The 71427-nt window shown below is 49.3% G+C and overlaps 1 protein-coding gene and 1 non-coding gene across 4 annotated transcripts; one reads left to right on the top strand and one right to left on the bottom strand.

The window, feature by feature from the left end:
• Positions 1–2041: 2041 nt before the first annotated feature.
• On the top strand, positions 2042–2113 carry trnay-gua (transfer RNA tyrosine (anticodon GUA)). Its single transcript has one exon. It is a non-coding gene; the product is annotated as a tRNA-Tyr (tRNA).
• Positions 2114–22563: 20450 nt separating this feature from the next.
• On the bottom strand, positions 22564–68807 carry neil1 (nei-like DNA glycosylase 1). 3 transcript variants are annotated; one of them, XM_078199830.1, is made up of 10 exons: positions 68670–68807; positions 61075–61560; positions 55529–55648; positions 47322–47385; positions 41207–41306; positions 40107–40231; positions 37928–37955; positions 34735–34811; positions 26529–26745; positions 22564–22968 (listed from the first exon to the last, which is right to left on the bottom strand). In XM_078199830.1, the coding sequence occupies exons 2-10, from the start codon at positions 61545–61547 to the stop codon at positions 22895–22897; spliced, it is 1278 nt and encodes a 425-aa protein (XP_078055956.1). In that variant the 5' UTR covers positions 61548–61560; positions 68670–68807; the 3' UTR covers positions 22564–22894. The 3 variants fall into 3 exon arrangements, with proteins under 3 accessions (XP_078055956.1, XP_078055955.1, XP_078055957.1); XM_078199829.1 differs by lacking the exon at positions 68670–68807 and adding an exon at positions 65397–65472; XM_078199831.1 differs by lacking the exon at positions 68670–68807 and adding an exon at positions 65184–65459.
• Positions 68808–71427: the final 2620 nt, after the last annotated feature.

Raw genomic sequence — 71427 nt, 5'->3', positions numbered from 1 at the left:
TAAAATGAATAGGTTTTCATTAATGGCACTGAATGACTCCAACAGCGTCAGGTACCACCATTAAAGGCCCCTCTGAAGATCGCACTGATCTGGAACCAAATTTATTGCTGCTTTGAAACCTTTTGGAGCAGTGGGGTTAGCGTCCCTGCCTCTGAGCCGGAAGCTCCGGGTTCGAGTCTCACCCCAGGACTTGACGGCCAAGGAAGGTGGGTTCATAACGCGGCCAAACAGGTCGAGTGTCAACCTGCAAAATCCTTCCAAACACGCCAATGGCCGGCGGTAAGAGTGGGAGAGACTCCTGGTCAGCCACGCTTGGTGTGAAGTGGCACCCTGCAAGCTATAAGGCTCCTGGCGACATGGTGGCACAGCGCCAGGGACCCAGGTTCAATTCCAGCCTCGGGTCACTGTCTGTGCGGAGTCTGTATGTTCTCCCCGTGTCTGCGTGGGTTTCCTCCGGATGCTCCGGTTTCCTCCCACAGTCCACAGATGTGCAGGTTAGGTGGATTGCCCATGCTAAATTGCACCTTAGCATCCTAAGATTTGTAGGTTAGATGGATCAGCCATGCTAAATTGCCCTTTAGTGTCCAAAGATGTGTAGGTTAGGTGGATTGGCCATACTAAATTGCCTCTTAGTGTCCAAAGATGTGCAGGTTAGGTGCATTGGCCATGCTAAATTGCCCCTTAATGTCCAAAGATGTGCAGATTAGGTGGATTAGTCATGCTAAATTGTCCCTTAGTGTCCAAAGATCTGCAGGTCAGGATTGGTCATGCTAAATTGTCCCTTAATGTCCAAAGATGTGCAGGTTAGGTGGATTGGCCATGGGAAATGTGTGGGGTTATGGGGATAGGGAGGGGGGAGAGGGCCTGGGTGAAATACTCTGTCAGAGAATCAGTTCTCAGACCTGCGGAGCTTTTTCAGTGTTTTCTGTTAGTGTTGTAGTGATCCAGAGACCCAGGGTAATGATCTGGGGATCTGGGTTCAAATTCAAATTTCACTAAAAATCTTTGTTAGACTTTCAAAAATTGCCCTGTGGTGTCTCAAGATGCGGAGCCATGGGGAAAAGTCTAACAAAACCATTGCCAATTGTTGGAAAACCCATCTGGTTCACTAATGTCCTTTACAGAAGAAAATCTGCCATCCTTACCTGGTCTGGCCTCCAGATGAGGTGCAGATGCTGGCGTTGGACTCGGGTGGGCACAGTAAGAAGGCCCACAACACCAGGTTAAAGTCCAACGGGTTTATTTGGAATCATGAGCTTTCGGAGCGCTGCTCCTTCATCCAGGGAGTGCTCACCTGAGGAAGGAGCAGCGCTCCGAAAGCTGGTGATTCCAAATAAACCTGCTGGACTTTAACCTGGTGTTGTGAGACTTCTTACTGGCCTACAGATTAACGGCAATGTGGTTAACTCTTAAAATGCCCTCTAACCGAACAAGCCACTTAGTTCAAGGACAATTAGTGATGGGTAACAAATGCTATTCTCCAGCATACTGCCAGTATCAAATGTCCTCATCCCACAGCTGAATTTTAAGTGAATTTAAAAGCATTAACATTCATGATTTGGATGAAGGAGCGGTTTGTGGATTCCGTTAAGTTTGGAAGTGAGTACAGCCGAGAGCAGAAAGTAAGTCATAAAGTGACAAGGACAGAGTGAGTAAATGTATTGGAGATAATGTTCAGCTCAGGGGAAGTGTGAGATTATCCATCCTGGATCTGGGTAGGTTTTAATGGTGAGAGACAGAGAGCTGTGAAAGGGACTGAGGTGTCCATGTACACAAGCACTAAAGAAAAGCAATTTCAGCAGCTAATGGAACAATATCTCGAGAGGTTTGGAATGCAAAGCTGAGGAAGCGATTCTTCAATGTTACAGAACCTTGGCAAGATCCCATCTGAAGTGCGGTGTCCAGTTTGTGAATCTCGGACAAAGTAGGTTGACCTTGAAGGGGTGAGTCTTGGAACTCTCCTCAATTAGCCTGTGGAAGAATAAACTCCAGAACTCACTCACGCCAGACTGTCTGTATTTTACTGTCAGTCTGTACCTGAGGGGGTATAGCTCAGTGGCAGAGCATTTGACTGTAGATCAAAAGGTCCCTGGTTCAAATCCTGGTGCCCTCTTTGGTCTCTTTATTCCTTTGGGTACACCGGTTTTCTCCCATAGTCCAAAATAGAATCGCTACAGTGCAGAAGGAGGCCATTTGGCCCATCAAGCTGAACAATGGTTTGCGCTGCTGCCTCACAGCACCAGGGACCTGGGTCCGATTCCTGGCTTGGGTCACTCTGTGTGTGGAGTTTGCACATTCTCCCCGTGTCTGCGTGGGTTTCCTCTGGGTGCTCCGGTTTCCTCCCACAGTCCAAAGATGTGGATTTGCCCTGCTAAATGGCCCTTAATGTCAGGGGGATTAGCCGGGTAAACATGTTTGGGTTACGGGAAAAGGGCCTGGGTGGGATTGTGGTCAGTGCAGACTTGATGGGCCGAATGGTCTCCTTTCTGCACTGTAGGGATTCTATGATTTTATGAAGTCTGCACCAACCACAATCCCACCCAGACCCTATCCCCGTAACCCCACATATTTACCCTAGCTAATCCCCCTGTCACTAGGGTCAATTTAGCATGGCCAATCCACCTAACCTGCACACCTTTGGACTGTGGGAGGAAACCGGAGCACCCGGGGGAAACCCACGCAGACACGGGGAGAACGTGCAGACTCTGCATAGACAGTGAGCCGAGGCCGCAATTGAACCCGGGTCCATGGCGCTGTGAGTCATGATGTGGAGATGCCGGCGTTGGACTGGGGTAAACACAGTAAGGAGTCTAACAACACCAGGTTAAAGTCCAACAGGTTTATTTGGTAGCAAGCGCCACTAGCTTTCGGAGCGCTGCTCCTTCGTCAGGTGAGTGGGAGTTCTGTTCACAAACAGGGCATATAAAGCAGCAGTGCTAACCATACTATCCCCAAAAGATGTGCAGATTAGGTGGATTGGCCATGCTAAAATTGCCCCTTAGTGTCCCAGGATGTGTAGGTTAGAGGGGGAATAGCGAAGTAAATACGTGGGGTTATGGGGATAGAATCTGGGTGAGGTGCTCTGTTGGAGAGTTGGTGCAGACTCGATGGGCTGAATGGCCTGCTTCTGCACTGTAGGGATTCTATGATTACAGAATGACTTTCTTTTTTTTTCATTTGGGACATGGGCCACCATTTATTGCCCATCCCTAGTTGCCCGAGGGCAGTTAGAATCAACCACATTATTGTGACTCTGGAGTCACATGTCGGCCAGACCCGGTAAGGATGGCAGACTTCCTTCCCTGAAGGAAGCTTCTGCTTGTATTGTACCCGTCTCAATCTTCGAATGGAAAATATTCAGACATTTTACTGCCTTGCCCGCCACGGGAGTCGGACTGGGCGAGGGGCGGACAATGGTCCCTTGACCTCGGGCAGGGATTTTCCAGTCTCGAGTCGAGCGAAGACGCAAAACCCCGCCCCAGGGTATCAAACATGGTTGTCCGCCCCTCGGCTAAAATGATCCACTCCGACTTAAATGCATGAATCTTCTTGCCTATTGCTTTATCTCAGTTCTGAAGTCGGCAAATTAGCCCGAAAATAGCCGCCTCCCAGGCACCCAGGTGGCATTTCCAACTCCATTTCAGGAATTCTGACAAGCTTCTCTTTTGAACTAAATCGAAAGTCGAACCTCGCTTTAGCAGGAATGAATCCCCTGCTTGCAGAGCTGTTATCTGCCTCCCCCTTTCCTCCCTGCTGCCTCAAACTGCATTTTCTTCCCCCCATTATGAGTGACAGGAAACATTATCGTGAACTTTGACCGCGAGCAGACAGAACCCAGCAGCCTCCCCCCCCCCCCCCCCCCCCCCCCCGCCACCACCCACCCCCTCCCCGCCCACCACCCACCCCCCATCTGACATTTTCAAGCGACATCGGAGGTCCAGGTGAACTTTGACATTTACCATCGACTGTGATCGATGGCTTTCATTGGTGAGTTGACAGGACCTGGTTCAGAGTGCATGTGGCAGTGAAAGGGACTCCGATCGGAATAATAAGCACACACTTTCAACTGGTTTTCATTAAGAGGACACTTTCGTTTGGGATCAGCTTACCGCCGGTTATGATTTCAAACATTTGAGTAGGGCATCGGCAATACACAATGCCCTTTTTATCACCCTCTGATTAACCATGCCAACACGGAACAGAAAATTAGGGGGAAATTTTATATTAAGTTTAAGTTTATTTATTAGTCACAAGTAGGCTCACCTTAACGCTGCAATGAAGTTACTGTGAAGATCCCCTTTTTAAACAATACTGGAACTCCCTTCCTAACAGCACTGTGGGTGTACCTACACCACGTGGACTGACTGATGTCCAATAACAATCCTGGAACTCCCTCCCTAACAGCACTGTGGGTGTACCTACACCACACGGACTGACATATCCAATAACAATCCTGGAACTCCATCCCTAACAGCACTGTGGCTGTACCTACACCACGTGGACTGACTGATGTCCAATAACAATCCTGGAACTCCCTCCCTAACAGCACTGTGGGTGTACCTACACCACACAGACTGACATATCCAATAACAATCCTGGAACTCCATCCCTAACAGCACTGTGAGTGTACCTACACCACACAGACTGACTGATGTCCAATAACAATCCTGGAACTTCCTCCCGAACAGCACTGGGGGTGTACCTACACCACATGGACTGACTGATGTCCAATAACAATCCTGGAACTCCCTCCCTAACAGCACTGTGGCTGTACCTACACCACACGGATTGACTGATGTCCAATAACAATCCTGGACTCCCTCCCTAACAGCACTGTGGGTGTACCTACACCACACGGATTGGCTGATGTCCAATAACAATCCTGGAACTCCCTCCCTAACAGCACTGTGGGTGTACCTACACCACATGGACTGACTGATGTCCAATAACAATCCTGGAACTCCCCTCCCTAACAGCACTGTGGGTGTACCTACACCACGTGGACTGACTGATATCCAATAGCAATCCTGGAACTCCCTCCCTAACAGCACTGTGGGTGTACCTACACCACACGGAGTGACTGATGTCCAATAACAATCCTGGAACTCCCTCCCTAACAGCACTGTGGCTGTACCTACACCACACGGAGTGACTGATGTCCAATAACAATCCTGAAACTCCCTCCCTAACAGCACTGTGGCTGTACCTACACCACATGGACTGACTGATGTCCAATAACAATCCTGGAACTCCCTCCCTAACAGCACTGTGGGTGTACCTACACCACATGGACTGACTGATGTCCAATAACAATCCTGGAACTCCCCTCCCTAACAGCACTGTGGCTGTACCTACACCACACGGAGTGACTGATGTCCAATAACAATCCTGAAACTCCCTCCCTAACAGCACTGTGGGTGTACCTACACCACATGGACTGACTGATGTCCAATAACAATCCTGGAACTCCCCTCCCTAACAGCACTGTGGGTGTACCTACACCACATGGACTGACTGATGTCCAATAACAATCCTGGAACTCCCCTCCCTAACAGCACTGTGGGTGTACCTACACCACATGGACTGACTGATGTCCAATAACAATCCTGGAACTCCCTCTCTGACAGCACTGTGGGTGTATCTACACCACACAGACTGACTGATGTCCAATAACAATTCTGGAACTCCCTCCCTAACAGCACTGTGGGTGTTAAATGTTGCGAGCCAATGTTTTGCTCTGTTGTAATCTTTTCAATGTATACAGACCTTTAAGGTTCATTGCTCAGTTGCTTCCAATCAGTACAAAACATCATCTAACACAGATGGAATGAAATTTTCATAGGCTCATAAAATCCCTACAGTGCAGAAGGAAGCCATTTGGCCCATCGAGTCTGCACCGACCACAATCCTACCCAGGCCCTACCCCACAACCACACATATTTATCCTGATTTGCTTTGATTTTATTATTGTCCCATGTGTTTGGTATTCAGCGAAAAGTATTGTTTCTTGCGCGCTCTACAGACAAAGCATACTCTTCATAGAGAAGGAAAGGAGAGAGTGCAGAATGTTACAGTCATGGCTAGGGTGTAGGGAAAGATCAGCTTAATGTGTAAGGTAGGTCCATTCAAAAGTCTGATGGCAACAGGGAAGAAGCTGTTCTTGAGTCGGTTGGTACGTGACCTCAGACTTTTGTATCTTTTTCCCAACAGAAGAAGGTGGAAGAGAGAATGTCCGGGGTGCGTGGGATCCTGAATTATGCTGGCTGCTTTTCCGAGGCAGTGGGAAGTGTAGACAGAGTCAATGGATGGGAGGCTGGTTTGCGTGATGGATTGGGCTTCATTCACAACCCTTTGTAGTTTCTTGCAGCCTTGGGCAGAGCAGGAGCCCATACCAAGCTGTGATACAACCAGAAAGGACGCTTTCTATGGTGCATCTGTAAAAGCTGGTGTGAGTTGTCGCGGACATGCCAAATTTCCTTAGTCTTCTGAGAAAGTAGAGCCCCCCCTGCTAATTAAAGGGCAATTTAGCATGGTCAATTCATCTAACCGGCACGTCTTTTGGACTGTGGGAGGAAACTGGAGCACCCGGAGGAAACCCATGCATTAACGGGGAGAATGTGCAAACTCCACACAGACAGTGACTCGAGGCCGGAATTGAACCCGGGTCCCTGGCGCTGTGAGGCAGCAGTGCTAACCACTGTGCCACCGTTTGTCCATGTGATGTGGATATCGCTGGCAAGGCTGGCATTTGTTGCCCATCCCTAATTGCCCTTGAACTGATTGGCTTGCTAGGCCATTCCAGAGGGCAGCTAAGAGTCAACCACATTGCTGTGGCTCTGGAGTCACATGTAGGGCAGACCAGGTAAGGATGGCAGATTTCCTTCCCTAAAGGACATTACTATCAATTACAGTTCCATGATTACCATTACTGAACCTACCTTGAGATTCCAGGTTTTATTGATTGAATTCAAACTCTATCAAATGTCGTGGTGGGATTTGAATCCATAATCTGGATTATTAATCCAGTGGCATCACCACGGTGGCACAGTGGTTAGCACTGCTACATCACAGCGCCAGGGACCCAGGTTCAATTCCGGCCTCGGGTCACTGTCTGTGTGGAGTTTGCACGTTCTCCCTGTGTCTGCGTGGGTTTCCTCCCAAATGTGTGCAAGTTAGGTGGATTGGCCATGCTAAATTGGCCCTTGGTGTTCAAAAATGCTGGGGTTAGATTGATTGGCCATGATAAATTGCCCCTTATTGCCAGGGGGATTAACAGGGTAAATACATGGGGTTACGGGGATAGGGCCTGGGTGGGATTGTTGTTGGTGCAGACTCGATGGGCCGAATGGCCTCCTTCGGCACCTTGAGGATTCTATTCTATTCTAAGCTCAGATATTTTGGACCATCTGGGAACAGTCGGGGGGAATATTTGGACAAACAGGTCTTATAAGCTCCAAGATGACTGGATGGACAACATCAGAATGTGGACTGACCTCTCTATGAGACTGGCAGTGGGGGTAGGTGGGGGGGTCAGCGGAGAATAGAAATCGGTGGAGAAAGATAGTGGTCTCAGCACGAGGACTGATGAAGGACAAGGCGAGACTCATGATGGCGAATCTATGTTTGTGTGTGCAAGGAGAATGGCATGCAATGTAAGCACAGATGTTTCTCCTCAACATTCGCTGCCAATGGAGCAGTCACACAAACTTATTTATGGAGGTCACTATAGTCTGGAACAGTCTTATTAGCAATTGGGAGTTCAAAGCCATGTCCTGCGTTAGGCACACCATCTCGGCCGTGCCCTTCCCCCAAGGATAAGTGACAGAAAGCAGGCAGAAATTCGCTTTTCCCATTTACACCCCATGAACATTGTCCATTTGCACCTCTGTGTTTTTACGCCTTGTAAAATCTGGCACTGAAGGTTATTCTGGTGATGAAGCATCCAACCATCTGACCTTGACGTCCTGCTCAGGGGAACCATCTGACAGGATCCACCATCTCCTTCTCCCATAGGGCCCCGAGGACATTACGTACAGACCACTGCCTGTGGACTTCTGTTCAACTGTCATGAATGTAGCCCAGTCCATCACGCAAACCAGCCTCCCATCCACTGACTCCATCTACACTTCCCGCTGCCTCGGGGAAAAACAGCCAGCATAATCAAGGACCCCACGCACCCCGGACATTCTCTCTTCCACCTTCTTCCGTCAGGAAAAAGATACAAAAGTCTGAGGACACGTACCAACCGACTCAAGAACAGCTTCTTCCCTGCTGCCATCAGACTTTTGAATGGATCTACCTCGCATTAAGTTGATCTTTCTCCGCACCCTAGCTATGACTGTAACACTACATTCTGCACTCTCTCCTTTTCTTCTCGATGAACGGTATGCTTTGTCTGTATAACGTGCAAGAAATAATACTTTTCACTGTATACCAATACATGTGACAATAATAAATCAAATCAATCAAAATCAAATTCTCTGCTTAAATTTTTCGATGAGGGACAGGTGGCATGGTACGGAACTTGTTTTTTTTCCACAGTGAGGCATTGGCCCCGATGTGTTGCAGGTTGGCACATTCCAAAGCCCAGCACTACACATCAAGGCTTGGGGCAGTTGCCACAGAGGGAAGAGGCCTTTCAACCATAGAGAACTGAGGAGAGTGGAATTGTATAGAACCCCCTTGGGCTATATGACTCATGATTGTATACAGTGAATATTACCTGTATCCCAATTGTATTGAAGCACCTCAGAGTGCAACTTGCTCTAGGTAGACAACTGAAATACCTTTCCACCACTTGGATGGCATGGTGGCACAGTGGTCAGCACCGCTGCCTCACAGCACCAGGGACCCAGGTTCGATTCCGGCCTCAGGAGACTGTCCGTGTGGAATTTGCACATTCTCCTCGTGTCTGCGTGGGTTTCCTCCGGATGCTCCGGTTTCCTCCCACACTCCAAAGATGTGCGGGTTAGGTTGATTGGTCATGCTAAATTGACCCTTAGTGTCAGGGGGATTACTTGGGTAAATACATGGGGTTATGGGGATAGGGCCTGGGTGGGATTGTTGTCGGTGCAGGCTCGATGGGCCAAATGGCCTCCTTCTGCACTGTAGCGATTCTATGATTCTATGGTTGATTGGGGGCGGCACGGTGGCACTGTGCTCTGCACTGCTCCTTCATTACACCCTCACAGGATGAAGGAGCAGTGCTCTGAAAGCTCGTGATTCCAAATAAACCCGTTGGACTTTAACCTGGTGTTGTGAGACTTCTTACTGTGCTCACCCCAGTCCAATGCCGGCATCTCCACATCAAGATCCACACAGACAATGACCCAAGTCAGGAATTGAACCCGGGTCCCTGGCGCTGTGAGATAGCAGTGTTAACTACCATGCCGGTGGAAGGCGGAAGAGAGTATGTCCGGGGTGCGTGGGGTCCTTGCTTATGCTGGCTGCTTTTCCCGAGGCAGCGGGAAGTCAATGGATGGGAGGTTGGTTTGAGTGATGGACTGGGCTTCATTCAGGACCCTTTGTAGCTTCTTACGGTCTTGGTCAGAGCAGGAGCCATACCAAGCTATATTTCTACTGAATCCTCTTCCTTAGCAACAACTGATATCAAAAGATCTTATTGGGATGGATTGTACAGTCAACCACTAGTGGGGGCAGCACGGTAGCACAGTGGTTAGCACTGCTGCCTCACAGCGCCAGAGACCCGGGTTCGATTCCTGGCTCGGGTTATTGTCTGTGTGGAGTTTGCACATTTTCCCCGTGTCTGCGTGGGTTTCCTCCGGGTGCTCCGGTTTCCTCCCACAGTCCGAAAGAGGTGCAGGTTAGGTGCATTGGCCGTGCTAAATTTTCCCTCAGTGTACCCGAACAGGCGCCGGAGTGTGGCAACTAGGGGATTTTCACAGTAACTTCACTGCAGTGTTAATGTAAGCCTTACTTGTGACACTAATAAATAAACTTTTAATTTGGAGGTGGGGAACTTCTAAAATGGAGCGCAGAACTGCCTTTCCACCCACACATGACAGGGGTCCTATTTCCACAGAGGGTGGCTGGAGGAGACCAGTGCCAAGATAGTCGGATGGCAGCTTCTACTTGGCATGCTGGTTTTGGGAAAGTTGGCTTTGTGGGGCGCGGGCAGAGGGCAGGAGGGGGGAGGGGTCCTCCTGTTCCCATCAGAGGCAACCCCCAAGATCACCCTTTACCCTCCCTTCAGGCCTCTCAACTTCCCCATGCTTACTGAGGCCCAGCGACCGGTACTTACCCTCCCACCACCGCCGCCATCTCGGAACGTCCTCTTCTTCAGGGACTGGGCGTAATCCCAACTGTGACCACCGCTCACACCTGGCGCTGCTGGATCGGCTAATCCGATTGGCTGACAGCCCTTAAAAGGAGAACATCCTTTCCATAAAGGTGGCAAAGCCTCGTTCTAAGATAATTAATGCCACATTGAGCATAGAGTGACTGCAGGACATCCAGCGTTGGCGTGGGCGGGCTCCCAACTGGCTGTTTAGTCAGGGGGCAGGTGAGAACATGGCACCCCCTAAAATCCAACCCATTAACTATTCTCACCTTCTCCTGCACCTCGAATTATTTATCACCCTCTCTGCCTCTCACAGGATTGACTCCACCTCCTTCAACCCACTACTTACACACCGATAGAAGACATTGGGGTCCCCATTCTGTTGACCACCATTGATTCGCATTCTTTCTGTTTTTCTCTACATTCAACCTGGTCCTCACTTGAAGAATTCGCCAGACATGTGTTGAACCATCCACTCTTTTTTGGTTCATCCTCATCTATTCCCCCCCCTACCCTCGCCCCAATTTATTATCCAGGACCATAGAAAGCATTCTTTCTGGTTGTATCACAGCTTGGTATGGCTCCTGCTCTGCCCAAGACCGCAAGGAACTACAAAGGGTCATGAACGTAGCCCAATCCATCACTCAAACCAGCCTCCCATCCATTGACTCTGTCTACACTTCCCGTTGCCTTGGAAAAGCAGCCAGCTTAATCAAGGACCCCACGCACCCCGGACATTCTCTCTTCCACCTTCTTCCGTCAGGAAAAAGATGCAAAAGTCTGAGGTCATGTACCAACCGACTCAAGAACAGCTTCTTCCCTGCTGCTGTCAGACTTTTTGAATGAACCTACCATATATTGAGCTGATTTTTCCAGAACTAGGGGTCACGGTTTGAGGATAAGGGCTAAACCTTTCAGAACTGAGGTGAGGAGAGATTTCTTCACCCAGAGAGTGGTAAATGTGTGGAATTCACTCCCACAGAAAGTAGTTGAGGCCAAAATCTTTTCTGATTTCAAGAAGAAATTAGATGTAGCTCTTGGGGCTAAAGGGATCAAGGGATATGGGGGGAAGGGGGGTGGGGTTCAGGATATTGAATTCGATGATCAGCCATGATCACAATGAATGGCGGAGCAGGCTCAGAGGGCAGAAAGGCCTCCTCCTGTTTCTAGTTTCTGTGTTTCTCTACACCCTAGCTACGACTATAACACTATATTCTGCATTCTCTCCTTTCCTCTATGAACTCTATGAATGGTATGCTTTGTCTCTATGGCGTGCAGGAAACAATACTTTTCATTGTATACTAATACATATGACAATAATAAATCAAATCAAATCAAATCAAATCAGATAATTTACCTTTTAGCCTACCTCCGGGATCTATTGGAATGTACATGGCTTGTACCTGAAGCATTTCTTCCTTAACGATCGCCCACTGTTCTGCCAATTGTTCCTGTTGTGACGTTAGTGTACCTTTAAGAGATTTTTGTTTTAAATCATGATCTCTGCAGCTCTCACAGTCAGTGCTTCTCAGTTCACTGCCTTAGCTGATGTCATTATGTTGCCGGGCTGACCCCATTTAAGCTACTTATTGCAACTTAAGTGGCCTAAATGGGGTTGTCTGTGCTTACTCTGGGGTTAGCTTTATGATCCTGCATTGTTAGGAGGACAGTCATTTGTTTTGGGCAGTTTTTTTTTCAGTGAGTTTAAGGTTTCATTTTCTGTTTGGCTGCAGTTAGAGTTGGAGTTTTTGGAAGGGACAGCAAGCTAAAAAGAAGTGTTTTCCCTCTCTCCCTGTTGGTTAGCTGAAAACAAGCTCTTGTCTTCCTGGAGGGTGAAAACCTGCTGTTGTTGGGGGCTGGACCCGAGTCTGTCTGGGGTTTTGGGAAGCTGTCTTGTCTTCAAACTGTTTGGAGTGAATCCACAGGACTGAGGACTTCAACCAAAGGACTGAATTTCCAGTATCACGTGAGCCTTAGTCTATGCTGTGTTGAATCTGTTTAAAGGGGCTGTTTATGGAGGATGGTTTTGATTGAGACAGCTTATATATATATTCATTAAGGGTTATACATTACAGTGGGTGTTTGTTTTAATTTGTAATTGATAAAAGTTCTTGCCAATTTTCTTACTGTACGTGTTAACTATACTCTTAAATAAACTTTGTTTGATTAAAAACTCCCTTTTGGGTCTTTTGAATCGCACCTGAAGTGGAACATCTCATGCTTATCCTATCCAAATTCAAGATAGAAAACCTATGCTTCAGGCTGGCCCCATAAAACAGTTTCTAACCTGAACCATAATAGGAAGGAAATAGCTTGATCTGGGTTTCAGACAAAGCTCGGCACAACATCGTGGGCCGAAGGGCCTGTTCTGTGCTGTACTGTTCTATGTTCTATGTTCTATAATACTGCTGCCTCACAGCGCCAGGGACCAGGGTTCGATTCCCGGCTTGGGTCACTGTCTGTGCGGAGTCTGCACGTCCTCCCCGTGTCTGCGTGGGTTTCCTCCGGGTGCTCCGGTTTTCCTCCCGCACTCCAAAGATGTGCGGGTTAGGTGGATTGGCCATGCTAAATTGCCTCTGAGTGTCAGGGGGATGAGCAGAGTTAATATGTGGGCTTACAGGAATAGGGGCCGGGTGGGATTGTAGTCGGTGCAGACTCGATGGGCCGAATGGCCTCCTTCTGCACTGTAGGGATGCTATGATTCTATGACTGTCAGTAACCTGTTTCGATTCTACCCCTGGCGAGGTCCCCTCTCGTCACATTGTAATCAGCCTCCTCCCAGATTAGAATTTCTGTACCCTCTCCTGAATGTTGTAGGGGGTCTACCCTCCTCCCCGCACACTGTCCGGCGCACCGAGGCAGGAGCTACAAATTACACTCACTCCACTCTCTCCACGTTGACTCGAATCAAGTTGTCTCACAGCTGGGTAAGGCTGACATTGGAAGATGGGGGTCTTGTTGCTTTTTTGTTTTCCTGACTCCAAACTTAATATGTTGCCATAGCATCACTTAATTATAAACAGACATGAAGGCAGAACTTTTCATATGATCGGATCAGACATATTGGCCACAGGATTTACTCTCACATATAGGGCTGATTTTCCTATTGGGTTACCTGGCATGTGCACCTGTCACCTGTCTGATGTCAAATGGGGTCCCGTGGGATACTCATTACCGCACACCTCGCCCTCACCCTCCCCCCGGGGTGGCACAGTGGTTAGCACTGCTGTCTCACAGCGCCAGGGAGCCAGGTTCAATTCCGGCCTTGGGTTACTGTCTGTGTGGAGTTTACACATTCTCCCCGTGTCTGCGTGGGTTTCCCCCGGGTGCTCCGGTTTTCTCCCACGGTTTAAAGATGTGCAGGTCAGGTGGATTGGCCATGGTAAATTGACCCTTAGTGTCAGGGGGGTTAGCAGGGCAAATGTGTGGGGTTATGGGAATAGGGCCTGGGTGGGATTGTGGTCGGTGCAGACTCGATGGGCCGAATGGCCTCCTCTGCACTGTAGGGATTCTATGATTCTATGGGTAACAAAGGTGCTCCCTAGAGAGGTCTCCTGAATATCATACCCTGAATATAAAGCAAAGTCGGGCTCCTCCAAACTTGGCAACATCGCATAGCAACCTACCGCTCACTTGGCTCAGGTCATTGTCTGTGTGGAGTTTGCACGTTCTCCCTGTGTTTGTGTGGGTTTCCTCCAGTTTCTCCCCACATTCCAAAGATGCCCGGGTTAGGTGGATTGGCCGTGCCAAATTGCCCCTTTGTGTCAGGGAGTCTAGCTAGGGTAAATAGGTGAGATTATGGGGATAGGGCCTGGGTGGGATTGTGGTCGGTGGAGACTCAATGGGCTGAATGGCCTCCTTCTGCACTGCCGGGATTCTGTGATTCTATGACTGATTCACAAGGACACCAAGGCCTCGTTGAATATCCACCTCTCAATTTACACCCATTCAAATAATAATCTGCCTTCCTATTTTTGCTACTGAACTGGATAACCTCACATTTATCCACATCTGCCATCCATATGTCCAAATCACGCTGAAGCATCTCTGCACCCTCCTCACAGTTTACCCTCCCACCCAACTTTGTCTCATCTGCAAATTTGGAGATAACGTGTTCAGTTCCCTCTTCATTATTATATAATGTTTCTTCAACAACACTTCCCGAACCCGGGATCTCCGCCTCCTGGAAGACAAGGGCCATCGATCCATGATAACAGCCCCTCCAAATTTTCACCCTAGGCGCCCTCTGAGTTCCTTCATCAGGATGTGGAGATGCCGGCGTTGGACTGGGGTAAACACAGTAAGAAGTTTGTGTGTGGCTTTTGCTACCAAATAAACCTGTTGGACTTTAACCTGGTGTTGTTAAACTTCTTCCTTCATCAGCGCAGAGACCAAATTCTTCACCAAACACTTCACCCAACATCTCTGAGGGAAATACCTTCAGCACACAGACTGCAATGGGTCAAGATGGCGGTTCATCGCCAAGGGGATTTAGTGAGGCCTAGTAAATATTGGCCTTACCAGTGGGGACAGTATCCTAGCAATGGGAATAAAACTGTAAGGAAATAAGGATAAGGTTACTGGGCATCATTTAATGTTTTTAGGAGAGGCTTTGTGGGTCTTTATTGGTCCTTCTTCTCAACTTTGTTAGAAACCTACATTCAGCCCATCATGGTGCCAACAAGGTGCCATCCAGCTAAACTCACTTTCCAGCTATTGGTCTGTCACAATACAGCTTACAACACCTCGTGCGTATCTAAGTATCTTTAACATAAGAGTTTCTGCCTTTTAATTTGATTTGATTTATTATTGTCACATGTATTAACATACAGTGAAAAGTATTGTTTCTTGCGCGCTACACAGACAAAGCATACCGTTCATAGAGAAGGAAAGGAGAGGGTGCAGAATGTAGTGTTACAGTCATAGCTAAGGTGTAGGGAAAGATCAACTTGATGCAAGGTAGGTCCATTCAAAAGTCTGATGGCAGCAGGGAAGAAGCTGTTCTTGAGTCGGTTGGTACGTGGTCGCAGACTTTTATATCTTTTTCCTGACGGAAGACGGTGGAAGAGAGAATGTCCGGGGTGCGTGGGGTCCTTAATTATGCTGGCTGCTTTTCCGAGGCAGCGGGAAGTGTAGACAGAGCCAATGGATGGGAGGCTGGTTTGCGTGATGGATTGGGCTACATTCACGACCCTTTGTAGTTTCTTGTGGTCTTGGGCAGAGCAGGAGCTAAACCAAGCTGTGATACAACCAGAAAGAACGCTTTCTATGGTCCAGCTGTAGAGGTTGGTGAGAGTCGTAGCGGACATGCCAAATTTTTTCAAGGGGTGAACTTCAGATACCCGCCACCCTCTGGGTGAATACATTTCCCCTTGAATCGCCTCTAAACCCCCGACTCTCAGTATAGGCCCACTTATTATGGATTATTCAAGCAATGTATTGATGTCTGCATGTTCAGGTGACTGTGAGTGATCACTCATTAAGATCACCCATTTCATACCTGTGCCACCAGACTGGGGCATCTAACTTTTAGCTGCAGGTGTCTTTTGTTTTGGGAGCAGATTTGAAAAGAAGGAAGAGGAGGGAAGGAGGGAGGGAGAGAGGAAAAGAGGGGAGAGAGGGATGGAGGAAGGGAAGGGAGAGAAGGGAGGGAGGGAGGAAGGGAAGAAAGGGAAGGTGGGAGGGAGGGAAGGAAGGAAAAGAGGGGAGAGTGGAAGAGGAGAGAGAGGGATGGAGGAAGGGAAGGGAGAGAAGGGAGGCAGGGAGGGATAAAGGGAAGGAAGGGAGGGTGGAAGAGAGGGAAGGAAGGAAGGAAGGAAGGGAAGGGAGAGAAGAAAAGAGAGGAGAGAGGGAGGGAGGAAGGGAAGGGAGGAAGGGAAGGGAGGGAGAAAAGGAGGGGAAAGAAGGAGGGAGGGGGAAGGAAGGAAGTGAAAGGAGAGAGGAAAAGAGCAGAGAGTGGGATGAGGGGAAGGGGGGAGGGAAAGAGAGAGCGAAGTAAGGGATGGGAAGGAGAGAGGGAAGGGAAGAGAGAGAGGAGAAGGAGGGAGTGAGATAGAGTGAGGGGGAAAGAAGGTAGGAAGGGAGAGAGAAGGAAGGAAAGAAAGAGAGAGAGAAAGAGTTGGGATTTTCCAGCCATTCCACCCCCCCCGTGGTGGTGTTCCAGACAGTGGGGGTGGGACGCCATTGGCCCATGGTGCGATCCCCCTGTCCCACCAAAGGCAATGATGTTTTCCATGGCTCACCGGCTGGCACCCCATTGTCACCAGCCAATGGGGTGCCAGAAAAATCCCACCAGAGAAAGGAAGACAAAGAGAGGAAGACTTGCATTTATATAGCACCTTTCCCAACCACTGGACATCTCATAGTCCTTCGCAGCCAATGAAATGCTTCTGAAGTGCACTGCATTCCAGCGATTCTTGTTGGGTTCAGGCATAGTTTGCAGAAACTACAAGCAGTGCGGCACCCAACACGTCACCCGGGTTCCAGTCCCAGCCACAGATTAACAGCAGTTTCTCTGAAGCAGCTTTACTTTGGCTTCAAGGGATCTGTAATGTCACTTGTGGGCAAAGTGTAAAATCTTTGATTTCCTTTATTATTGTCACATGTATTAACATTCAGTGAAAAGTATTGTTTCTTGCGCGCTATACAGGCAAAGCATACCGTTCATAGAGTACATAGGGGAGAAGGTTCAGCAAATAGCCCTGATTTATTATTCTGTATATTTTATGGCTGTGATTTGTTAGTTAAGAATAAGGGAAGAGCTGAGAAGTGAATGCAGAGGTCTTGTGGCGCAGTGAGTTAGTATCCTTGCCTCTCAGCCAGAAGCTCTGGGTTCGAGTCCCACTCCAGGGCTTTTGATTTGATTTACTGCATGGGGTTATGGGGATAGGGCCTGGGTGGGATTGTGGTTGGTGCAGACTCAATGGGCCGAATGGCCTCCTTCTGCACTGTAGGATTCTATGACTCATCGGCATGCACAGAACTACCTTCATAGAATCATCGAGTTTCAGTTTCCTCCCACACTCCAAAGATCATAGAATCCCTATAGTGCAGGAGGAGGCCATTCGTCCCATCGAGTCTGCACCGACCACAATTCCACCCAGGTCCTAAATGCTAACCACTGTGCTGCCCCAAGAACAAATATTTTAAAAATCAAAGAAGAGTGAATGTTTGTGTGTGTATGTATAAATGAGTGAGTGTGTGAGTGTGTGTGAGTGTGCGTGTACGAGTGTAAGTATGAGTGTGAGTGTGTGAGTGCGTGTGTGTATGTGTGTGTGATTGTGTGTGTGTGTTTTTGTGTGAGTGGGTGTGAGTGCGTGTGTGTGTGATTGTGTGTAAATGTGTGTGTGTGTGAGAGAGTGTGTATATGTGAGTGTGTGTGTGAGAGTGTGTGTTTTTGTGTGTGTGAGAGTGTGTGAGTATGAGTATGTGTGTGTGAGAAAGTGTGTGTGTGTGAATTTGTGTGTGTCTGTCTGTATGCGTGTGTGAGTGCGTGTGTGATGTGAGAGTGTGTGTATGTGTGTGTTTGTGTGTGTGTGTGTGTCTGTATGAGAGTGTGTGTGTGTGAATGTGAGTGTGAGTGTGTGTGTGTGAGAGTGTATGTGTGTGTGTGTGCATGTGTGTGAGTGAGAGTGTGTGTGAGCGTGAGTGAGTGTGAGTGGGTGAGAGAGTGTGTGTGTGAGTGTGCGTGTATGAGTATGTGTGTGTGTGAGAGAGTGTGTGTGTGTGAGAGTGTGTGTGTATGTGAGTGTGTGTGTGTGAGTTTGTGTGTCTGTGTGAGTGTGTGTGTGTGAGAGGGTGTGTGAGTATGTGTGTGTGTTCGTATTTGTGAGTGTATGTGTGTGTGTGAGAGAGTGTGAGAGTGTGTGAATGTGTGTGTGTGAGTGTTTGTGTGTGTGTGTTTGTGTATGTGTCTGTGTGAGAGTGTGTGCGAGAGTGTATGTGTGTGTGTTTGTGTGTGTGTGTGTAAATGTGTGTGTGTGTGAGTATGAACGTGTGTGTGTCTGTATGCGTGAGTGAGTGTGTGTGTGAGTGTGACTATGTGAGTGTGTATTGTGAGTGTTGCATGTGTGAGTGAGTGTGTGTGAGTGAATGTGTGCGTTTTGTGAGTGTGTGTTGTGATTGTGTGTGTGTGTGTGAATGTGTGTTTTGTGTGTGTGTGCGAGTGAGTGTGTGTGTGTGTTGTGTGAGTGTGTTGTGTACGAGTGTGTGTGTATGTGTGAGTATGAGTGTGTGTGTGTGTGAGTATGAGTGTGTGTGTGAGTGAGTGTGAGTGTGTGGTGTGAGTGTGTAATTGTGCTGGGGGTGACTGGGGTTACCGTTCTCCCCAATGTTCAGGCCAACATTTATCTCTGAACCAATATCACACCAGGGCCGGTGTCATCATTAGCTCAGTGCTGTGGTGTTCTGGGCCCTTGCTGTGCGCTGCTGTGGTGACTATACCTCATTAGCTGCAGAGAGCTTTGACACATCCTGATGTGTGGAAAGCCGGAGTGTAATTCTGTCAAACCGCACCAGCAGCGCCCAGCCAGGTGACCTTTGATTGTCTGAGGTGGGTTTTTTGTCTATCGAGGCAGAGCTAGGTAATAGAGTTTCCTACAGCTTCACACAGCAACGAGTGTTGTTTAACTCTGGAGGTGCGGAGTCATTAGCAGAAAGTCCTTATCCTGTTATCCACCTTCTGCAGGCAGTGATGTTTGAGTGGCACTGTATATTAAACTGGCGCGCCATTAGCATTTGAAAGGCTCCACAGCAATCTGCAGCCTTGCTGAGATCTTTGAAGTGTCCAATTGCTAACTGAGTCAAGCCACATTCATCTCGAGAGGATAAGAAAGAAGCTGCTTCATCTCCGGAAGTTGTGAACAAGTACTTTGAATTTATTGCTGAGACAAAAATATAATGTGTCGTTCCCTCCCTCTTTCCCACGCGGAGAGGATGGGGGGGGCGACACAAGGTGCGTCTGCTCCTAAGAGTTTTTAAACGTTTATTTATTTGTCACAAGGCTTACATTAACAACTGCAATGACGTTACTGTGAAAATCCCCAAGTTGCCACACTCCGGTGCCTGTTCGGGTACACTGAGGGAGAATTTGGCACGGCCAATGCATCCAACCAGCATGTCTTTCAGACTGTGGGAGGAAACCGGAGCACCCGAGGGAAACCCACGCAGACATGGGGAGAACGTGCAGACTCCACACACACACACACAGTGATCCAAGCCGGGAATCGAACCCCGGTCCCTGGTGCAGTGAGGCAGCAGTGCTAACTACTATGCCACCCACGAGTCTATGTACCATTTCCCAGGCCTTCTAGCTGAGGTCAGGCGTGGGATCGAACCTGAGACCAAGGTGCATTGCCTGCTTTTATCAGTTTGGATTAGCCAGCTTGGCTCCGGCTCTCCCCTTGGGAACTTTTTATTTATTCATTTATGGGACATGGGCGTCACTGGCTGGCCAGCATTTATTGATGTGGAGATGCTGGCGTTGGACTGGGGTGAACACAGTAAGAAGTCTCACAACACCAGGTTAAAGTCCAACAGTTTTATTTGGTAGCAAATACCATTTGGTACCAAATACCATGGTATTTGCTACCAAATAAAACTGTTGGACTTTAACCTGGTGTTGTGAGACTTCTTACAGCATTTATTGCCCATCCCTAGTTGCCCAAGGGCAATTAAGCGTCAACCACATTGCTGTGGCTCTGGAGTCACATGTAGGCCAGACCGGGTAAGGACGGCAGATTTCCTTCCCTAAAGGGCATTGGTGAATTAGATGGGTTTTTCCCACAATCGACAATCGTTTCATGGTCATCAGTTGATTCTTAATTACAGATTGTTTTTTATTGAGTTCAAATTCCACCATCTGCCGTGGCAGGATTCGAACCCGGGTCCCCAGAACATTAGCTGAGTTTCTGGATTAACAGTCTAGCAATGTGACCCCAGAGCCATAGCAATGTGGTTGACTCTCAACTGCCCTCGGGCAACTAGGCTTGGGTAACTGTCTGTGCAGACTCTGCACAGACAGTTACCCAAGCCTAGTTGGTAGGGTTACTGTGGGTTTCCTCCTGCAGCCTTGCTGAGATCTTTGAAGTGTCCAATTGCTAACCAATTGCTAACCCTCCTGCGTGGGTTTCCTCCGGGTGCTCCGGTTTCCTCCCACAGTCCAAAAGACATGCTGGTTAGGCGCATTGGCCGTGATAAATTCTCCCTCAGTGTACCGAACAGGGAGTGTCTGTGCAGACTCTCCCCTATGTACTCTATGAACGGTATGTTTTGTCTGTATAGCGCGCAAGAAGCAATACTTTTCTCTATATCCCAATACAATAGGGGCAGCATGGTGGCACAGTGATTAGCACTGCTGCCTCACAGTGCCAGGGACACAGGTTTAATTCCAGCCTTGGGTAACTACTTGTGTGGAGTCTGCACATTCTCCCCGTGTCTGCGTGGGTTTCCTCCGGGTGCTCCGGTTTCCTCCCACAGTCCAAAAGACGTGCTGGTTAGATGCATTGGCCGTGTTAAATTCTCCCTCAGTGTACCCGAACAGGCACCGGAGTGTAGCGACTGAGGGATTTTCACAGTAACTTCATTGCAGTGTTAATGTAAGCCTACTTGTGACACTAAGAAAATAAACTTAAACTTTACTATAGATTTGTAAATAGTTCTGAGTTAAGTGTCCAAGCCAGGAATTGACTCCGAGCTGGCTGGTGCACACATCTCCGTCCAACGAGAGACAGGCCCTGGATGTGAGTCATGTACTCTCTTGTGGGTGGTACTATACTGAGTTGCACATTAATCCTATATGTGCCAGACCCTTATATTAGAAACATAAAAACATAGAAAAACTACAGCACAAACAGGCCCTTCGGCCCACAAGTTGTGCCGAACACATCCCTACCTTCTAGACCTACCTATAACCCTCCATCCTATTACGCTCCATGTACTCATCCAGGAGTCTCTTAAAAGACCCTATTGAGTTCGCCTCCACCACCACTGATGGCAGCCGAATCCACTCGCCCACCACCCTCTGTGTGAAAAACTTCCCCCTAACATCTCCCCTGTACCTACCCCCCAGCACCTTAAACCTATGTCCTCTCATAGCAGCCATTTCCACCCTGGGAAAAAGCCTCTGAGAGTCCACCCGATCTATGCCTCTCAACATCTTATACACCTCTATTAGGTCTCCTCTCATCCTTCGATTCTCCAAGGAGAAAAGACCGAGCTCCCTCAGCCTATCCTCATAAGGCATGCCACTCAATCCAGGCAACATCCTTGTAAATCTCCTCTGCACCCTTTCAATCTTTTCCACATCCTTCCTGTGATGAGGCGACCAGAACTGAGCACAGTACACCAAGTGGGGTCTGACGAGGGTGATAGTGATAGTTCTTCTCCCACAGTCCTCATGTGAAGAGATATTCTTGAACCTTCTTGGATTGCCTGCCTCAGAGATGGAAGGAGCAAAGCAAAGAGGTCATTGCCAAGAAAATATATTTTTATTACACTCTGCAGGCTTCGATGTGTGATAACCCCAAGATCGGACAGACCCACTAAAAGTTCACGACGAAAACCGTTGCTTATCCTCCCCAGAGGAGGACTTTAAGCAGACAGAACATTTACATACGGACTGTATCCTTCATTAAACTCTCCAATTAATGGGCGGCACAGCGGTTAGCACTGCTGCCTCACAGCGCCAGGGACCCGGGTTTAATTCCCAGCTTGGGTCACCGTCTGTGCGGAGTCTGCACATTCTCCCTGTGTCTGCTTGGGTTTCCTCCGGGTGCTCCGGTTTCCTCCCGCAGTCCGAAAGATGTAGCTTTGACAAAGCGTCATCTGGACTCGAAACATCAGCTCTTTTCTCTCCTTACAGATGCTGCCAGACCCGCTGAGATTTTCCAGCATTTTCTCTTTTGGGGTCCAAAAGATATGCTGATTAGGTGCTAAATTCTCCCTCAGTGTACCCAAACAGGCGTCGGAGTGTGGCGACTAGGGGATTTTCACAGTGACTTCATTGCAGTGTTAATGTAAGCCTACTTGTGACACTAATAAAATAAACTTAAACTTAACTCTCAGAACTATTTACAAATAAAGAACAAAGAACAGTACAGCACAGGAAACAGGCCCTTCGGCCCTCCAAGCCTGTGCCGCTCCTTGGTCCAACTAGACCAATCTATAGTAAAGGGTCCAAGCTAGGAACTGTCTCCGTGCTGGCTGGTGCACACGTCTCTGTCCGGTGCAGTGTTAATGTGAGCCTACTTGTGACACCAATAAATAAGCTTTTGATTTGATTTTATTTCAATGAAAAAACTAGGCCGACACTAAAAAAATAGAATATACTTTTTTAAAAAAGACATTTCTGTTCCTTTTTGAGATTAATCTTAATCTGTGCATTCCGAGACAGGAAGGATAGGATGCTACAGATTCGGAAAGTTCCAGGCTTTGTAATCATCTAGACATTGAACCTCTACGGCCATATTGGGTCAAAGAGGTCCCTGCACGGTCTATTGGTAGAATCCGTCCTCTCTACTCATCTTCATCCAATCTCTTTACGCCCATATCCTGATAAAACCAATTCAATCCAAGGATTCCCCCAGGATTTGTTCTTTAGAGTGGGGTTTGATGGCCCTTTCCCGATTTGGTCCTGGATTTCCTGGGTCGCTTGTTTGGGATTTCGGATTCTGCGGAACAAGAGAGAGAGAGAGAGAGAGAGACAAATAACATCAGGAGCAACACATCTGGGTGGTGCAGTGGCTGCCTCACAGCGCCGGGGAGCCGGGGTTCGATTCCCAGCTTGGGTCACTGTGTGGAGTCTACACATTCTCTCCGTGTCTGTGTGGGTTTCCCTCCGGGTGTTCCGGTTTCCTCCCACAGTCCAAAAGACGTGCTGGTTAGGGTGCATTGGCCGTGCTAAATTCTCCCTCAGTGATACCCGAACAGGCGCTGGAATGTGGCGGCTAGGGGATTTTTACAGTAACTTCATTGCAGTGTTAATGTAAGTCTTCTTGTGACTAATAAAATAAAATAAAAATAATCATCATCTGTAACGTAACAGAAATTTGACCAGGGCAGGGAGTTTGGCCGGAGGTAGGCATCTTCTACGATCATTGTATCGGGTTGTAGATGGTGTAGTTCTGTCGCAGACGGCAATCAGGATAACAAAAAGTGCTTCCATCTTGCCCGCTTCATCAGAGATCTTAAGCAGTCAAGCCAGTTTCAGTCACAGGCTCTACTTTCTTCCTTTGAGTCTATTCCATCCAATAATCTGGGCACACAGAAACCTTTAACATGCGTGGGCGCGGCTAACAGAACAGGTTTTGATTTGATTTGATTTGGGATACAGTTAAAAGTACAAAACATAACGTTCATAGAGTACATAGAGGGAGAAGGAAGGAGTGGGTGATGGCACAGTGGTTGGCACTGCTGCCTCACAGCGCCAGGGACCCGGGTTCAATTCCCGGCCTTGGGTCACTGTCTGTGCAGAGTTTGCACATTCTCCTCGTGTCTGCGTGGGTTTTCTCCGGGTGCTCCGGTTTCCTCCCACAGTCCAAAGATGTGCGGGTTAGGTTGATTGGCCGTGCTAAAATTGCCCCTTAGTGTCCTGAGATGCGTAGGTTAGAGGGGTTAGCGGGTAAATATGTAGGGATATGGAGGTAGGGCCTGGGTGGGATTGTGGTCGGTGCAGACCTGATGGGCCGAATGGCCTCTTTCTGCACTGTAGGGTTTCTATGATTCTATGATGTATTAACATACAGTGAAAAGTATTGTTCTTGTGCACTATATAGACAAAGCATACCTGTACAAAACTCTGGTCCGGCCGCATTTGGAGTATTGCGTACAGTTCTGGTCGCCGTATTATAGGAAAGATGTGGAAGTGTTGGAAAGGGTGCAGAGGAGATTTACCAGGATGTTGCCTGGTATGGTGGGAAAATCGTATGAGGAAAGGCTGAGGGGCTTGAGGTTGTTTTCGTTAGAGAGAAGAAGGTTAAGAGGTGACTTAATAGAGGCATACAAGATGATCAGAGGATTAGATAGGGTGGATAGTGAGAGCCTTTTTCCTCGGATGGTGTTGGCTAGCACGAGGGGACATAGCTTTAAATTGAGGGGTGAGAGATATAGGACAGATGTTAGAGGTGGGTTCTTTACTCAGAGAGTAGTAAGGGCGTGGAATGCCCTGCCTGCAGCAGTGGTGGACTCGTCAACGTTGAGAGCGTTCAAGTGGTTATTGGATAAACATATGGATGATATTGGAATAGTGTAGATTAGAGGGGCTTTAGATTGGTACCACTGGTCGGCGCAACATCGAGGGCCGAAGGGCCTGTACTGCGCTGTAATGTTCTATGTTCTATGTTCATAGAGAAGGAAAGGAGAGGGTGCAGAATGTAGTGTTACAGTCATAGCTGGTGTGTAGAGAAAGATCAACTTAATGCGAGGTAGGTCCATTCAAAAGTCTGACAGCAGCAGGGAAGAAGCTGTTCTTGAGTCGGTTGGTGCGTGACCTCAGACTTTTGTATCTTTTTCCCGAAGGAAGAAGGTGGAAGAGAGGATGTCCGGTGTGCGTGGGGTTCTTGAACAGGTGCCGGAGTGTGGCGACTGGGGAATTTCACAGTAATTTCATTGCAGTGTTAATGTAAGCCGACTTGTGACACTAATAAATAAACTATAAAACCCATCACTGATCAGAAAATCTGAACGATATTCTGAGGGGAGGGTTGAGATAAAAAGGGTGTCTGATGTCCAGGTATTTTGGTCCAACAGATCCTCAGCAACCTGCCAAAAGGAACCAACCAATCTGATCTCACTCCCGTCTCGAGTGTGTCGGAGCTGCGTCTCTCTTGCTGAGGAAGGATCCAAGTCCCTGTCAGTGTCCCAGATGAAAGCGCAGATCCCTAACCCGCTGTGCTTCCCAGTAATCTAGGTCAACAAAGACTCTTGTCAAGAGTCACTTTAAATAAAACAAAATGTTCAAATGAAAGCTCGCTTCAAACGTGCCTTGAAGCTGGAAGGAGAGATTTGCTCAAAATGCAAGCAGGTTCAAACCCACCGCATTATCAGAGATTAACGGCTATTTTAGGGGTGATCTGATTGTTCATTTGATGTATAAGCGAATGTTAAGATTTGGCCCCCTGGTGTTGGTTTACTAAATTTTCCACAGGGAATGCAGTTCGAATCATAGAATCCCGACAGCGCAGAAGAGGCCATTCAGCCCAAACTCCACACAGACAGTGACCCGAGGCTGGAATCGAACCCAGGTCCCTGTCGCTGTGAGGACAGCAGTGCTAACCCACTGTGCCACCCTGATGCTTCTGGCTATTACTCCAGGATTTTCTGCCTTGCCGCCTGACTGTTCACACCCAATTCTATTACCTTTTGCAGCTTCTGCTGGAGGCAATGGTTCTGCCGCCATTTTCTTTCTGCCGCGGCTAGTCGTCCTTTTCCTTGTTCCCTTGTCCGTCTGCAGCCCCTCGGCATGTCCCCCTCCCCCCGCTACGATCCCAGGGGTGAGCTGGATGGAAATATTTCCCCTCTGTCTAATCCAGGCCTACTCTCCGCCCTATCCCCGTAACCCCACACATTTGGGCAATCCCCCAAACCTTCACGTCCTGGAACACAAAGGGGCAATTTAGCATGGCCAATCCCCCTAACCTGCACATCTTTTGACACTAAGGGGCAATTTAGCATGGCCTATCCCCCTAACCTACACATCTTTGGACACTAAGGGGCAATTTAGCATGGCCAATCCACCTAACCTGCACATCTTTGGACACTAAGGGGCAATTTAGCATGGCCAATCCACCTAACCTGCACATCTTTGGACACTAAGGGGCAATTTAGCATGGCCAATCCACCTAACCTGCACATCTTTGGACACTAAGGGGCAATTTAGCATGGCCAATCCACCTAACCTGCACATCTTTGGACACTAAGGGGCAATTTAGCATGGCCAATCCACCTAACCTGCACATCTTTGGACACTAAGGGGCAATTTAGCATGGCCAATCCATCTAACCTGCACATCTTTCGGACTGTGGGAGGAAACCGGAGCACCCGGAGGAAACTCACGCAGACACGGGGAGAACGTGCAGACTCCGCACAGACAGTGACCCGAGGCTGGAATCGAATCCGGGTCCCTGTCGCTGTGAGGGCAGCAGTGCTAACCACTGTGCCACCCTGATGCTTCTGGCTATAACTCCAGGGTTTTCTGCCTTGTCGCCTGACTGTTCACACCCAATTCTATTACCTTTTGCAGCTTCTGCTGGAGGCGATGGTTCTGCCGCCATTTTCTTTCTGTCGCGGCTAGTCGTCCTTTTCCTTGTTCCCTCGTCTGTCTGCAGCCCCTCGGCGGTTTGCTCCTTAGCCGCTTTGGCACTCCGAGGCCGCTTCTGGGAAAGATCCGTCGGGACCTTTGGAGTCTTCCGCCGCTCCGACTTCACCTTCCCTTCCCTGGATTCAGAGTCCTGGCAACAACAGAAAAATCGCACGGTCAACAGTTGGGGAACCAAGGCCTAGCACATCAACAGGAAATAACTGGCATTTTGGGCGGCACGGTGGCACAGTGGTTAGCACCGCTGCCTCACAGCTCCAGGGACCTGGGTTCGATCCCGGCTTGGGTCACTGTCTGTGCAGAGTCTGCACGTTCTCCCCATGTCTGCGTGGGTTTCCTCCGGGTGCTCCAGTTTCCTCCCACAGTCCAAAGATGTGCGGATTAGGTGGATTGGCCATGCTAAATTACCCCTTAGTGTTAGGGGGACTAGCAGGGTAAATACGTGCGGTTACGGGGATAGGGACTGGGTGGGATTGTGGTCGGTGCAGACTCGATGGACCGAATGGCCTCCTTCTGCACTGTAGGGATTCTATGATTTATGTAGCGCCCTTCACGTCCCGAGGATGCCCCCAAAGTGTTACACGGCATTGCTGTGATGCCGTCACTGTTGTAATGGGGGCGGCACAGCAGCCAACAGCGCACAGCAAGATCCCACATATAACATACCTCACTGTTCCACTTTGTCGCTGCTTTTTTAAAAAAAAAAAATTCTTTTATGGGCCGGGCCAGGATTTATTGCCCATCCCTAGTTGCCCTTGAGGGGGCAGTGAAGAGTCAACCACATTGCTATGACTCTGGAGTCACATGTAGGCCAGACCGGGTAAGGATGGCAGATTTCCTTCCCTAAAGGGAACCAGATGGGTTTTTAACGACAATCATTTCACGGTCATCATTGGACTATTAATTCCAGATTTTTATTTCATCATCTGCCACGGTGGGATTCAAACCTCGATCCCCAGAGCATTACCCTGGGTCTCTGAATTACTAGTCCAGTGACAATATGATTGGGCCGCTTTCCACCGAGCAGCACTGTGGGTTTACCCACACAAGAGGGAAAGTCATCGCCCTCTTCCCAAAGGCAATAGAAATGACTCTGCACAAAAGGAGCCTACATGGCCCATCATATCTCCACTGGCTTGTAGGTACTGGAATCCAATAAGTCTCATTCTTTCCCCCAACCCGAAAGTGGGGCAGCATGGTGGCACAGTGTGTTAGCACTGCTGCCTCACAGCGCCTGGGACCCGGGTTCGATTCCCGGCTTGGGTCACTGTCTGTGTGGAGTCTGCACGCTCTCCCCGTGTCTGCGTGGGTTTCCTCCGGGTGCTCCGGTTTCCTCTCACAGTCTGAAAGACGTGCTGGTTAGGGTGCATTGGCCGTGCTAAATTCTCCCTCAGTGATACCCGAACAGGCGCCGGAGTGTGACGACGAGGGGATTCTCACAGTAACTGCATCGCAGTGTTAATGTCAGCCTACTTGTGGCACTAATGAATAAATTTTACAATACTTTTTCTTTCCGAGTATTTATCCAAGCTTCTTATAAAAATTATTATTGAATCTGCTTCCCCCACCCTGTCAGGCTGGAACACTCCACATCACAGCAACTCACTGTGTTAAATAATGTTTCTTCATGTTGCCTTCTTTTGCAAGTGTCCAAAGATGTGCGGGTTAGGTGGATTGGCCATGCTACATTGCCCCTTAGTGTCCCGAGATAAGAACATAAGAAATAGGAGCAGGAGTAGGCCATCTAGCCCCTCGAGCCTGCCCCGCCATTCAATAAGATCATGGCTGATCGGAAGTGGATCAGTTCCACTTACCCGCCTGATCCCTATAACCCCTAATTCCCTTACCGATCAGGAATCCATCTATCCGTGATTTAAACATATTCAACGAGGTAGCCTCCACCACTTCAGTGGGCAGAGAATTCCAGAGATTCACCACCCTCTGAGAGAAGAAGTTCCTCCTCAACTCTGTCCTAAAGCGACCCCCCTTTATTTTGAGGCAGTGCCCTCTAGTTCTAGTTTCCTTTCTAAGTGGAAAGAATCTCTCCATCTCTATCCTATCCAGCCCCTTCATTATCTTATAGGTCTCTATAAGATCCCCCCTCAGCCTTCTAAACTCCAACGAATACAAGATGTGCGGGTTAGGTGGATTGGCCATGCTAACTTCCCCCTTCGTATCAGGGGGATTGGCAGGGTAAATATATGGGGTTATGGGGATAGGGTCTGGGTGGGATTGTTGTTGGTGTAGACCCGGTGGGCCGAATGGCCTCCTTCTGCACTGTATCAATCTTCAGAATCTATGATCCTACGATACTCCAGCCAAAGGCAGAGCGGTGCCTTCTAATGAATGCTTTATCAGATAGCGCTTCCTCGCTGTTATACTCGATTCCACTATTAATAAAGGCACGGATGCCTGAAGCTCTTTATTTAAAACAGATTTATCTACTTAGCCTGCCAAAGATATTGGCAGCCAAGTGGTCAGCACTGCTGCTTCACAGCGCCAGGGACCTGGGTTCGATTCCCGGCTTGGGTCTCTGTCTGTGCGGAGTTTGCACATTCGCCCTGTGTCTGCGTGGGTTTCCTCCGGGTGCTCCGGTTTCCTCCCACAGTCCGAGAGATGTGCTGGTTAAGTGCATTGACCGTGCTAAATTCTCCCTCAGTGTACCCGAACAGGCACCAGAGTGTGGCGATTAGGGGATTTTCACAGTAACTTCATTGTAGTGTTAATGTAAGCCTACTTGTGACACTAATAAATAAACTTAAAATTGCATCTGCCCATTTTACCAGTCTGTGCGTTTTCCTAAAGTTTGTTCCAATCTCCCTCATTGGTCGCTATATTCTTGAGATTTGCATCATCTGAAATCTTTGAAGTTAGCGGCACAGTGGCACAATGGTTAGGGGTGGCACAGTCGTTAGCACTGCTGCCTCACAGTGCCAGGGACCTGGGTTCAATTCCGGTCTTGGATCACTGTCTGTGTGGAGTTTGCACGTTCTCCCCGTGTGTGCGTGGGTTTCCTCCGGGTGCTCCGGTTTCTTCCAACAGTCCAAAGATGTGCGGGTTAGGTGGATTGGCCGTGCTAAATTGCCCCTAGTACCAGGCGGGCTAGCAGGGTTAATACATGGGGTAATGGGGATAGGGCCTGGGTGGGATTGTGCTCCGTGCAGACCTGATGGGCCGAATGGCCTCCTTCTGCACTGTCGGGATTCTATGATTCTAAGTAATGCCCTGTGTGGCCAAGTTCAGGTCTGAGTCAATGATAGGGTTTATTTGATGTTCTGCCTAATCACATCGTTAGGGTTAAGAGAACGAGGTGATGGGTATGAATTGGCTTTGTAAATCCTGTGCGGGGGAGGAGCGAGGGTAACCTCCTGGTCAGCCTGCTCCTGAGCTTGGCCAAGTTCGCCGTGAGCAGGTGCGGGCAGCGGGCATTTGGAGATTCCAACCTGAGTGTCTGCCCCGTCTACGTTGGTGGCCGCGTGGCCTTGGAGAGGGAGCACGCTGTCCGCTGGCACGCTTCAGGCCTTCCATGCCCAATGGGCACCGCAGTGAGGGGGGGCGCTGGGGCACATCACCACCGCCAGGGATGACATTTAGATTTAATTAATTGCGGTTCGTTTTTGATGTTTGGTTTTCGTTCCAGTGTCTCACCGGGGGGATGTCACTTTTGTGTAATATATCGATTGTTGTTCCATGGAAAGAGTATAATTTCTTCATTTCATCCTTTGTCCCCAATCATTTGTTAATTTGATGTACTCAAAGGGCTATAAATAGGGGACAGCTGGGACACTGGGCTGAGCGGAGAGACGGGATAAGTCAATAAGATAAGCTCTCTCTCCCCATCTCAGCTTCTTCAACTAGCTTGGATTCCATTCACACACACACACTGCACACAATTCTGGTCTCCCTGCTATAGGAGGGATGTTATTAAACTGCAAAGAGTGCAAAAAAATGGTCTACAAGGACGTGACCGGGACTGGAAGGTTTGAATTATAAGGGGAGGCTGGATAGGCTGGGACTTTTTCCCCTGGAGCGTAGATGGATGAGGGGTGACCTTATAGAGGTTTATAAAATCATGAGGGGCAAAGATAAGGTGAATAGACAAGGTCTTTTCCCCAGGGTAGGGGAGTCCAAAACTAGAGGGCATAGGTTTAAGGTGAGAGGGGAAAGATTTAGAAGGGACCCGAGGAGGTAACCTTTTCACGCAGAGGGTGGTGAGTGTATGGAATGAGCTGCCAGAGGAGGTGGTAGAGGCGGGTACAATTACAACATTTAAAAGACATTTGGACAGGGACACGGATGGGAAAGGTTTAGGGGGATATGGGCCAAACGCAGGCAAATGGGACCAGCGCAGTTTTGGAAGTGGACAGCACGGTGGCACAGTGGTTAGCACTGCTGCCTCACAACACCAGGGTTTGATTGGGTCACTGTCTGTGAGAAGTCTGCACCTTCTCCCCATGTCTGCGTGGGTTTCCCTCCGGGTGCTCTGGTTTCCTCCCACAGTCCGAAAGACACGCTGGTTAGGTGGATTGGCCGTGCCAAATTGCTCCTTAGTGTCAGAGGGACTAACTAGGGAAAATGCAAGGGGTTATGGGGGGGGTCGAGCCTGGGTGGGATTGTGGTCGGTGCAGACTCAATGGGCTGAATGGCCTCCTTCGGCACTGTAGGATGCTATGAAACCTGGTTGGCATGGACGAATTGGGCCCAAGGGCCTGTTTCCGTGTTGTAAATCACTCTAACTCACTGACATCCTCTCGCAAACACCACGTGCTGAAAGGTAACCATTAAACTACTCTCTGCCTTCCACCCCACATCCAATTTCAAATCCATAATGCCCTGTCCCCAGTACACCCATGGCTTTCCGTGTTGCCAAGACGCCAGTCAATCAATGCCAACCTTGCCAATGATGCCCAAGATTGACTTTTTTGTTTAATTGTCTTAAGAAACCAGCACAAGACAAACTAAGGGGTTAAATAAGCTTTCACATGGTAACGGGATATTTTCTGTGCGTTTTTAATTTACAGACATGTGGGACCTCTTGGTTTCAATAATGAACTGGCTGGGAACAGCGTCTGGGAGCTATTTTCAGCGATTGGGATAGATCGGTGTGAAATATTTGGACCAAAGAGAAAACCATAAACCTCAAGCCTAAGATGAAGTCATTCATTCACCACATATATCCCGACACGCAGGATTCCTTAGTTAGGACGTGTCAAAGCTGAGGAATAGGGATACCCCGTAAACTTGTGGAAAAGTTGAACTTGTGGAAAGGTCCGCCCCAGGATTTTTGGCCTGGAAATAAAATGTAACTCTTCATCTCACATCTTGGGGGCGATTCTCCCACTCCGCTGAAAAATTAGCATAGCGGGCCAGGAGAAACACCGGGGGGGGGGGGGGGGGACGATGCGTGGGATCTGCGCCCCGCTAGCACCCGCACCCTGTTACCGTCTCCCAGCGCCGGATTTCCAGTGCTCTCTGCTCGACAACTATTTCATGGTCATCAGTAGATTCTTAATTCCAGATATTTTTTTATTGAATTCAAATTCTGCCGTGGCGGGATTCGAACGCTGGTCCCCAGAACATTAGCTGAGTTTCTGGATTAATAGTCTAACGATAATACCACTAGGCCGTCGCCTCCCCAAATGGACCAGGATACAAAGGTAGGAAAAATAGTGAGTGGGAAAAGCTGAATTGGAGCATTTTGCCAATCCAATACCATCACAATGTTTCAGTGCTTCACAATATACAGACCTCCCACACCCCCAAACCCACGATATAAACAACAAAGGGGCAGCACGGTAGCACAGTGGTTAGCACTGCTGCTTCACAGCTCCAGAGACTTGGGTTCGATTCCTGGCTTGGGTCGCTGTCTGTGTGGAGTTTGCACATTCTCCTCGTGTCTGCGTGGGTTTCCCCCGGGTGCTCCGGTTTCCTCCCACAGTCCAAAGATGTGTGGGTTAGGTTGATTGGCCATGCTAAAAAAAAAAATTGCCCTTCGTGTCCTGAGATGTGTAGGTTAGAGGGATTAGTGGATAAATCTGTCGGGATATGGGGGTAGGGCCTGGATGGGATTGTGGTCGGTGCAGACTCGATGGGCCGAATGGCCTCTTTCTGTACTGTAGGGTTTCTATGATTTCTATGAATATTACAACACAGGAACAGGCCCTTCGGCCCTCCAAGCCTGCACCGACTATGCTGCCCGACTGAACTAAAACCCCCTACCCTTCCAGGGACCATATCCCTCTATTCCCTCTGTACTTGTCCAGGCGCCCCTTAAAACTCACTATAATATCTCTACAGAGAGGTGAGAATCCAGATAAAAATCCAGGCTTATTAAGGGGAAGAAAGTCCGGAAAATCTGAGGAAACGATAGACTCTTCAACAGAACCTTCCAGATTAAAAATCCTTTTGGTAAAGAAAAACGGGAAGAAGAAGCTCATTCTTGAAGCAACATGGAGGATAAAGATGAAAGCTAAAATTCAACGCGCCTCATAGAGTCATAGAGGTATACAGAAACAGGCCATTCGGCCCAACTCGTCCATGACGACCAGGTTTCCTAAACTGAACTAGCTCCATTTGCCTGCGTTTCCCTCTCAACCTTTCCCATCCGTGTACCTGCCCAAATATCTTTTAAATGTTGTAATTGTACCCACCTCCACCATCTCCTCTGGCAGCTCATTCCATACACTCACCACCCTCTGTGTGAAAAAGTTGCCCCTCGGGTCCCTTTTAAATCTTTCCCCTCTCACCTTAAACCTACGCCCTCTAGTTTTGGACTCCTCTACCCTGAGGAAAAGGCTATTCACCTTATCTACGCCCCTCATGATTTTATAAACCTCTATAAGGTCACCCCCCGTCATCTTCCGACGCTCCAGGGAAAAAAGTCCCAGTGTATCCCCCCTCTCCTTATAATTCAAATCTTCCAGTCCCGGGAACATACTTGTAAATCTTTTTTGCACCCTTTCCAGTTTAATAATTCCTTTAGTCTTCCCTCATGGATAGACTCATATAGTCTTCGATCCATTACTGGATGACTCTTGAATAAGGTTTCCTCCCACAGTCCGAAAGACGTGCTGGTTAGGTGGATTGGCCGTGCTAAATTCTCCCTCAGTGTTACCCGAACAGGCACCGGAGTGTGGCGACTAGGGGATTTTCACAGTGACTTCATTGCAGTGTTAATGTAAGCCTACTTGTGACACTAATAAATAAACTTTAAATTTTTAAGTGGATTCATGACAACTCTTGTTAACAAAATATAGAAACAAGACCCTTCGAACCTGCTTTTTATAATATATTTATTAGTGTCACGAGTAGGCCTACATTAACACTGCAATGAAGTTACTGTGAAAATCCCCTAGTTGCCACACTCCGGCGCCTGTTCGGGTACACTGAGGGAGAATTTAGCATGGCCAATGCATCTAACCAGCACGTCTTTCGGACTGTGGGAGGAAACCGGAGCACCCGGAGGAAACCCACGCAGACACGGGGAAATCCACACAGACCCAAGCTGGGAATCGAACCCAGATCCCTGGCGATGTGAGGCAGCAGTGCTAACCACTGTGCCACCGGATGTATAGGTTAGGTGAATTGGCCATGCTAAATTGCCCCTTAGTGTCCCAAGATGTGCGAACCGTTGTGCCACTGTGTATGATCAGAGCTGATGCTCTGTCTCAATGCCGCTTTCTGCCCCGACCCCTTGATGCTATTCAAATCTGAAAAAAAATCTATCTCTTTCTTGAATACATGAAGTCACTTGGCCTCCACAGCCTTCTGTGGTAGAGAATTCGAGCCAGACATGTGGTTATATATAAACACTCATCACATTAATATGGCTGGGGCCAATTATGCTACGTACTCTCTCTCACAGCGCCAGGGACCCGTGTTCGATTCCAGCCTCGGGTCACTGTCTGTGCAGAGTCTGCACATTCTCCCCGTGTCTGCGTGGGTTTCCTCCGGGTGCTCCGGTTTCCTCCCACAGTCTGAAAGACGTGCTGGTTAGGGTGCATTGGCCGTGCTAAATTCTCCCTCAGTGTACCCGAACAGGCGCCGGAGTGTGGCGACGGAGGGAACATTGCAGCGTTAATGTAAGCCTACTTAATAAACTTTAACTTATAGTGAACCTCACCTCAGGTGATAACGCCTTTTTTCCGTTTTCATCCACTGCCTTCGTTCTCCGCGACTTGGCTTTGGGAGTTTTGGATCCTTTGAGCCGGTGGGGACAGGGAGGAAGAGGGAGGGAGGAGGACGGAGGGGGGGAGGGGGGGGGGTGAGTGAGGGGGGGGTGAGGGGGAGTGAGGGGGGAAGTGAGGGGGGTGAGGGGAGGGGAGGGAGTGAGGGGGAGTGAGGGGGGGTGAGGGGAGGGGGAGGGGGAGGGAGGGGAGGGAGAGGGAGGGAGGGGGAGGGAGGGGGAGGGAGGGGGAGGGAGGGGGAGGGAGGGGGAGGGAGGGGGAGGGAGGGGGAGGGAGGGGGAGGGAGGGGGAGGGAGGGGGAGGGAGGGGGAGGGGAGGGGGAGGGAGGGGGGAGGGGGGGGGGGAGGGGGGAGGGGGGGGAGGGGGGGGGGGGGAGGGGGGGGAGGGGGGGGGAGGGGGGGGAGGGGGGGAGGGGGGGGAGGGGGGGGAGGGGGGGGAGGGGGGGAGGGGGGAGGGGAGGGGGGAGGGGGGAGGGAGGGAGGGAGGGGGAGGGAGGGGCAGGAGAGAGGAGGAGGGAGGGGGAGGGGGGAGGGAGGGGGGAGGGGGTGGGAGGGGAGGGAGGGGGTGGGAGGGGGTGGGAGGGGGAGGGAGGGGGAGGGAGAGAGGGGGGAGGGAGGGGAGGGAGGGAGGGGGAGGGAGGGAGGGAGGGGGAGGGGGAGGGAGGGGGAGGGAGGGGGAGGGAGGGGGAGGGAGGGGGAGGGAGGGGGAGGGAGGGGGAGGGAGGGGGAGGAGGGAGGGGGAGGGAGGGGGAGGGAGGGGGAGGGAGGGGGAGGGGAGGGGGAGGGAGGGGGAGGGAGGGGGAGGGAGGGGGAGGGAGGGGGAGGGAGGGGGAGGGAGGGGGAGGGGGAGGGGGGAGGGAGGGGGAGGGAGGGGGAGGGAGGGGGAGGGAGGGGGAGGGAGGGGGAGGGAGGGGGAGGGAGGGGGAGGGAGGGGGAGGGAGGGGGAGGGAGGGGGAGGGAGGGGGAGGGGGAGGGAGGGGGAGGGAGGGGGAGGGGAGGGGGAGGGAGGGGGAGGGAGGGGGAGGGAGGGGGAGGGAGGGGGGGAGGGGGAGGAGGAGGGAGGGGGAGGGAGGGGGGAGGGAGGGAGGGGGAGGGGAGGGGGAGAGAAAGAGAGATGATTTGGTGTTAAAGAATATAGTCACAATTGTAACCCCGTGGAGCCTCACTGCTAAGGAAGGGGACCAACCCCCACACTCGCTGAACTGACTAAATGGGAATTCACGGACTATCAAGGCATTTGACGCCGATGGTTTTACAAAGCACAACACAAACAAAAAGGCGAAAATCATAGAATCCCGACAGTGCAGAAGGAGGCCATTCGGCCCATCGAGTCTGCACTGACCACAATCCCACCCAGGCCCTATTCCCATAACCCCACATATTTACCCTGCTAATCCCTCTAACCAACGCATCCCGGGACACTAAGGGGCAATTTAGCACGGCCAATCAATCTAACCCGCACGTCTTTGGACTGTGGGAGGAAACCAGAGCACCCGGAGGAAACCCACGCAGACACGGGGAGAACGTGCAGACTCCACACAGACAGTGACCCAAGCCGGGAATCGAACCCGGGTCCCTGGCGCTGTGAGGCAGCAGTGCTAACCACTGTGCCAGCGACAATGCTGGAAATAGTGATGTCTGGCTGTTTCTTTGGTGAGAGAAACGGGGATAACAGCTGGCTATCTCCGACCTCCCCCGCAGCTAGGATTCTCCAGTCCCGCTGCTGTGAATGGAGACTTGGCCGGGGCGACAAATTCTCCATTCGCGCTGGCAGCAGTAGCGGGGCGTGCGAGACCGGAGAATTTGAAGAAGTTAGATATGTTCTTGGGGGTGGGTGGCACAGTGGTTAAGCATTGCTGCCTCACAGCACCAGAGACCCGGTTCGATCCCGGCCTCGGGTCGCAGTCCGTGCGGAGTCTGCACTTTAAAGTTAAAAGTTAAAGTTCATTTATCAGTCACAAGTAAGGCTTACATTAACACTGCAATGAAGTTGCTGTGAAATTCCCCTAGTCGCCACACTCCGGCGCCTGTTCGGGTCAATGCGCCTTAACCAACACGTCTTTCGGACTGTGGGAGGAAACCGGAGCACCCGGAGGAAACCCACGCAGACACGGGGAGAACGTGCAGACTCCACACAGACTCAAGCCGGGAATTGAACCCGGGTCCCTGGCGCTGTGAAGCAGCAGTGCTAACCGCTGTGCTACCGTGCCACCCCAAAAGGGAGAACATTCTCCCCGTGTCTGCGTGGGTTTCCTGCGGGTGCTCCCATTTCCTCCCACAGTCCAAAAGATATGCAGGTTAGGTGGATTGGCCATGATAAATTGCCCCAAAATGAGTAAATTAGGGGGATTGGTGATGTAAATACGTGGGGTCGTGGGAATTAGGCAGACTTGACGGGCCGAATGGACTGCTTCAGCACTGTAGAGATTCTATGATTGAAGGTGTGGGTTGAGGGTGAGGATGGAGAGAAGGGGAAGAAGGTAGTCATAAAGTGCCCAGACAAAAGATGTTCCTCGAGTTTGCATTGAGCTTTGGACAATAAGGAATCTCATCCAAACTGGCATCAAGAAATTCAGAAAAAGAGTTCAATGGATTTATAACTAAACACCATGAGGAAGATAACTACAGCCCTAAAAGTAGAGGCTTAATATTATATACTGCGTACGGTGGCACAGTGGTTAGCACCGCTGCCTCACAGCACCAGGGTCCCGGGTTCGATTCCCGGCTCGGGTCACTGTCTGTGCGGAGTCTGCACGTTCTCCCCGTGTCTGCGTGGGTTTCCTCCGGGTACTCCGGTTTCCTCCCACAGTCCAAAAGACGTGCTGGTTAGGTGCTAAATTCTCCCTCTGTGTAACCCGAACAGGCGCCGGAGTGTGGAACGAGGGGATTTTCACAGTAACTTCATTGCAGTGTTAATGTAAGTTGACTTGTGACACTAATAAACTAAACTAGAACCAATTTCTAGGGGAGGGAGGGGGTGCCTGGATGGGGGAGATACCACAAAAGGTGAGAACAGCAACGGGACCTCAGCAGCAGAGGCCGGTTCAGGGGAACTTCAAGCATGAGCCTTTCTCTCTTTCTTAAATAATGGGTGTGGAACTGAAAAGGAAAAGAATCAAGTCATTCTCACCTCTTGGTGCCATTGGTCCTGGGTTACCCTGGAATAAAATCAAGATACAAAAGCTTAAAGTTTGTTAAATTAAACTGCAGCCCAGGATGTGACAGGGCTGCAACAGGCCACTCAGCCCATCAATTGTTTGCTGCTCCACATTAGCCATAGAATCATAGAATTCTACAGTGCAGAAGGAGACCATTCAGCCCATTGAGCCTGCACTGGCAACAATCCCACCCAGGCCCTATCCCCGTATCCACATGTATTTACCCTAGCCAATCCTCCTGAGGGGCAATTTAGCATGGCCAATCCGCCTAACCCGCACATCTTTTGGACTGTGGGAGGAAACCGGAGCACCCGGACGAAACCCACGTAGACACGGGGGAGAATGTGCAGACTCCACACAGACAGTGACCCAAGCCGGGATTGAACCCGGGTCCCTGTGAGGCAGCAGTGCTAACCACTGTGCCATTTAGTTCAGTCTCCATTTCCTGCTCACTGCCCGAACTCTTCTTTATTCCTCTTTCCAGCGAGTCAGCTTATTCCTTTAGAAACATAACATTGAGATGGTCCCCCCAGCACCATAAGATATAGGGACAGAAGTAGGCCATTTGGTCCATCAGGTCTGCTCCATGCTTCAATGAGATGACGACTGATCTGAAAAGATGATCCTCAACTCCACTTTCCCGCCTTATCCCCATTCCCTCGATTCCCTTACTGATTAAATATCTGTCTATCTCAACTTTGAACATATTTAACGACCCAGCCTCCACAGCCTCTGTGGTAAAGAATTCCACAGATTCACTCCCCGCTGAGAGAAGGAATTCCTCCTCGTCTCTGTCTTAAATGGGCGATTCCCTTACTCTGAGATTGTGCCCTCTGGTCCCAGACTCTCCCACAAGGGGAAACAACCTCTCAGCAGCTACTCTGTCAATCCCCCTGAGAATCCCAGAGGTCTCAATAAGGTCGCCTCTCGTTCTTCTAACCTCCAATGTGTACAGGCCCAACCCACTCAACCTCTCCTCATAAGAAAATCAATCTAGCGAACCTTCTCTGGACTGCCTTATCATCATCATATGTTCAAAATCATGAGGAGTTTTGGACCATCGATTCCCTGCAGTGCAGAGAGAGGCTATCTAGCCCATTGAATCTGCACTGATTCCCTGAAAGGTGTCTTACCCAGGGTGGCACAGTGGTTAGCACTGCTGCCTCACAGCGCCAGGGACCCGGGTTCAATTTCGGCCTTGGGTCACTGTGGAGTTTGCACGTTCTCCCCGTGTCTGCGTGGGTTTCCTCTGGGTGCTCTCCCACAGTCCGAAAGATGTGCAGGATTGGCCATGCTAAATTGTCCTTTAGTTCCAAAGATGTGCAGGTTAGGGTGGATTGGCCATGCTAAATTGTCCCTTGGTGTTCAAAGATGTGCGGGTTAGCTGGATTGGCCATGCTAAATTGCCCCTTAGCGTCCAAAGATGTGTTGTTTAGGTGGATTGGCCATGCTAAATTGTCCCTTGGTGTTCAAAGATGTGCAGGTTAGCTGGATTGGCCATGCTAAATTGTCCCTTGGTGTTCAAAGATGTGCGGGTGAGCTGGATTGGCCATGCTAAATTGTCCCTTGGTGTTCAAAGATGTGCGGGTGAGCTGGATTGGCCATGCTAAATTGCCCCTTAGCGTCCAAAGATGTGTTGTTTAGGTGGATTGGCCATGCTAAATTGTCCCTTGGTGTTCAAAGATGTGCAGGTTAGCTGGATTGGCCATGCTAAATTGCCCCTTAGCGTCCAAAGATGTGTTGTTTAGGTGGATTGGCCATGCTAAATGCGTGGGGTAACCAGGATGGGGCAGGGGGTGGGGGATGTGCCTGGGTAAGATGTTCTTTCAGAGAGTCGGTGCAGATTCGATGGGCTGAATGGCCTCCTTCTGCACTGTAGGGAGTCTATGGTTCTAAGAGCAGACATGGGTGTGGGATTGATTGGAGCGCTCTAAGAGCTAGCACAAATCTGATAGGCTGAATGGCCTCCTCCCATGATGTAAGGCTCGATTTTTCATCTCACATGGTACTACGCATAGAAACATGCCAGTAGACAATCTGGACCTTCATCAGAATGGTATGGAACACATCCTGTGAGGTTGTCGCTGGGCAGGGAGATGTGGCTGATGTGGGACAGAGCTTTCAAACTGGCAGTAAAACCACTCCACTGACCTGGAACCAAATGGTTCTCCCGTTACTGTCACGTAGCAGCTGCATCCCATCAACGTAATAGCAGCGGAGCCAATCTTTAAAAGCAGAGGAGTCGTCCGAATGCTCTGGGTCGTAGCCCTTGCCATCTGTGGGCGGGCGAGAGGCAGAGAGGGCGTTAAACTGTTCCATTCATGTCAGGTAAACCACAGCTTCCTTTAAAATAGGCGTTCTCAATGAGGGACAGAAAAGGCCATCAAATCAACAATCACAACCTCGCTTACAATCTATAACTGAGGCCCCAGTACACAGCGATTAGCACTGCTGCCTCACAGCGCCAGGGACCCGGGTTCGATTATGGCCTCAGGTCACTGTCTGTGTGGAGTCTGCACGTTCTCCCCGTGTCTGCGTGGGTTTCCTCCGGGTGCTCCGGTTTCCTCCCACAGTCCAAAGACGTGCGGGTTAGGTGGATTGCCCGTGCTAAATTGTCCCTTGGTGTCCAAAGACCTGTAGGTTAGGCTTTTTGGCCATGTTAAATTGCCCCTTAGTGTCCAAAGATGTGCATGTTAGCTGGATTAGCCATGGCAAATTGCCCTTTAGTGTCCAAAGATGTGCAGGTTAGGTGGATTGGCCATGCTAAATTGCGCCTTAGTGTCCAAAGATGTGCAGGTTAGGTGGATTGGCCATGCTAAATTGCCCCTTAGTGTCCAAAGATGTGCAGGTTAGGTGGATTGGCCATGCTAAATTGCCCCTCAGTGTCCAAAGATGTGCAGGTTAGGTGGATTGGCCATGCTAAATTGCGCCTTAGTGTCCAAAGATGTGCAGGTTAGGTGGATTGGTCATGCTAAATTGCCCCTTAGTGTCCAAAGATGTGCAGGTTAGGTGGATTGGCCATGCTAAATTGTCCCTTAGTGTCCAAAGATGTGCAGGTTAGGTGGATTGGCCATGGTAAATGCACAGGCGTATGGGGATAGGGCAAGGGGGTGTGGTGGTGGGCTCTTTCAGAGGGTCGGTGCAGACTCGATGGGCTGAATGGCCTCTTCCATCACTGTAGGGATGCTATGGACGTGGTGTCATTTGTGTTCGGGATACGGGACGGAGTGCATAAAGACAGAGCGACTCACCCAAATTAATGACCTCCATCGGAAGCATGTGACAAAGCTCGAGAAGGTCAGGATTCTCCAGCTTCAACTTTAGTTTCTTGCTCAGAGTCAGCTCAGCAGTCTGGAATCGAGAGGCGGGGAGGATGTTAACAGACGCACAGTGACACGGCTCCAAAGCAACAACGAGTTGGAAGGAATTGGTTAATTTACAATAAAATTGTTTGACTTCAAAAACTACGTTAGGTCTGCTTCCCACTCGTGTCACCTTGTCATCTCACTTTGTCAAACAAATTTCTGCCCCAATCTATCCTGCTTTGGTGTCAACACCCCAGAGCTTCCTGAACCCCCACTCCGCCCCACCCAGCACCCCCCATTTCCCACTCTTCTCCCCCTCACTTGTTTATTTCTGACCCTTTAGGGTGGCACGGTGGCACAGTGGTTAGCATGGCAGCCTCACAGCACCAGGGACCCGGGTTCGATTCCCGGCTTGGGTCACTGTCTGTGCGGAGTCTGTACGTTCTCCCCATGTCTGCATGGGTTTCCTCCGGGTGCTCCGGTTTCCTCCCACACTCCAAAGATGTGCGGGTTAGGTAGAATGGCCACGCTAAATTGCCCCTTAGTGTCAAGGAGATTAGTTAGGGTAAATACATGGGGTTACGGTGATAGGGCTTGGGTGGGGATGTTGTCAGTGCAGATTCGATGGGCTGAATGGCCTCCTAAATGGTCCATAGGGATTCTAAAAGAAAAGACGCAGTACTCCATCACAAGGAACGCAGATTGGCACATTTGGTGGCACTCTGTTTTCTGAGGTGGTGCGTTCCAGCCTCACACATTCAAGTCCAACCCTCTGTTGCAGGGCCGAGGGAGTGCTGCCTTGTCAGAGGTGCCATGTTGGACAGTGCGGGAGGATGTGACAAAGACTCCTTGGCACTTTTCAAGTATCAGGTGGTTCTGAAGCCTTCACCCAGCATCTCCAGAGTAACTCAAGTAGTCACTCAATGGCCTACAAGACAACAATGCTATTGCGTCAAAGACAATTCCACGGCCGTGAACCAGTTTGAGGTGTTCTGAAGAGGTAAACAAAGGAAGTAAATCCAATTTCTTCCCTTAAACCTGAGAATAATCCACTCTTTAACTAACTACAAAATTCTAACAGGACTAGACAAGGTAGATGCAGAAAGGATGTTCTCGATGGTAGGGATGTCCAGAACCAGGGGTCACAGTCTGAGGATTCGAGGTAGACCATTTAGGACAGAGAGGAGGAGACATTCCGTCACCCAGAGAGTGGTCAGCCTGTGGAATTCGCTACCACAGAATGTAGTTGAGGCCAAAACATTGTACGTTTTCAAGGAGCAGTTAGATCATAGAATCCCTACAGTGCAGAAGGAGGCCATTTGGCCCATCGAGCCTGCACCGACCACAATTCCATCCAGCCCCTATCCCCATATATTTACCCGAGCTAGTTCCCCTGACACTAGGGTCAAGTTAGCATGGCCAATCCACCTAACCTGCACATCTTTGGACTGTGGGATGAAACCGGAGCACCCGGAGAAAACCCACACAGACACGGGGAGAAAGTGCAAATTCCACACAGACAGTGACCCAAGCCGGGAATCCAACCCAGGTCCCTGGCGCTGTGAGGCAGCAGTGCTAACCACTGTGCCACCGTGCCGATGTATCAGACTTGAAAGCGAAGGGGAATCAAAGGATATGGGGGGAGGCAGGATCAGGCTTTTGAGTTGGATGATCAGCCATGATTTTAATGAATGGCAGAGCAGGCCCGAAGGGCTGAATGGCCTCCTTCTGCTTCTATGTTTCTAATGAAAGTAAGGGCTGGTAACTGGGGCAAATGGACCCTCTGCACTGGGTAAATAAATCAATATTCTTGTAGTGCAAAGCTTTCTCTGTTAGGGTACCAGAGCAGAAACACCAAAGTTTGCTATGAAGTCCAACTAGCTCCCAACAGTTTGGTATTAGTGTGAGGATAAGGTGATTCACTCCAGGTGTGATTCTATTGGCACACCAGGAAGCTTCTTTCAAAACAAACGTTATTCAACAATACAGTTTAGCTATAACAAATGAATTAGCTTAACTTTTACCAACTGAAACACCTAAACATAACAAAATACATTTCTTAACTGCTAACCTATCTCGATGAGTTCCAATTTAAACAATATTCCTCTTATAGACTTAAACACCACTTCAAGATCAGTTAGCAATACATAGACTTTCATGCTGCTACTTGTTAACAGTCCTAGAGCCGTTGGGGGTGGGGGGAGAGAGGGACAGAGACAGAGAGACACTGGTCTTCTGAGAGCCCTAAACAGCAGCCTCCAGAGAGAGAGACAGACAGAAAGACACCTCATGATTCTTTAAGAACCAGGAAGAAACTGCTCTTGATTTTAAAAACACTGGGTGGAATGTTCCAGCCGTTCACGTCGACGGGATTTTCCGGTCCCGCTGCAGTGAACAGAGATTTGGCTGAGTCCCAAATTTTCCAACCTCGCTTGCAGCGGCAGTGGGGCATAAACGGCCAGTAATATCGCATCCACTATCTCTCCTGCAAGTCCAGCTCCGCCTACTAACATATGGCTGTCTCTCTCAATCAACCTAATCAAAATCCTACTCTGAAACCCCACGGGAAAATATAAACAAAAATGCATTAACTCAGATTCAAACGAACACATCCCCAGCTAAAATCAATGAGTAGCCTGCATTCCCAGCATGTGAACTGTCTGGTGCAGACAAATCGACACCGTGTGAAACAGCGCTGAATTTTAAACATACCCCTAACAAGAAACATGACAAAAATACATTTCTTAAAGGCACAGTATCATCACATCACTGTGACCTTTTCACAGTAACTTCATTGCGGTGTTAATGTGAACCAGCTTGTGACACTAATAAATAAACTTTAACTTTATGGGCAATAAACGCTGGCCCAGTCAACCCTGCTCAAATTAAATGAATGAATTTTTAAAGAAGAGTTTAAAATGTTTATTTATTAGTGTCACAAGTAGGCTTACATTAACACTGCACTGAAGTTACTGTGAAAATCCCCTAGTCGCCACACTCCGGCACCTGTTCGGGTACACTGAGGGAGAATTTAGCACGGCCAATGCATCCTAACCAGCACATCTTTCGGACTAGCCAAACAACATAAGTATTATCGCTATTGTACCCTTGAGGATAATTAAAAGACTTTAAAAATTAGAAGTTTTGCCACTGCGCAAAACACATCGCTTCCCGCCCCTCCCCCCACCCTCCCCCAGAGCAATGGGACATTAAATTTCTCGCATTCCGACAATAATTGATGGGGATATGAAATATTCAAAAGGCAACTGTGTGGAGTCCAACGCCACAGCGAGATGAGACAGAATGAAACATCAAAACAACACATTCTGTGGAACAAACACGGGCGCAAAATGGGTTAAAACTTGCCAGAAAGCACGAGCGGCAGATGGCGTTCACCTTTGAAGTCCGATTCTGGATTTTGGTTGCTGCTGGATACGGGACGGGGGGCGGGGGGGGGGGGGGGGGGGGCTTTAATTTGAAGCAGAGCTGCTGAGGCTAAACAGCATAATTCAAGGATCGACACATCAACTCAGCAACTTAAAAACCCGCCCCTCGCCAACACAAAACGTATCGTTTGTGGAATAGAAACAGAGGCCGGAATTTTACCGGCACGCCCGCCCCCGGAATCGGGGCTCGGAGAACGGCATTCTCCCTTGGCCATGGGCGGGATCGTACGAACCTCGGGCGGACGTGCTGGTAAAATTCCCCTCATAGAAACTGTAATCAGGAGGAGGCCATTCGGCCCTTCGAGCCTGCTCCGCCATTCATTTTGATCATGACTGATCATCAAATTCAATATCCTGATCCCCGCCGCTTCCCCCCATATCCCTTCATCTCTTTAGCCCCAAGAGCTATATCTAATTCCTTCTTGAAATCACACATTTTGGCCTCAGCTACAGAAACATAAAAACAAAATGGAAGATTCGTGCTCACTGGTCCAATTGAAACAACCTCAATTAAGGTTAAAACTACAGAAATCCATAACAAAGCCCAGGGTGGCACAGTGGTTAGCACTGCTGCCTCACAGCGCCAGGGACCCGGGTTCAATTCCATCCTTGAGTGACTGTCTGTGTGGAGTTTGCATGTTCTCCCCGTGTCTGCGTGGGTTTCCTCCGGGTGCTCCGGTTTCCTCCCACACTCCACACTCCACAGTCACTCACCTGATGAAGGAGCGACACTCCGAAAGCTCGTGCTACTAAATAAACCTGTTGGACTTTAACCTGGTGTTGTGAAACTTCTTACTGTGCCCACCCCAGTCCAACGCCGGCAACTCCACATCATAAAGATGTGCAGGTTAGCTAGCCATGCTAAATTGCCCCTTATTGTCCAAAGATGTGCAGGTTAGGTGGATTGGCCATGCTAAATTGCCCTTTAGTGTCCAAAGATGTGCAGGTTAGGGGGATTGGCCATGCTAAATTGCCCCTTAGTGTCCAAAGATGTGCAGGTTAGGTGGATTGGCCATGCTAAATTGCCCTTTAGTGTCCAAAGATGTGCAGGTTAGGTGGATTGGCCATGCTAAATTGCCCTTTAGTGTCCAAAGGTGTGCAGGTTAGGGGGATTGGCCATGCTAAATTACTCCTTAGTGTCGGGGGATTAGCAGGGTGAACACGTGGGGTTATGGGGATAGGGCTTGGGTGGGATTGTTGTCGGTGCAGTCTTGATAGGCTGAATGGCCTCCTTCTGCACTGTAGAGATTCTATGATTCTAATCGGATCTGGCTGCTATATCCACCAATCTCTCCCAATATCCGACTTACAATTCATCCATAGAATCAGGCCAATCGACTGAGATATTCCATATTCCACCCAAACTGCTCTTCCCACTTTCAGCCGGTAACTCAAGAGTACTTTGTGGCTGACAGAAGCAAGAGGGCCTAAACGTTCACTTTCCACAGGCTGGGAGCATGAAGGGCAAGACTTCCTGACTCCACAAACCTGAGCCGGGAGAACGTGCTCTGGAATGTGGATGTTCGATTGGGGTGGGGTTGGAGGGGGGGAGGGGGGGTTGGTGAAATGACAGCAGTGGGGTTTGGATGGGGGGAGGAGGGGTGGGGAGGGGGTTGCACTGTGGAAATGGTCCAGAGGCTGCCAGCTAGGCTGGGCGGTGGGTGTGGCTCAGCGCACTTGGCACACTGTCCAAGAGTGCCATGAGTCCAAAGTGCAAAAAAACACAACCCTCACCCACCTCACCACCCCTACCCCCGCACACTCCTTATCTCCCAATCATGCTAACCCATGCCACCTCATGTCTCCTCGATGGACCCTTATGCCACCTGTGATCCTCTAGTTACCTCCATTGGTCACTCATACCCTGCATGCCAAGCTATGCCCCCTCACCACTCCTGTCAGACTTTCTTACCCTCCATGCCAACCTCTGCCCTCTCCCCATTTCCGATGGTCTTTCATACCCTTCTAGTCAACCTATGCCCTCTCCCCACTTCCAATGACCTTTCATATCCTTCTTGCCAACCTATGCCCCTCTCCCCACTCCTGAAGGCCTTTCGCATCCTCCAGGCCAACCTATGTCCCTACACCCACTCCCCAAAGCTCTTTATAGCGCCATAGAACATAGAACATAGAACAGTACAGCACAGAACAGGCCCTTCGGCCCACGATGTTGTGCCGAGCTTTGTCTGAAACCCAGATCAAGCTATTTCCTCCCTATCATCCCGAAGTACTCCATGTGCCTATCCAATAGCTTCTTAATAGAAGCCATGCCAGCTTAGAACAGATTTATGCTAACCCATGCCTCCCTACCACTACCACCCCTGGCCCTAACTCTCGCCATGCTAAACCACCCAGTATCCAGCATGGGCAGACCTCAGGATCCATGCTGAGATGAAATAATGTAAAGTTTGGAGTTTCTATTGCGGACTTTATTTTCTTAAGCAGATGCAGATTCCTATAAAAGCCCACTCACTATATTTATGCTGCTTCGACTATCAAGATCACAATGGAGCCTTTGCACTATCTGAATTGTGACTGTATAATGAAAGTGCACAGCAAAACCACAAAGACTCCAGCCCAAGATTGCACCAGTGCAGGTAGATTTGACAGCTTACCATTTCTTTGTGCAATAAAGGTTCCAGCACAGTCCTCGCCTTTTCAAAAGGGGGAACTTTCAACCTAAAGCAAAATTGGAGAGAGAGAGAGAGTTTAATTACTCTGAGCATTTGCCCATCTCACAGAACCCTTCTCCCTTGACTACCTTATCCAGGTGGATAAGATAGTCTAGGAGGCATACGGCATGCTTGCCTTCATCGGTCGGGGCATTGAGTATAAAATTTGGTAGGTCATGTTACAGCTGTACAGAACCTTAGTTAGGCCTCATTTGGAATATTGTGTACAATACTGGTCGCCACACTACCAGAAGGATGTGGAGGCTTTGGAGAGGGGGCAGAAGAGGTTTACCAGGATGCTGCCTGGTCTGGAGGGTATTAGCTATGAGGAGAGTTTGGATAAACTCGGTTTGTTCTCACTGGGAACGATAGAGATTGAGGGGTGACCTAGAATCATAGAATCATAGAAACCCTACAGTGCAGAAGGAGGCCATTCGGCCCATCGAGTCTGCACCGACCACAATCCCACCCAGGCCCTATCCCCACATATTTACCTGCTAATCCCTCTAACCTACGCATCTCAGGACTCTAAGGGGCAATTTTTTAACCTGGCCAATCAACCTAACCCGCACATCTTTGGACTGTGGGAGGAAACCGGAGCACCCGGAGGAAACCCACGCAGACACGAGGAGAATGTGCAAACTCCACACAGACAGTGACCCGAGCCGGGAATCGAACCCGGGACCCTGGAGCTGTGAAGCAGCAGTGCTAACCACTGTGCTACCGTGCCGCCCTGATAGAGGTTTACAAGATTATGAGTGGCATGGACAGAGTGGATAGTCAGATGCTCTTTCCCAGGGTAGAAAAGTCAAGTACTAGGGGACATAGGTTGCAGGTGCGTGGGGAAAAGTTTAGTGTCCAAAGATGTGCAGGTTAGTTGGATTGGAGATGTGCGAGGTAAGTTTTTTTTACACAGAGGGTGGTGAATGTCTGGAACGCGCTGCCCGGGGAGGGGGTGGGAGCAGGTACGATTGCGGCATTTAAGGGGCAACTCGGCGAATACATGAATAGGATGGGAATGGAAGGATATGGACTCTGTGCACTGCTGCTTCACAGCTCCAGGGACCTGGGTTCGATTCCCGGCTCGGGTCACTGTCTGTGTGGAGTTTGCACATTCTCCTCGTGTCTGCGTGGGTTTCCTCCGGGTGCTCCGGTTTCCTCCCACAGTCCAAAGATGTGCGGGTTAGGTTGATTGGCCAGGTTAAAAATTGCCCCTTAGAGTCCTGAGATGTGTAGGTTAGAGGGATTAGCGGGTAAAATATGTGGGGGTAGGGCCTGGGTGGGATTGTGGTCGGTGCAGACTCGATGGGCCGAATGGCCTCCTTCTGCACTGTAGGGTTTCTATGATTTCTATGAAGTGCATACGGTTTTAGTTTAGACAGGCAATATGATGGGCGCAGACTTGGAGGGCCGAAGGGTCTGTTTCCTGTGCTGTGCTGTTCTTTGCTGATATGCCCCGAATGGGGTGCCCCATTCCCCTGACTGCAATCCACACACCACCACACTGAGAGGTATCTGCAACGTCCTGCACTTACTGGCATTAACCAAATCGAGACCTGCCATTGTTATCAGGACACCAAATCCTTAAGTTGCTGGTGCCAGTATCAAACTTGTACAGATGAGTGAAAAAGTTGGAACAAGATCAGTGAGAACTGGGAGAAAATTCTTAAAAATCTCTGCTCCATATAGATTTGTACATATTGACAAGGCTGTTTATTTTGTTTATTCATTCATGGGACATGGGCATCCCTGGCTGACCAGCATTTATTGCCCATCCCTAGTTGCCCGAGGGCAGTTATAGAGTCATAGAGGTTTACAGCATGGAAACAGGCCCTTCGGCCCAACTTGTCCATGCCGCCCTTTTTTTTTAAAACCCCTAAACTGATCCCAATTGCCCGCGTTTGGTTCATATCCCTCTATACCCATCTTACCCATGTTAACTATCTAAATGCTTTTTAAAAGACAAAATTGTACCCGCCTCTACTACTACCTCTGGCAGCTTGTTCCAGACACTCACCACCCTCTGTGTGAAAAAATTGCACCTCTGGACACTTTTGTATCTCTCCCCTCTCCCCTTAAACCTATGCCCTCTAGTTTTAGACTCCCCTACCTTGTTGAGAGTCAACCACATTGCTGTGGCTCTGGAGTCACATGTAGGCCAGACCCAGGTAAGGACGGCAGATTTCCTTCCCTAAAGGACATTAGTGAACCAGATGGGTTTTTACGACAATCAATAATAGTTTCATGGTTGTTGAAGGGAGATTTAAAGAATAGGTTCAGAGGGAACAATATCCTTGGTTTAGGTGCCTGTATAACAATTTATCTTCAAAGGTATCTGTATAGCAATTTATATTAGTAGGGATAAATAGTATATAATAAATATGTATGAATTTACGGTTATATGATCACAAAGGGCAAGCATGAAAACTCTACCATGTTAACAGGAGCTCAGGATAGTAAAACGACACAAGATGGATGCGAGCTTTTAGCCACATTCCTGAACACCACTCGCTGGCTTGAGCACAAGCCTATGTACAATCGACCACAGATACTGGTGACTGGTTCCAGTCAATGATCTGAGGTCTCGGATGAAAACCAGACACGGAGGATTAGGGAGGACAGTCATGGGAGATGATAAGGAGGCCCACTGGACAAGGAGTATTGTCCACTCAAGGACTCCAGATGGGAGAAAGAAAGGTAACATTGATGATGTATCCATGAGTCGTGTCCATGAGACCACGAGCTGATCATGCACAAGCCCACCTTACGTAATGCCTTTTTCATTGGATATGTGACTAATGTATGTAATCTGTAATCAATATTATTGGATAAGGGCCAGCTGTGATGGGCTGTGTAGATGTTTGAAAAATGTATAAGAATGGATGTTTTTTCTTTGTTGGTCGGAGAGAGGCACTGGGTTTAACAGAAGCCATCTCCCCGCCAGTGAAAATAGACCATTTGATGCGAGGACCAACCCTGAGCGTTGAGTGATTTCTTTGAGATTCTCTCCTGTCACAATGGTCCTCAGTAGATTCTTAATTCCAGATATAATGCTCGTGTTAATACTATGAATGCCATAACAATTGAGTGCATGCTTTAGTTGACATTAAAAGCAGCTCAGACTAATTGGGGAACAGTTAGGGCACATTAGATTAGATTTATTATTGTCACATGTATTAGTATACAGTGAAAAGTATTGTTTCTTGCGCGCTATACAGACAAAGCATACCGTTCATAGAGAAAGAAAGGAGAGGGTGCAGAATGTAGTGTCACAGTCATAGCTAGGGTGTAGAGAAAGATCAGCTTAGTATATGATGTGTGCATTCTAAAGCTTGATGGCAGCAGGGAAGAAGCTGCTGTTGAGAGGGTTGGTACATGATCTCAGACTTTTGTATCTTTTTCTCGACGGAAAAGAGTATGTCCGGGGTGCGTAGGGTCCTAAAATATGCTGGCTGCTTTTCCGAGGCAGCGGGAAGTGTAGACAGAGTCAATGGATGGGAGGCTGGTTTGCGCGATGGATTGGGCTACATTCATGACCCTTTTGTAGTTTCTTGCAGTCTTGGGCAGAGCAGGAGCCATACCAAAGCTGTGATACATCCGGCTTGGCTCACTGTCTGTGTGGATTATGCACGTTCTCCCCGTGTCTGCGTGGGTTTCCTCTGGGTGCTCCGGTTTCCTCCCAGACTTCAAAGATGTGCGGGTTCGGTGGATTGGCCATGTTAAATTGCCCCTTAGTGTGAGGGGTACTAGCTAGGGTAAATGCATGGGATTATGGGGATAGGGCCTGGGTGGGATTGTGGTCGCTGCAGACTCGATGGGCCGAATGGTTTCCTTCTGTACTGTAGGGATTCTATGAACGGCTGTGTGAAAGGGAATTGTAGTCTGCACTTATAATCATTTAAGGTTTTCTGAGTGAACTTATGCTGACGACAAAACGGCTATAAGTTTCCTCCTCTGTCAGAAAGATATCCCGCCAATTAAGAATCCATACTCAGAACAGGAACCATACAAGTTGTTTGATAGTGTAGAGGTGTGCTGTCACATATAAAAGGTTGGTAATCAGTGTTCTAGAAGAACAATTCACCCAAGTCTCCCTCCGGACCGTCTCCCTGAAGCCTGTACATTCTACCTTTTCACTTAACAATCGGGCGGGCACAGTGGTTAGCACTAGTTAGTAACACTTAATCTGTTAACGTCATAAACAGAATTCATTTTATCAATGAAGCAAATCTGGAACTCGATCAGTGCAATTGATGGAATTTTAACAACAGAAGTTCACTTCTAACAGAAATTACAAACCTGGAAACTGCTGTTGCAAAGTAAGAAGTCTCACAACACCAGGTTAAAGTCCAACAGGTTTATTTGGTAGCAAATACCATAAGCTTTCGGAGCACTGCTGAGAGATTGAATAGGTTGGGACTTTATTCCCTGGAGCGTAGAAGATTGAGGGGTGATTTGATAGAGGTGTATAAGATTTTGATGGGTATAGATAGAGTGAATGCAAGCAGGCTTTTTCCGCTGAGGCTAGGGGAGAAAAAAACCCGAGGGCATGGGTTAAGGGTGAAAGGAGAAAAGTTTAAAGGGAATATTAGGGGGGGCTTCTTCACGCAGAGAGTGGTGGGAGTGTGGAATGAGCTGCCGGATAAAGTGGTAAATGCGGGGTCACTTTTAACATTTAAGAAAAACTTGGACGGGTTCATGGATGAGAGGGGTGTGGAGGGATATGGTCCAAGTGCAGGTCAGTGGGACTAGGCATAAAATGGTTCGGCACAGACAAGAAGGGCCAAAAGGCCTGTTTCTGAGCTGTAATTTTCTATGGTTCTATGATATCGCAAAGTGTTCATCAGAGAGACGGTTGTCAAAAGCCAGTAATGTTGGCAGTACAGTTTAGAGTCACTTATTGTTCAAACTTTGGCATGAAATAGATTGTAAAGGCAGATGGAGTTCAATCCTGATAAATGCGAAGTGATGCATTTTGGTAGAAATAATGTAGGGAGGAGCTATACGATAAATGGCAGAACCATAAAGGGTGTAGATATGCAGAGGGACCTAGGTGTGCAAGTCCACAGATCCTTGAAGGTGACGTCACAGGTGGAGAAGGTGGTGAAGAAGGCATATGGCATGCTTGCCTTTATAGGACGGGGCATAGAGTATAAAAGTTGGGGTCTGATGTTGCAGATGTATAGAACGTTGGTTCGGCCGCATTTGGAATACTGCGTCCAGTTCTGGTCGCCACACTACCAGAAGGACGTGGAGGCTTTGGAGAGAGTACAGAGGAGGTTTACCAGGATGTTGCCTGGTATGGAGGGGCTTAGTTATGAGGAGAGATTGGGTAAACTGGGGTTGTTCTCCCTGGAAAGACGGAGGATGAGGGGAGACTTAATAGAGGTGTATAAAATTATGAAAGGCATAGATAGGGTGAACGGTGGGAAGCTTTTCCCCAGGTCGGTGGTGACGCTCATGAGGGGTCATAGGTTCAAGGTGAAGGGGGGGAGGTTTAACACAGATATCAGAAGGACATATTTTACAGAGGGTGGTGGGGGCCTGGAATGCGCTGCCAGGCAAGGTGGTGGAGGCGGACACACTGGGAACGTTTAAGACTTATCTAGATAGCCATATGAATGGAGTGGGAATGGAGGGATACAAAAGAATGGTCTAGTTTGGACCAGGGAGCGGCGCGGGCTTGGAGGGCCTGTTCCTGTGCTGTATTGTTCTTCGTTCTTTGTGAGTGCTGATGCACTCATTTCATGTTATAGGGAAAGGAAGCTAACCAGATAGACCTTTAAAAGGAATGCTCCCTATAAAACAGGAGTAAAACTCTGCTGCTATTTATCCCACACAATCAGAATAACACTACCTGAAAGGTTGCAATGAGAGACCTCAGTGGCTCTTGGTAGGTTCATTCCCAGTGTATAAGGTGCTGGTGAGGCCACACCTGGAGTACTGTGTACAGTTTTGGTCTCCTTACTTGAGAAAGGATATACTGGCACTGGAGGGGGTGCAGAGGAGATTCACTAGGTTGATTCCAGAGTTGAGAGGGTTGGCTGATGAGGAGAGACTGAGTAGACTGATAAGTGCGAGGTGATTCATTTTGGAAGGACAAATTTGAATGCGGATTACAGGGTCAACAGCAGGGTTCTGAGGAATGTGGAGGAACAGAGAGATCTTGGGGTTCATATCCACAAATCTCTGAAGGTTGCCACTCAAGTGGATAGAGCCGTGAAGAAGGCCTATAGTGTGTTAGCATTTATTAACAGGGGGTTTGAGTTTAAGAGCCGTGGGGTTATGCTGCAACTGTACAGGACCTTGGTGAGACCACATCTGGAATATTGCGTGCAGTTCTGGTCACCTCACTATAAGAAGGATGTGGAAGCATTGGAGAGAGTGCAGAGGAGATTTACCAGGATGCTGCCTGGTTTGGAGGGTAGGTCTTATGAGGAAAGGTTGAGGGAGCTAGGGCTTTTCTCTTTAGAGCGGAGGAGGATGAGAGGCGACTTAATAGAGGTTTATAAGATGATGAGGGGGATAGATAGAGTGGACGTTCAGAGACTATTTCCTCAGGTGGATGGAGCTGTTACTAAGGGGCATAACTATAGGGTTCATAGTGGGAGATATAGGAAGGATATCAGAGGTAGGTTCTTTACGCAGAGAGTGGTTGGGGTGTGGAATGGACTGCCTGGAGTGATAGTGGAGTCGGACACTTTAGGAACATTTAAGCGGTTATTGGATAGGCACATGGAGCACACCAGGATGATAGGGAGTGGGATAGCTTGATCTTGGTTTCGGGCAAAGCTCGGCACAACATCGAGGGCCGAACGGCCTGTTCTGTGCTGTACTGTTCTATGTTCTATGTTCACTACTGCCTCACAATGCTACGGACAATAAGAACATAAGAACTAGGAGCAGGAGTAGGCCATCTGACCCCTCGAGCCTGCTCCGCCATTCAATAAGATCACGGCTGATCTTTTCGTGGACTCAGCTCCACTTACCCGCCCGCTCACCATAACCCTTAATCCCTTTACTGTTCAAAAATTTATCTCTCCTTGACTTAAAAACATTCAATGAGGTAGCCTCAACTGCTTCACTGGGCAGGTGAAGCCTTTGTGTGAAGAAGTTCCTCCTCAACTCAGTCCTAAACCTGCTTCCCCTTATTTTGAGGCTATGCCCCCTAGTTCTAGTTTCAACCCAGGTTCAATTCCAGCCTCGGGTCACTGTCTGTGCGGAGTCTGCACATTCTCCCCGTGTCTGTGTGGGTTTCCTCCGGGTGCTCCGGTTTCCTCCCACACTCCAAAGATGTGCGGGTTAGGTTGATTGGCCATGCTAAACTGCCCCTTAGTGTCAGAGGGATTAGCTAGGGTAAAACGTGTGAGGTTACAGGAATAGGGCCTGGTTGGGATTGTTGTTGGTGCAAACTTGATGGGCTGAATGGCCTCCTTCTGCACTGTAGGAATTACCGTAACCTTCATTCTGGAAAAAGCTGAAATTGGGGTTCCTCAGAACCTCCAAAACAAAACGGGCCCAGTTTCCTCGACTTTTCCTCTGGAGTGAACCCCTCAAACCAAAACATCCCCCTGGACGTTCCACTCTTCCCAAGATGATGGGTGGGATTCTCTGGCCCTTCCCGCTGGTGCATTTGGATGCCCATTAACCACTTGCTCCGTAAGAAAGGTTCTTCCACGTGGGAAGGGTGGGACACTGGTCGGGTTTGCCCCACTTGAGAGGCTGACAAGCCTCGACCATGCCCATGAATCGCTCCGGCTGAAGACTGAAGTCGACATTGGGTGGGAGTCAGAATAAAATGTATATTTTATATCATCGTGGTGTAGTCGCTGGACCAGTAATCCAGAGACCCAGGGTTCGAATCCCACCACGGCAAATGGTGGAATTTGAATTCAATAAAAATCTGGAGTTAGGAATCTACTGATGGCCTTGAAACCATTGTTGATTGTCAGAAAAACCCATTTGGTTCATTAATGTCCTTTAGGGAAGGAAATCTGCCGTCCTTACCCGGTCTGGCCTACATGTGACTCCAGAGCCACAGCAATGTGGTTGACTCTTAAATGCCCTCAGGGATGGGCAAGAAATGCTAATCCAGCCAGCGGCGCCCACATCCCATGAACGAATAGAATCATACATCTCCGCTTCCTCACCTGAACAGAATCTCGGCTCGGAGGTAATTCCCGATTCCATTGAAGTATTTTTGATTCAGCAGCACTTCACAGATTGGCTTGTCAAAGGCTCTGTCCGATAGATTTGACAGCACGTTCGATCTGAAAGAGATGACAAGAAAGGATAAAAATTAAACTTATAGCTGCAGAAACTAAATTGGACTCAGGTGGAAAGCTTTGGCCAGGATTTTCCAGTGTTTTCCGGCAGTGGAGGCAACTCACTATTGGCTGGATCTCCCGGTCCATCCGAAGTCTATTGTGTGACTCGCCAAGGAGTCCACCGCGGTGGGGGTCGCCTTCGGCGGGACTGGAAGATCTCGCTGGCAGGAAGGACTGGAAAATCCCGACCAAAGGAAAAAGTAGAATCATAGAAGGAGGCCATTCGGTCCATCGAATCTGCACCAACCACAATCCCACCCAGCCTCTAGTCCCATAGCCCCATTTACCCCAATAGTCAATTTAGCCTGGCCAATCCACCTAATCCACACATCTTTGGGCTGCGGGAGGAAACCGGAGCACCCGAAGAAAACCCACGCAGACACGAGGAGAATGTGCTAACTCCACACAGACAGTCACCCAAGCTGGGAATAGAACCTGGGTTCCTGGTGCTGTGAGGCAGCAGTGCTAACCACTGTGTCGCCGTGCCACCCTGAATAAGGAAAAATAAATTGCTAACTATCACAGCACTAGTTCTGTCAGGGAGGGAGTTCCAGGATTTTGATCCAACGAGTGAAGGAACAGCGATATATTTATAAATCAGGACGGTGAGCGGCTTGGAGGGGAACTTGCAGGTGGTGGTGTTCCCATGTATCTGCTGCCCTTGCCCTTCTAGGTGGTAGTCCTCATGGGTTCGGAAGGTGCCATCAAGACAGCCTTGAGAGTTCCTGGATCTTGTGGGTGGCACACACGATGCTGCCACTGTGCGTCAATGGTGTAGGGAGTGGAGGATGGTGAACGGATGCCAATCAAATGGGCTGCTTCGTCCTGAATGGAGTCAAGTTCTCAAAGTGTCACTGGAGACCAACCCTAACTCATCCAGGCAAAGCGGAGATCTCACCTAAAGTGAGGCGAGGTAAATATGGGGGGGGAACAAAAAAAATTCTGATGGAGTCGGATGAAGGGGAGAGGCAGGAAAACCATGGTGTGGACAAGCAACAGCACTGATTTGATGGGCTGAATGGCCGTGTTGTAAATACAAAGCAAGATAAATGGATGCGCGACAAGAGAGAGATGAGATGAGAAAGCTACGCACCAGCTGGGTCAAAGTGAATTTTCGGAGATGGGGTGGGGAGAGCAGAGGGAATTAGGGAGGGAATTCCAGAGTCTGGGATCCAGGCACAGCAATCAAGAGGAGCATGTCAATGGTCCAATTGCTTTTAAAGATTGTCACTTGGCCATGCAGTGGCGCAGAGTTCATGTACGCTGTTGTGGATGGACATTTCAGAATAAATGGTCCACAAGAGATTTGAACCGGCAGATCACAACAGGCAGGATGGAAGGGACCACATTTGGGTCTTACTTAACACCGGGGGCAGGGGGTGGGAATTGAATGGACAGGAAAAAAACAAGAGCCAAGTGTAGAGAGTCGGAGATGAAGGTCAGATAAATGCCAATCGTTAGGCTTAGCCGCTGTAAGAAAGAGGTCAAAGAACAACGAAGAACAAAGAACAGTTCAGCACAGGAAACAGGCCCTTCGGCCCTCCAAGCCTGTGCCGCTCCATGGTCCAACTAGACCAATCGTTTGTATCCCTCCATTCCCAGGCTGCTCATGTGACTATCCAGTTAAGTCTTAAACGATGTCAGCGTGCCTGCCTCCACCACCCTACTTGGCAGCGCATTCCAGGCCCCCACCACCCTCTGTGTAAAAAACGTCCCTCTGATATCTGAGTTATATTTCGCCCCTCTCACCTTGAGCCCGTGACCCCTCGTGATCGTCACCTCCGACCTGGGAAAAAGCTTCCCACTGTTCACCCTATCTATACCCTTCATAATCTTGTACACCTCTATTAGATCTCCCCTCATTCTCCGTCTTTCCAGGGAGAACAACCCCAGTTTACCCAATCTCTCCTCATCGCTAAGACCCTCCATACCAGGCAACATCCTGGTAAACCTTCTCTGCACTCTCTCTAACGCCTCCACGTCCTTCTGGTAGTGCGGCGACCAGAACTGGACGCAGTACTCCAAATGTGGCCTAACCAGCGTTCTATACAGCTGCATCATCAGACTCCAGCTTTTATACTCTATACCCCATCCTATAAAGGCAAGCATACCATATGCCTTCTTCACCACCTTCTCCACCTGTGTTGCCACCTTCAAGGATTTGTGGACTTGCACACCTAGGTCCCTCTGTGTTTCTATACTCCTGATGACTCTGCCATTTATTGTATATATCCCCCCTACATTATTTCTTCAGTCCATCAATATTACATAGAGTGTACAACACAGCAGAGGACTTCTTGTGGCGCAGTGGGGTTAGCGTCCCTGCCTCTGAGCCGGAAGCTCCGGGTTCGAGTCCCACCCCAGGACGTGACGGCCAAGGAAGGTGGGTTCATAACGCGGCCAAACAGGTTGAGTGTCAACCTGCAAAATCCTTCCAAACACGCCAATGGCTGGTGGTAAGAGTGGGAGAGACTCCTGGTCAGCCACGCTTGATGTGGAGTGGCACCCTGCAAGCTATAAACCCCCTGGCGATAGACTAGCAACCTGTTCCGGGAATTACTTGCTATGGAAATGGATACACACATGTTCACACGTGCGCACGCACACATCACAATGGCCACATGTTCAACCTCTGGATGGGATCGAGTCAGGATCTCAGTCAAGACAGTTTAACTGTATCCTCAGCACGCTTGCTTTAAGGAAGACACCAATTCCTAATTATGAAGCAGTAACGCCAGATGCGAGCACACACGTGTGTGGATAAGAAAGATTTGCCAACATTCACAGTCAAAACATACATATGAACATAATGCCCAGCACCCATAAGATATAGGAGCAGAATTAGGCCACTCGGCCCATCGAGTCTGCTCCGTATTCAATCATGGCTGATATTTTTCTCATTCCCATTCTCCTGCCTTCTCCCCCGTAACCCTTGATCCCCTTATTAATCAAGAACCTATCTATCTCTGTCTTAAAGACACTCAATGATCTGGCCTCCACAGCCTTCTGTGCCAATGAGTTCCACAGATTCCCCACCCTCTGGCTGAAGAAATTCCTCCTCATCTCAGTTTTAAAGGAGCGTCCCTTCACTCTGAGGCTGTGCCCTCGAGTTCCAGTCTCTCCCATTAGTGGAAACATCCTCTCCACGTCCACTCTATCCAGGCCTCTCAGTATTCTGTAAGTTTCAATGAGATCCCTCCTCATCCTTCTAAACTCCATCGAATATAGACTCATGTAACCTGTGCGTATAACCATAATCTCACAAAGAATGGATGCCTCACTGAAGAAGGGGAGTTAAGGAAATTGCTTTGCTTCTGTGTGGCAGCTTTCACACCCTTAGTATAATCTTCATTTAACAATACAGTGACTGCTTTAACACAAGAAACCCAGCAGTCAATCTGGGAGGCGATGGCCTAGTGGTATTATCGCTAGACCATTAAGCCAGAAACTCAGCTAATGTTCTGGGGACCCGGGTTCGAATCCCGCCACGGCAGATGGTGGAATTTGAATTCAATAAAAAAAAATCTGGAATTAAGAATCTACTGATGACCATGAAACCATTGTCGGAAAAACCCATCTGGGTCACTAATGTTCCTCAGGGAAGGAAATCTGCCGTCCTTACCTGGTCTGGCCTACATGTGACTCCAGAGCCACAGCAATGTGGTTGACTCTCAACTGCCCTCCAAGGGCAACTAGGGATGGGCAATAAATGCTGGCCCAGCCAGCGACGCCCATGTCCCATGAATGAATAAATAAAAAATCTGCATACAGAAAGCTCAGTAAGAGTTTTAACAACACCAGGTTAAAGTCCAACAGGTTTATTTGGTAGCAAATGCCATTAGCTTTCGGAGTGCTGCTCCTTCGTCAGATGGAGTGGATATCCAGAAGGAGCAGCGCTCCGAAAGCTAATGGTATTTGCTATCAAATAAACCTGTTGGACTTTAACCTGGTGTTGTTAAAACTCTTACTGTGTTTCCCCAGTCCAACGCCGGCATCTCCACATACAGAAAGCTCCCACAGCGAGCTAACGGTTAGATAATCGGATCTTGGGAATGTTGGTTAATGGATGAGGATAACGGGAGAGAACTCCCTTGCCCTTCTTCAAAATAGTGCCATGGGGTCTGGAACCCCACCTTGGCACTAAGGTCCCTTCGAAAAGGAGGCACGTGCAGCACTCCCTCAGTCCTTCAGACAAGTGTCAGCCTGGATTTAGTGTTCCAGAGAGAGATTTGAACTTACATCCTTTGGACTCAGAGAACGGAAGAGCAGTTGAACGACGCCGTGTGCTGAGTAATTTTCTTTCATGTGCGAGACAGGTAACGTAGAAGATAGGAGCAGGAGGAGGCCATTCGAGCCTGCTCTGCCATTTAGAGAATCCTACAGTGCAGGAGGAGGCCATTCGGCCCATCGAGTCTGCACCCACCACAATCCCACCCAGGCCCTATTCCCATACATTTACCCTCGCTAGTCCCCCAGACACTAAGGGGCAATTCAGCATGGCCAATCCACCTAACCCGCACATCTTTGACTGATCAACATGGTTGGTCATCCAACTCTATAGCCTAATCCTGCTTTCTCCTTTGATCCCATTCGCCCCATTCAGCCGCCTCTTGAACACATTCAATGTTTTGGCATCAACTACTTCCTGTGGTAATGAATTCCACAGGCTCACCACTCTTTGGGTGAAGAAATGTCTCCTCACCTCCGTCCTAAATGGTCTACCCCGAATCCTCAGACTGTGACCCCTGATTCTGGACTCCCCCCACCATCGGGAACATTCTCCCTCTATCTACCCTGTCTAGTCCTAATATTGAATGGAATGAATTCAATCATACATACAATGATGATGGCGGCACAGTGGTTAGCACTGCTGCCTCACAGCGCCAGGGGCCCGGGTTCAATTCCAGCCTCGGGTCACTGTCTGTGTGGAGTTTGCACTTTCTCCCCGTGTCTACGTGGGTTTCCTCCGGGTGCTCCAGTTTCCTCCCACACTCCAAAGATGTGTGGGTTAGGTGGATTGGCCATGCTAAATTGTCCCTTAGTGTCCAAAGATATGCAGGTTAGGTTGATTGGCCATGCTAAATTGCCACTTAGTGTGCAAAGAAATGTGGGTTAGCTTGATTGGCCATGCTAAATTGACCCTAGTGTCATGGGGATTAGCAGGGTAAATGTGTGGGGTTACAAGAATAGGGCCTGGATGGGATTGTGGTCGGTACAGACTCGATGGGCAAAATGGCCTCCTTCTGAACTGTAGGGATTCTATGATTCTCTGAAGTGTTAAGCAGATACACTGGAGCCATTACAGTTCATGACACACACCCACTACACAAGTTGGATAGTGGGCGAGAAAAGAGGGAGGACACTTATACCTGAACTTCTCATATTCGAGCAGCACACATGGTCCTCTGTCCAACTGCCAGGTCCCATTGGCCTCCCAACTCCCAAATCTCCTCGGGTCAACAAAGCACAACACCTGCACGGGCTTCCCTTTGGTGAAGAACTTGAGGTGAGCGTGCTTGGGGATCTCATCCTCACTGGTCAGCTTGAAGGACCCAGACATTCCAAAGCGGAAGGTTACGTCCATTGGTGCCGGCAAGGCGTTATCGCCCCCCGCCGCGTCGGGCTTGATGTCCTCCTTCCCATCCTCCTCCTTGATGGGGGTAAGGGTCAGCTTGACCTCTTTGCCTCTGGACACCGCGGAGATGAGATAGGCGGCGCAACTGAAAGGCACCTCGCAGTTTTTGCTCACCGAAGATTTCTCCACTCTCCCCGAAAACACAGTGCCGCTGCAGACCCGGTTAACGAACCGGCTCGCCAAGTGGAGTTCGGGTCCTTCAGGCATTTTAGAATTCAATCTAAAAATAACGATAAAAGGTTATCAGGACTGCAGACAATGGAGAATGGAAAACTAGTCTTAAAGAAGCAATTTCAAGATTTTATGTATATTCATTCTTGGGGCATGGGCTGGCTGGGCCAGCATTTATTGCCCATCCCTAGTTGCCCCTTGAACTGAGTGTCTCGCTAGGCCATTTCAGAGGGCAGTTGAGAGTCAACCACATTGCTGTGGCTCTGGAGTCACATGTAGGCCAGACCGGGTAAGGATTTCCTTCCCTAAAGGACATTAGTGAACCAGATGGGTTTTTCCGACAATGGTTTATGGTCGTCAGTAGATTCTTAATTCCACAGGTGGGATTCTCCCAAAGAAATTCTAAGTGTCGAATTTACATAAAACTGGAGTAAAACCCGCTGGTTTTTTTTCAGTGGGAGTCCCAAGGTGAATCTCCCACACTCTGCGCACTGCAGAGCGCCCCGATGGTGAATCAGTCCGAAAAGCTGTGGGCAGGACCTATTCCCGCTGGAGAGGCCGGCAGTGTAGCGCTGAGTGGGCCACTGCGCATGCGCAGATCTGTCAGCGCCGAGGTTGGCACATGCACAGTGGCCCCGCACTGCCGGCCTCCTGATCGCTGGCCAGCCCCGCGACCCCCGTATCATTGCCCCTCCGATCCCCCACCCCTGATCGCTCATGGGCCAGCCCACCCTCTCCACCACCCCCCCCAACCCCCACAGTCCCAAACCCTCCCCCCCCTAGATGTCCAGCCCCGATCGCTGGCCTTGCCCCCCTCGTTCTCCACCCCCCCCCCCCCCCCCCCCCCCCGTCACCAAGCCCCAGTACAGAGTGGCTGTGGGACCCCCACCGATCTTCCTCCCAGAGGCCTCCCCCTCCCTTTAGGCCCTGCCCCTCCCTCTGGCCCCACCCCCTTGGCACTGCCCGATGCCTGGTGGTACCCAGGGCCAGGCAAAAATCCCTTTGATCACAGAATTGTTAGGTGTAGAAGGAGGCCATTCAGCCCATCATGTCTGTCCCAGCTCTCCAAGCGAGCACCATGACTTGGTGCCGTTCCCCTGCCTTTTCCCCGCACCCTGCACATTGTTTCTGTTCAAATAATCATCTAATGCCCTCTTGAATGCCTCGATTGAACCTGCCTCCACCTCACTTCCAGACCGTGCGTTCCTAACGCCAACGACTCGCTGCGTGAAAAGGATTTTCTCACCACATTTGCTTCTTTTGCAAATCACTTTAAATCTGTGCCCCTCTCATTCTCGATCCGTTTACGAGCAGGAACAGCTTCTCCCAATCCGCTCTGTCCAGCCCCCTCAGGATTTTGAACATCTCTACCGAATCTCTTCTCAGCCTCTACACTCCAAGGAGAACAGTCCCAACCTCTCCAATCTATCCTCATAACTGAAGCTTCTCATCCCTGGAGCTATTCTTGTAAACCTCTTCTGCACTCTCTCCAATGTGTTAACATCCTTCCTTTAGTGTGGCGCCCAGAACTAAAGTTAAAGTTAATTTATTGTCACAACTAGGTTTACATTAACACTGCAATGAAGCTACTGTGAAAATCCCCTAGTCGCCACACTCCGGTGCCTGTTCGGGTACACTGAGGGAGAATTTAGCACCTGACCAGCGCGCCTTTTGGGCTGAGGGAGGAAACCGGAGCACCCGGAGGAAACCCACGCAGACACGGGGAGAACGTGCAGACTCCGCACAGACAGTGACCCAAGCCGGGAATCGAACCCGGGTCCCTGGCGCTGTGAGGCAGCAGTGCTAACCACTGTGCCATCCTGTACACTATATTCCAGCTGAGGTCTAACTAGTGCCTTGTATAAGTTCCGGATAACCTCCTTGCTCTTGTGCTCAATGCCCCTGTTCATGAAGTCCGGGATATTGATTTTCCCGAATTTTCCAGCGGCCAGCAAGACTGGCGGTGTGGATTTGCTCCGTTGGCACTCAGCGTTCCCTGGCACATGCGCTGTACAAGGGTTGAACCCCTCAAGCACTTAGCTATGCGACCCATTCCAAAATAGCTACACACGTAGTTTGAGAATGAGAAAGTTGCAGTGATGAGGTTTAGTACAAACAATTGAAAATCTGATACTCTTTCTAAAAAGGCTCTGACCTCTTGGGATATCTGGTAAGTGGTGTGAATTGAATGGGGATTCCAGCAAGCAACAGCTTGCACCTTCCTCTTAGTTCTATCCCATTCATTGTAACGTCCAGTGACGTTGTAATTTTGATGTGCGTCTGTTCCCTTTGTGCTAATTCTAGCAGCATCGTGACACAGGCCACATCACACCTTAAAAATGATATATTCAATGTAGGTTCCAGACCCAATCTCATCTGCTGAAACTTACATTCATACTTTAATACGGACGTACAAAGTCGGGACAGAGGCAGGCCATTCAGCCCCTTGAGCCTGCTCTGCCATTCATTGAGATCATGGCTGATTTGCACATTTCGCCGACCTCCCAGTCTCCCTTCTTAGTCAAAAGTCTACCCATCCCTGCCTTAAAACTATTCGTTAGCTCTGCCTCCAACCGCTCTGGGGAAGAAAGTTCCAAAGGTTCGTGACCTTTGCCTCCTGGACTCAATAGCCGACCTTTCACCTTGACCTCCACAAACCTCAACACGGATAACATGTTGATGACCGGGTCCCATCGCACACAGTGTCCCACTCACCCAATCCCTGTGTCGCTGACCAATATGACCCCCCTGCCCCCTGTCGGCAACACCTCAGATGTGCAGGTTAGGTGGATTGGCCATGCTAAATTGTCCCTTAGTGTCCAAAGATGTGCAGGTTAGGGGGATTGGCTATGCTAAATAGCCCTTAGTGTCCAAAAGATGTGCAGGTTAGGTGGATTGGCCATGCTAAATTGCCTCTTAGTGTCCAAAGATGGGCGGGCTAGGTGGATTGGCCATGCTAAATTGTCCCATAGTGTCCAAAGATGTTCAGGTTAGGGGGATTGGCCATGCTAAATTGTCCCTTAGTGTCCAAAGATGTGCAGGTTACGTGGACTGGCCATGCTAAATTGCCCCTTAGTGTGCAAAGATGTGCAGGTTAGGTGGATTGGCTATGCTAAATAGCCCCTTAGTGTCCAAAAGATGTGCAGGTTAGGTGGATTGGCCATGCTAAATTGCCTCTTAGTGTCCAAAGATGGGCGGGCTAGGTGGATTGGCCATGCTAAATTGTCCCATAGTGTCCAAAGATGTGCAGGTTAGGGGGATTGGCCATGCTAAATTGCCCCTTAGTGTGCAATAATGTGCAGGTTAGATGGATTGGCCATGCTAAATTGCCCCTTAGTGTCCAAAGATGTGCAGGTTAGGTGGATTGGCCATGCTAAATTGCCCCTTAGTGTCCAAAGATGTGCAGGTTAGGTGGATTGGCCATGCTAAATTGCCCCTTAGTGTCCAAAGATTTGCAGGTTAGGTGGATTGGCCATGCTAAATTGCCCCTTAGTGTCCAATAATGTGTAGGTTAGGTGGATTGGCCGTGCTAAATTGCCCCTCAGTGTCCAAAGATGGGGGGTGGGTGGTGCACAAAGCAGTTTGGAACTCAATGCTACCCTTCCAGGTGAGAATAAAACCCTAGCATTTGCAGCTCAGCTGCTCCTTGTACCCACACACACACTCACTCACAGGGAGATTCATTGCTGCTTCCGACTCCAGAGCAAGTCCTGTTACAAAACAGCTGGGCCTTCCCAGTGCAATGTACAAAGGCTTGCAACAGGATCAGGACAAATTGCAACAGAAATGCAGCAAGATCAGAATGCTGTGGGACAAAACAGACAGAAAGATTAAGCTGTTACAATTAGATTTTGCAATGCAGTGGAAAGTTCAGTGTGCACCAACCCCGGGTTCTCTCTCAATGCTGCTTCCTTTGTCCAGTCTGCCTTTCACTTCCTCACTCACTGCAATGGAGCAAGCTGGGATCTGTAGTCTTTGCTCTCACTGTACTGGTGTCAGCCTTAAAGGGGCAGGCTCTGCCTGAGTCAGCCTTAAAGGGGCAGGCTCTGCCTGTGTCAGCCTTAAAGGGACAGGCTCTGCCTAAGTCAGCCTTAAAGGAGCAGGCTCTGCCTGTGCCAGCCTTAAAGGCAGTAAGAGTTTTAACAACACCAGGTTAAAGTAGCACGGTAGCACAGTGGTTAGCACTGCTGCTTCACAGCTCCAGGGTCCCGAGTTCGATTCCCGGCTTGGGTCACTGTCTGTGTGGAGTTTGCACATTCTCCTCGTGTTTGCGTGGGTTTCCTCCGGGTGCTCCGGTTTCCTCCCACAGTCCAAAGATGTGCGGGTTAGGTTGATTGGCCAGGTTAAAATTGCCCCTGAGATGCGTAGGTTAGAGGGATTAGCGGGTAAATATGTGGGGGTAGGGCCTGGGTGGGATTGCGGTCGGTGCAGACTCGATGGGCCGAATGGCCTCCTTCTGCACTGTAGGGTTTCTATGATTCTATGATTCTAAGTCCAACAGGTTTATTTGGTTGCAAATACCATTAGCTTTCGGAGCGCTGCTCCTTCGTCAGATGGAGTGAATGACGAAGGAGCAGCGCTCCGAAAGCTAATGGTATTTGCTACCAAATAAACCTGTTGGACTTTAACCTGGTGTTGTTAAAACTCTTACTGTGTTTACCCCAGTCCATCGCCGGCATCTCCACATCAGCCTTAAAGGGGCAAGCTCTGCCTGTGCCAGCCTTAAAGGAGCAGGCTCTGCCTGTGTCAGACTTAAAGGAGCAGGCTCTGCCTGTGTCAGACTTAAAGGAGCAGGCTCTGCCTGTGTCAGCCTTAAAGGAGCAGGCTCTGCCTGTGTCAGCCTTAAAGGAGCAGGCTCTGCCTGTGTCAGCCTTAAAGGAGCAGGCTCTGCCTGTGCCAGGCTGTGCACTGGAAAGAGTTACACTTTCCCAGCTCACTCACACAGTAAGAGGAGCTGTGATCTCCGGCATGTTGCATTCTGGAGCTGTGGTGGTAAACTCTCTGTCTCATGCAGCAATCTCTCCCACCTGTCACTGGCACAGAAACATAGATAAACAGGGGCAGGAGTTAGTACAAGACCAGTATCCTTATTTCCCTGTTTTGCTGGTGTTCATTTTTTAAAGTATACAAGACCAGTTTCAACCAGTATTTTTATTTTCCCATTTTCCTTTCCTTTTGGGAGGCCATTCACCCCTTCGAGCTTGCTCCGCCATTCAACAGTTTCACAACAGCTTCATTGCAGTGTTAATGTAAGCCGACTTGTGACACTAATAAATAAACTTAAAACGTGATCATGGCTGATCCACTATCACAACACCATACTCCTGCGCTCTCCCCATACACCTTGACACCCCTAGAGTCTAGAAACCTATTTGCTTCTTAGAATCCTACAGTGCAGAAGGAGGCCATTCAGCCCATCGAGTCTGCACCGACCACAATCCCACCCAGGCCCTCTCCCCAATAACCCCATGCATTTACCCAAGCTAGTCCCCCGACACTAAAGAGCAATTTATCACGGCCAATCAACCTAACCCGCACATCTTTGGACTGTGGGAGGAAACCGGAGCACCCGGAGGAAACCCACGCAGACACGGGGAGAACGTGCAAACTCCACACAGACAATGACCCAAGCCGGGAATCGAACCCGGGTCCCTGGGGCTGTGAGGCAGCAGTGCTAACCACTGTGCCGCCCCTATATTCTTAAATATATTCCGTGACTTGACCTCCAGAACCTTCTGTGGTGGTGAATTCCACAGCTCCACCACCTTCCGAGTGAAGACGTTTCTCCTGATCTCAGTCGTAAATGGCCAACTCGGTATCCTGAGATTGTGGCCCCTTGTTCTAGACCCTTACCCAGCCAAAGGAAACAACATCTCTGCATCCAGACCTGATAGACCGCGTTACAAATGCACTTTCCTTGTCCTGCAAGTTCTGGGTTGGGAATCGAACTGGGAGCTTCTGGTTCAGACACCCCATTGTGCCACTAGGTCACCCCTAGCCTCAGCATTCTGAGTCTAAAAGTGTGATTCGGGAGTCAAAAATCATAACAAGCATCTTTTATTACCAGACGAGATACGAAAGCCAGTGCAATACTTTCTGAATCCTCTCCGGTTGTATCACAGCTTGGTACGGCTCCTGCTCTGTCCAAGACCGCAAAAAACTACAAAGGATCTTGAATGAAGCCCAATCCATCACTCAAACCAGCCTCCCATCCATTGACTCTGTCTACACTTCCCGCTGCCTCAGAAAAGCAGCCAGCACAATCAAGGGCCCCACGTATCCCGGACATTCTCTCTTCCACCTTCTTCCATCGGGAAAAAGATACAAAGATCTGTGGTCATGTACCAACCGACTCAAGAACAGCTTCTTCCCTGCTGCTGTCAGACTTTTGAATGGACCTACCTCGCATTAAGTTGATCTTTCTCTACACCCTAGCTATGACTGTAACACTACATTCTGCACCCTCTCCTTTCCTTCCCTATGAACGGTATGCTTTGTCTGTACAGCGCGCAAGAAACAATACTTTTCACTGTATACTAATACATGTGACAATAATAAATCAAATCATTCTGAGTCTAAAAGTGGGATTGCTTCAAACTTTGGGGAACAAAACAAAAGGCGTAATGGCTGCACAGTGGTTAGCACTGCTGCCTCACAGCGCCAGGGACCCGGGTTCGATTCCCAGCTTGGGTCACTGTCTGTGTGGAGTCTGCACGTTCTCCCCGTGTCCGCGTGGGTTTCCTCCGGGTGCTCCGGTTTCCTCCCACACTCCAAAGATGTGTGGGTTAGGTGGATTGGCCATGCTAAACTGCCCCTTAGTGTCCCGGGATGCGTAGGTTAGAGGGATTAGTGGGGTAAGTATGTTGGATAATGGGGATAGGGCTTGGGTGGGATTGTACTTGGCGCAGGATTGATGGACCGAATGGCCTCCTTCTGCACTGTAGGGATTCTATGAAAACAAGCACCTTTTACAGGAGATCCCAAAGTCGGTTTGAAGTGTAACCACCATTGTAAGGTCGGGAGCACAGAAAGATCCCATAAACAGCAAGGTCACAACAGCCAGACAGTCTGTGCCTGTCTTGTTGGTTGAAGGATAAATATTGGCCAGGGTCCCAGGACAGCTCCTTCTCTTCAAAGTAACGAGATTGGATCTTTTACCTGTGGGGAGGTGCGACGTGGCTCTTGTTGTCTTTTGGTTCCCAGTCTTGTTAACAATCGCACTTTTAAAGTCTGTACAGGTTTAATTTTACTAGTTGAAAAGGCAAATCAGATTGTTCATCACGTCAGTGCGGCTATGAAATGTGGCCCCCCAGAACACTTACACATATCACATTAGTTCCTGCCCATGATTTACAGAGAGTACAACGTCTCTAACAGGCTCTGGGTTTCATCTCTGAACTGGAACTCTGACAGTGCACAACCCCCTCAATACGGCACTGGGTTGTCAGCCAGGAATTAGCGCTCACATCTCCGTGCTGGGACTCGAAGCGTCGCGAAGCTTCTGACTCAGAGGAGGGATTGCTGCAAACTGAACCACAGCCCACCGGGAGAGTATTTATAAACTGAGAGATAGCTTGGTCAATATTTCGGCATGTCACAGAATCATAGGTCGGAATTTTACCGTAACACCTCTCCCCGGATTCTGGGGGCCGGCCAAGGCTCGGAGAACAGCATTCTCCGTTGGCCTCTGGCGGGATTGTACGAACCTCGGGCTGACGTGCCGGTAAAAATTAAGGACCCCCACGCACCCCGGACATTCTCTCTTCCACCTTCTTCCGTTGGGAAAAAGATACAAAAGTCTGAGGTCACGTACCAACCGACTTAAGAATAGCTTCTTCCCTGCTGCAGTCAGACTTTGAATGGACCTACCTTGCATTAAGTTGATCTTTCTCTACACCCTAGCTATGACTGTAACACTACATTCTGCACTCTCTCCTTTCCTTCTCTATGAACAGTATGTTTTGTCTGTATAGCAAAGAACAAAGAACAATACAGCACAGGAACAGGCCCTTCGGCCCTCCAAGCCCGTGCCGCTCCCTGGTCCAAACTAGACCATTCTTTTGTATCCCTCCATTCCCACTCCGTTCATATGGCTATCTAGATAAGTCTTAAACGTTCCCAGTGTGTCCGCCTCCACCACCTTGCCCGGCAGCGCATTCCAGGCCCCCACCACCCTCTGTGTAAAATATGTCCTTCTGATATCTGTGTTAAACCTCCCCCCCTTCACCTTGAACCTATGACCCCTCGTGAACGTCACCACCGACCTGGGGAAAAGCTTCCCACCGTTCACCCTATCTATGCCCTTCATAATTTTATACACCTCTATTAAGTCTCCCCTCATCCTCCGTCTTTCCAGGGAGAACAACCCCAGTTTACCCAATCTCTCCTCATAACTAAGCCCCTCCATACCAGGCAACATCCTGGTAAACCTCCTCTGTACTCTCTCCAAAGCGTGCAAGAAACAATACTTTTCACTGTATCCCAATACATGTGACAATAATAAATCAAATCAAATCAAACCCTAGCTATGACTGTAACACTACATTCTGCGCTCTCTCCTTTCCTTCTCTATGAACAGTATGCTGTGTCTGTATAGTGCACACGAACAATACTTTTCACTGTATCCCAATACATGTGACAATAATAAATCAAATCAAATCAAATCAATTCCACCCATAGAAGCCTTACAGTACGGAAGAGGCCATTCGGCCCATCGCATCTGCGCCAACTCTCTGAAAAGAGCATCTTACCCAGGCCCTCACCCCCCGCCCCAATCCCCATAATCCCAAGTACTTACCATCTAACCTACACATCTTGGTACACTAAGGGGCAATTTAGCATGCTTGCACAGACAGAGAGTTCAGGTGAAACTTGCTGGAAAATAGGGTTGCCAAGCTCTCACCACATCCCCCGCCAGCCCCTGTTTCGACCGGAATGTTTGGGAGTCTCCAGGAATCCAGCGTCAATCTCCCGGTGACCAAAGAAAGCCTTGCAGGAGGTTTCTCAACAATACCTCACGTCGACGCCATTGAGTGTGTTGGGTGGGTATGCTGAGCAAGTATCATCAAATTCCCTCCCCCCCCAACCCTCCTCCCCACCAAACCAGGAAAGACGGTCTCCGTGGCATGGGATGGGAAATGTAGGCCGGATTTCCCCTGCTGTTGGCACTCAGCTAAATCTCCGTCTACTGCAGCGGGTCCGGAGAATCCCGGCTGTGGGCGAAGTCGGAAAATCTAGCCCGCTGTCTCTCCCTCTGTGGCAGACAGTGGGCCACTGGGCAGCCACAACTCCCAGAAGACACTGCAGCCAGGATGGAGTCACGTGACTTTGCCAAGCGAAAAGCCAGGAATTGTGATACAGGATGGGAATAGTAGCTGGGTGGCACAGTGGTTAGCACTGCTGCCTCACAGCGCCAGGGACCCGGGTTCGATTCCCGGCTTGGGTCACTGTCAGTGTGGAGTTTGCACATTCTCCCCGTGTCTGCGTGGGTTTCCTCCGGGTGCTCCGGTTTCCTCCCAGAGTCCAAAACACGTGCTGTCAGATTAATTGGCCATGCTAAATTCTCCCTCAGTGTACCCGAACGGGCGCCAGAGTGTGGCGACTAAGGCATTTTCACAGTAACTTCATCACAGTGTTAATGTAAACCGACTTGTGACACTAATAAATAAACTTTTAAAAAACTTCAAAACTTAAACCATTACTATTTTCACTCATAAACTTATTTTCACCAAATAAACTTAAACTAAATTATCCCTTGGCATCCCAAGATGTGTAGGTTTAGATGGATTAGCCATGGTAAATGTGTGGGGTTATGGGGATAGGACGGGGTAGCGGGCCTGGATAAGATGCTCTGTCAGAGAGTTGGTGCAGACTCGATGGGCTGAATGGCCTCTTTTGCACTGCAGGGATTCTATTC

This window comes from Mustelus asterias, chromosome 29, assembly GCF_964213995.1.
Source record: "Mustelus asterias chromosome 29, sMusAst1.hap1.1, whole genome shotgun sequence".
Taxonomy (NCBI): domain Eukaryota; kingdom Metazoa; phylum Chordata; class Chondrichthyes; order Carcharhiniformes; family Triakidae; genus Mustelus; species Mustelus asterias.
This window is presented reverse-complemented; position numbering and strand designations above follow the sequence as displayed.

Bases quoted from the DNA above. Each gene is read 5' to 3' on its own strand.
- neil1 (XM_078199830.1), bottom strand. From the start codon at position 61,547: ATGCCTGAAGGACCCGAACTCCACTTGGCGAGCCGGTTCGTTAACCGG. The intron at 26,746-34,734 runs GTGAGGTTCACT...TGTTGTTGCCAG, and splicing joins AAAAGGCGTTATCACCTGAG to GACTCTGAATCCAGGGAAGG. The intron at 22,969-26,528 runs GTAATAGAATTG...CTTGTTCCGCAG, and splicing joins TCCAGCAGAAGCTGCAAAAG to AATCCGAAATCCCAAACAAG.